General features: G+C 32.8%; 4 protein-coding genes across 5 annotated transcripts; 1 reads left to right on the forward strand and 3 right to left on the reverse strand.

Moving 5' to 3' along the window:
- Positions 1–62: 62 nt before the first annotated feature.
- On the reverse strand, positions 63–818 carry LOC132727522 (L-xylulose reductase-like). The gene has a single exon (XM_060713060.1). It carries the CDS (start codon positions 816–818, stop codon positions 63–65), a length of 756 nt encoding a protein of 251 aa, XP_060569043.1.
- Positions 819–1,203: 385 nt separating this feature from the next.
- On the forward strand, positions 1,204–2,474 carry LOC132727525 (D-erythrulose reductase-like). The gene has a single exon (XM_060713063.1). The coding sequence runs from the start codon at positions 1,343–1,345 to the stop codon at positions 2,096–2,098; it is 756 nt and encodes a 251-aa protein (XP_060569046.1). The 5' UTR covers positions 1,204–1,342; the 3' UTR covers positions 2,099–2,474.
- Positions 2,475–13,306: 10,832 nt separating this feature from the next.
- LOC132727523 (neuronal acetylcholine receptor subunit beta-4-like) lies at positions 13,307–16,753 on the reverse strand. Its single transcript, XM_060713061.1, has 6 exons — positions 16,573–16,753; positions 15,798–15,922; positions 15,196–15,324; positions 14,172–14,297; positions 13,593–13,802; positions 13,307–13,351 (listed from the first exon to the last, which is right to left on the reverse strand). The coding sequence occupies exons 1-6, from the start codon at positions 16,751–16,753 to the stop codon at positions 13,307–13,309; spliced, it is 816 nt and encodes a 271-aa protein (XP_060569044.1).
- Positions 16,754–27,338: 10,585 nt separating this feature from the next.
- Positions 27,339–47,191, reverse strand: LOC132727530 (T-cell leukemia homeobox protein 3-like). Of its 2 annotated transcripts, none has more exons than XM_060713067.1 (3): positions 46,501–47,191; positions 29,117–29,333; positions 27,339–27,954 (listed from the first exon to the last, which is right to left on the reverse strand). In XM_060713067.1, exons 1-3 carry the CDS (start codon positions 46,982–46,984, stop codon positions 27,768–27,770), a joined length of 888 nt encoding a protein of 295 aa, XP_060569050.1. In that variant the 5' UTR covers positions 46,985–47,191; the 3' UTR covers positions 27,339–27,767. The 2 variants fall into 2 exon arrangements, with proteins under 2 accessions (XP_060569050.1, XP_060569052.1); XM_060713069.1 differs by having other exon boundaries at positions 46,516–47,189.
- Positions 47,192–72,089: the final 24,898 nt, after the last annotated feature.

Consider the following 72,089-nt stretch of genomic DNA (forward strand, 5'->3'; position numbering starts at 1 on the left):
GATCACTTCTACACTTCTAATAAATACATCAACAGTACTAAAATGTGAAGTATTCATTTGTTTTACACTTTGACAGTAATATTAGACATGCAACCGCCATCTACAACATGCATCTGACCTGTGACCATAGCTGAATGTTCACTAAGGAGGTACAAAATCGGGTCAACAATTTCTTCCAGGGTCAGAATTCTTCCCATTGGCATCCTAGAGGAGAAAGTATTTTCTGACAATGTGCCCCTTTCAATAAGACTTTGAACTAATGGCGTACTAACAAGGGCGGCATTAACTGAATTGACACGAATTTCGTAAGGTCCGAGCTCCAGTGCGAACTGCTTTGTTACCATATCCATACCAGCTTTTGAAACATTATACGGAAGGCCTTTTGGGAAAGCAGCCAAACTTCCTGTGCTTGAGCAATTAACTATTGCCCCTTTCACCTTTGCTTCAATCATTTTCTTTGCAACAACCTGCGAGCAATTTATTGCACTAAGTAGATTGTTGTCCAGTATATGTTTTATGTATTCTTTAGGACAATCAACAGCATCGTAGTCGTGACCTCCTATACCAGCATTGTTAACCAGCCCGTCCAAAACCTCAATCTTTTCTAGTTTTTCTCTCGTATCCTCCCAGCCACAAAGGTCAGCAACAATCGGTATAATATCCGGACATTCATCCACTAAACTATCAAGAGTAGATTTTGTCCTACTGAGAGCATACACTTTGCTGCCAGCTTTATTTAATGCAATAGCAACTCCACGTCCTATTCCTTTTCCTGCTCCAGTTACCAACACTTTCTTTCCTCTAAAATCGAAAGGCATATTTGATTTTGCTTTTAGGACAATTTAAGATAAAAATCCGTCATATAGTGTGCATTAACATGAATGACACCTAAAGATCTTTATTATCTGTATCGAAGCATTTTATCTAATCGTTAACTTTTCAAATTCGGGTTATACCAGTTATATGGATATTCATATCATGAATTTTATAATAAATAAAATCATAGCATCTACTCGTCCAATATAGTTGTTTTGTACAAGAATTGTTTAATTGATATTGCTACCAAGTTTGTTTTAGTTTTGTTTATGGCGACTTCAGGGTATGCTTTATAATAGAATGCGTTAAATTCCATAAAACGTGACCCACATCTTTCGTTATTTTGTTTACTATCTTACAACGGTAACGGTAACCTTCACAATCTATTTTGACAATGATAATGGAATGCGAAAATGTCAGTCAGTAATATCCCGTATTGACCTTTCTGTGCCACGATATTTATTGTGCTTCTCTTTCTGTGGGTGTTTATTCAAACTTTGTAAATGCTAGTGACAACATTGAAAAAATGCCTTTCGATTTTAGAGGAAAGAAAGTGTTGGTAACCGGAGCAGGAAAAGGAATAGGACGTGGAGTTGCTATTGCATTAAATAAAGCTGGCAGTAAAGTGTATGCTCTCAGTAGGACTAAATCAACATTAGATAGTTTAGTGGAAGAATGTCCGGATATTATACCGATTGTTGCTGACCTTTGTGACTGGGAGGATACGAGAGAAAAACTAGAACAGCTGGAAGTTTTGGACGGGCTTGTTAACAATGCTGGTATAGGAGGTCACGACTACGATGCTGTTGATTGTCCTAAAGAATACATAAAACATATACTGGACAACAATCTACTTAGTGCAATAAATTGCTCGCAGGTTGTTGCAAAGAAAATGATTGAATCAAAGGTCAAAGGATCAATTATAAATTGTTCAAGCGTTGGAAGCTTAGCTGCTTATCCAAGGGCTCTTCCATACTCTGTTTCGAAAGCTGGTATGGATATGGTAACAAAGCAGTTTGCTCTTGAACTTGGACCAAACGGAATACGTGTGAATTCAGTGAATCCCGCTGTTGTTTACACACCTCTAGTTCAAAATCTGGTAGAAAACGGAACATTGTCATTAGAGACAGTTATTAATAACATACCAATGGGAAGAATTTTAACAATGGAAGATATTGTTGATCCAATCATGTACCTTTTGAGTGATCATTCAGCTATGGTAACCGGTCAGATGCATGTGGTAGACGGTGGCTGTATGTCAAGTCTTATTGTTAAAGTATAAAATCCGAACGGATCACAATCATTGTAATTTTTACAGATCAAACGAAATAGTATTGAACAAATGACAAATGTTTGATTTCGAAAAAATGATTGTTTCAATATATAAAAAGAAATAAAAACTAAAAACAAATGAAACCATTTAAGTGGATTGATTCGCCTATGCCGGCATCTCTGCACGTGGTATACTATTATGAGTGTCGGTTCTCTGACGATGAGGCATATGATCTCAAGGTCGTTTAATAGATATGTTCAAGGAGCTCCAATGAGGTCAATAACCCTAACAGAAATAAAACATAGATAAGCTGGTGCATCTAAAAATATACAAGGACTCGATAGTTTGTGCAATTATAAGCCCCAATTGAGTTCAAAGCGTAAACGCCTTTCTTTTGAGGTTCATTACACAATAAAACCATAATTCTTGAATATCGGACTGAGGAATGATATCAATTTTTGCACATATGTGGTTTGTAAAGATTTACATCCAGTCATGTAATAAAACCTCAGTTGAGTACCTTTATTGTAATGTGTACGACATGCCAGAAATAAAACATTTTGTACTTTGTATAAAATCAAAATTTATATTATTTAGACACTCACTAATTTATTTTACATGTATGATTAAGAGTTTATTCTCATTGACGGGTAGTACATACCAAAAGCAAACAAACTAGATTCTAAAATATTATAGATTCTACATGTCTAACCCTATTTATTCATTTATTTATATGCATTCAACAAAAAAGGTGAATTATTGTATTGCATACATCAAGATTTTGTTTGAAAGCCCCTATAAATAGTTAAACATTAAATTATACCTAACCAATTATAGCGATTTTGTTTTAAGTCTAATTTCAATAAAAGGAATTTAAAGTAGCTAATTTATAGATAATTTAAGATAAAACTGCCTAAATGTAGATTTATTTTTCTTTGCCTAAAATATTTAGCATTTTAGACGATTCTTCTTTACTACGCTTCCTTCAGATAACAACAATTTGTCATCAGTCATATGCGTTTGCCCAGTTACTATTGTAGAAAGTTTGTAAAAGGTCATATGTGACAGCCGACCTATTGATGATCCAGAGGTCATTATGATATCCCATTGATACGTTCTCCAACCATCGGCGTCATACACGGTATCATGTGAACCTAGCTAAAACACAGATTTAGAGACAATATCTAGTACAACCTTTGATTAGTAAACTTTTATAATGGTTTGCGGTAACTGTAACCCTTCCCACACAAAATGTCTTTAAGATCCTGTATGTTGTAATTAAGGTTGTTACCACACTTAAGTAAAGTCTTATATATATAAAAGTATATTTTAAGTATATTGTTATACTTTTAAAACAAATTTTCAAACATCGAAAAATATGTAAAATTTGAACTGTAAATATTTGTCCATATTATATGTAATCATTAAAATATACGCATTCATTCCCTATTGAAAAAAAAAATGAATTAGAATTTATAGATTTTTTTTTCTAATTACCTCCCTTTATTAACATGAAATGTAAATTTGGTAATATCTTTACAAATTATGCTTTTTGAAACTTACAATATTAATACATCTTCATTTGAGAGTAACAAAACACATAAAAATAGTGTTACAGGATCTTTAATGACATACTTAGGGATGTCAAGTTTATCCGTTTGATGGGGCCGGGTCGGTTTATAGCTTAAAACTGATAAGAAATTGAAGAAACCGGTAACGAGGTTAGCTGAAAACGTTAGAATTTTTAGATTGATTTTAAAAATACATTTGTTTATAATCTTTTGCTTTTAAATCTTTTGCTATCTTATCTTGTACGGTACGGTTCTTACGGACAACAATTATCTATAATGGAATGTGTATTGTAATTGTTTTTGAGTACAACACACAATTAAAATTAATGTGCTATTTTTTATGGTGGCATATTTCTGCCACCAGATAACCATATAACTTACTAGTTAATTAAGAGGTTAACTAGTTACGTAACTAGTTAACCTCTTAATTAACTAGATAGGTATCAGGTTATCTGGTGGCAGAAATATGCCACCATAATTTTTATATCAATACTAGTGAAAAAAGATAATGTTTTTAAAATCAGTACTGTCTGTAAAATGTTTAACACGGTTAATAAGTCACCGTTTAAATGCTGACCGTGACACCCATATACTAAAATAAGTAAATCAGGCTTAACAAATTTTATTAAACATGTAGACACACCATGAGTAGTTAATATGTGACCTACTGTCAGAGTCAAAGGGTAGCAATGTCAGTCAAATGTGTCTCAAGATTGATAAAGACTTTTTGATAAAGTAACCAATTCGGATCTTAAAAATGGCCACATCTTAAGAAAAGATAAACAATTAAAATCAGATGAAAGTCGGAAAAGATTCAAACACATTATCAATATTATTTGCTGAAATAAAACAGAAAAAAATAGTTCATAAAAAAACCAAATGTGTGGCGTATTAAAACAAATTATCGTACACTATCATTTATACATGTATAACTATTGGGAGCAATGTTTGGACATAAATATCTTTGTTTCACAACAAGTTTTTACGCAACAATAAAATAAAGCAATCGAATTTAAAGCTACATGCCTCCAGATGAGTCAAATATTTCAATAAAATCAAACTTGAGATAAAAATGAGCTAAGATGTAAGGAAAAGTAAATATTTTACATATCATGTGCGATGAATGACTATTTTTCAGTATTTACAAATATGTTTCTACTGCGTTACAAACTCAGTAAAGGCTATTTATGCATATTTTGACCACTTTTTGGTAATTTATGTGGTTTGTAAGTGGCATTGATAAGATGTAAATTGTTTCCTTTTGGTAAAACTTTGGTAAAACTTTTGGTAAAACTTTGGTAAAATTTTCATGAAAATAATTTATTAGCATGAATCTGGATGCGTGCTGCTTTAAGCTGACACAGGAGAGCATGTTGTTGATGCTGGAGCACGAACGAGGCGTAATTTTCGTGACAATAGATTCCGGACATTGCATCTTTTGATTATTAAATTTTCCTCTCACTGCTGAATCAGAAATACGTTGAATTAGTAATCAGTTTCTTGCGGTAGAGTGCCTCCGTGGCCAAAGGACAAAGGTCGCTGAGGTCCAACCACTTGTAACTCTCCGCTTTGGGTCCGAATCTCGCTAGTGACATTGGATTCTTTAATGCGATGAAGCTACCCAGCTAGCGTAAGGAACCTCGGTGGATAGTTTCGTTGTGACTTAAAACCCACAAAAAAGAACAAACAAACAAATAAGTTGTAAGTTGTCCAGGATATCACTTTTGGGGATCGACCACCGAGATATATAGATAGATAAAACTATATTTATTAATTCGGCGTTAAACCCAGAAAAGTAAACAAACAAACAATGCACTTTGTTACCCCATTTGCAGCGATTATTACAACACATGTAACATTAAATATGCACAGCATTCACATATAATATATACATTATTACGTAACATGAAACATGTATTCTGTACAAAAACGTATCAGTTAAAATACACCAAAACAACACATATTTTTTAAAAAAAACGTATGAAATTTTTACACTATAAGCATGAAAAATGTACAATATTAGTATGAAATATGCACAACATTGATCTGAAATAAGTACAATAACAAAATGTAATGAGTTCACTATTAACATGAAATACGTTCAATGTATCAGCATTAAAAATATAGAACTGTCTAACACAATCTGCATTTTTTATACATAAATATATTGTTTTAAAAAACATGTAGAACATTCAATTTAAGTTAAAAAATTATCAGTCAGCATGCTTATAATTATAGGATTTGTGCAATAATTTGTTTTTCAAACACCTGGATGCAAAGTATCTTAATTCGGTTAACAGAGAGCTACCATCCCACACAATGTAGTGTGAGCGTTTTTGTTTTAAATAATGACATAAAAGGATAAAAAAAATCACCACAGGCTGGTCCATGTATATGGAACTAGATGATTATTATATGTCTTGTCAGACAAAGAAAAAACACAAAAATAGACATCAAAGTATTTGCAATGTTTATCCTACTGTGATTTTTAATCGCTGTAACGTTTTATTTCATAAATATTGATTTAAATAAGTAGGGTAGAACAATTGTGCGCTTGGTAAGATTTTTAACCTGCAATCGCTTGCTTCACAGTATATGATATTTATAAATTTATGTCTCTAAAAAGTGACAAAAAGAGTAGAATATGTCTTGATAATCCGGTTTAAAACTGACACTTATATAATGAATGTAGTCAGTTTTACCTGCAGCAAACTGTTCTACTCGTTACATATTAACGGGTGTGATAATAGGGGTGTTTAAATATCTGTGTCAAGTGAAAATATATGTGTCAATTAAAGCATATCAACTGTGAGGTCACAGTTATCTCACGGAAACTGAAACTTTTACTTACATGTATATACATATCTTATAACTGCAAATAAATATGTTGATGTTTTAGACCCATATGTATGTGAGCTGGGAGCATAGCTTTAAGCAAATTTGTATTCATCTGTAATATTCATTTTCAAAAGATCTCAATTTAATCACCGTATCAATTTATAAAAAGAAAAAAAAATCCTGTCTAAAGAAAAAACGTGTATCTTTTTGAAACAAGCAGTTGTACATTATGAAGGCTCAAACAAATTCTGCGCTTTTGAACAACATCAACAACAACAACAACAACAATAATAATAATAAAAATAATAAAACCTGTTTATACGTCGTCCCATGATAGGGCAAGGATGACAATGTAATAAAAAGTGAGAAAAAAATGTTTAAATAATAATATTTTTTTAAATCTTGCCATATATTATATGATCAGTTTCAGGGGCGGATACAGAACAGGGCTGACTTGGGGGGGCTGACATGAAGTGTGAAAACCCCATTGGGTGGGTACGGGAGGTTGTCCCCTCCCGTAGTGGGGGTTACGGGGCCTCCCCCGGGGAAAAATTTTTGAAAAATGAAGGTTTCTTAAATGGTGCATTCTGGTGCATTTTTTGGCCTTTTGTTGCATTCATTATAGCACAGATTAAAAACAAACAGGACAACAAGATGATATACAAAACCTTTATCAATATTTTTAATACATCGGATATAAATGCTAAAAGAAACAAGATAACATCTATGAAGAACTACAAAATGATAAACAATCCCTATTGAAAATTTCAACATAAAATATTTGCTTTTATTCAAGTTTTGAAAATTCATAATTCATCAAAACATGGAGTTTAGCAACAAAAAATAAAACCATGTTATAAAGTATTTGAATAAAAAATGGAACAAGTTCAATTAAAATTTTACATTTAGTTCAGTAATTTTTGGTTTGTTTTAATGTATGACATGAAGGTTAAGAAAGTATATACACAACTGTAATTTAAAGATAGATATATCATGCTCTCAAGTAAGTTAATATTCTTATTCTTAAGAAAACTTGTTAAAAATTTAATGTAAAAATAGATAGTAATGCAAATAATACTGTATGAAAATAAATTCATATTTATCTTTCCAAAATATATTTTAAATAGAAATGAAGTACCTACTTATATATACATTTATATACACTTAACCATAGCACTAACATTTATATACATTTTATCAAAGACATATAACATAAGTTAACACATTTTATCAAGCACATGTACAAGATCACAGTACACTTTTCATACAGTGTAACCTGAGCATGATGTTCTTATCCTGTTGTTCCTATCATATAAACCACCGCACACAACAGTCTTACTCTAATTGGTTCACAGTACTACACTTCTAATCTGTATTTTAAAAAGGGCCATAAATTTTCCCTTTTTTAAGCCCCCTTCTAGGGGTTTCCCTTTTCCCCAAAAAGACCCCAACCCCTGGCAACATCTAGTTTATTCTCTAAAGAATTTCTTATCAAAAAAGTGAAAACCCGCTGTCTTGGGCCCATTTTAATCTTTAATCTTTTTCACCCAAAACCAAAAGCATTTTCAAATCCTTTCACATTCACTAAAGTTTAAAAGGAAAAAAACTTTAAAATTGAAGGGCCTGTGGGATATTTGGGGGATAGTTTCTTTTGGGGCCCCTTTTTAGGGTTTTTTGGGTTGGCTGGTGGGGTTGAATGTCTTTCCATTTTTGTTTTCCCTACGTTAGTTCAGAGTTTAAGGGGTGAGGGGAAAGTAAACTTCGGGGAAAAACCCTTTTAGGTTAGTGGCATCAAAAGAGTCTGGGGATTTTCACACATATAGGAAGGAATCAAAGCTAGTCCCATAGCAGCCTTCCTCTGTAGCTCACCAAAAACGTTCATTCAATCTGCAATAGCAGAGTGTCAAGAAATCCAATGGTCAAGTTCCTCCTGTAATAATCCTGTGGGGTAGAGGCCTCTGCATTTCCTCTCATAGTTGTCGTCCACAGGTTTCTAAAGTTTAGAAGGTAACAGTCCCTAAATTGTCGGCTATCAAACACTGCTTCTTGGTACCATCTCTGATGAAAAAGTCATTGATGTTAGTGCGGGACGTCCTGGAGAGTCTCAGTGACAACCTTGACCTCGGCCATAGCTTTTGACAAACATCAACTGCCCCCTGCCTTGAAATAAAAAGCATAAGAAAATAATTCAGATTGGATTTACAATAAGTTATCATCTATCTATCTAATGCTTAAGTCAATAACTATCTCAGTAAATGAAGGAAAATGATTCTGAAAAACAATGATTTCTTAGAGTATTTAATATAAAAATATATCAACAAAGATTAACAAGGGAAAAGCAAAACAGACAAAAAGGAGATAGCACAAGGCTTTATTGCCCTTAATTCAATAAAAGTAAAGCTATTGGTAGATTTGACAGTCAGATTAGCAACAGCTGATCTTACCTTTGTAAAGGAAACTGTTAGAGGTTTGATGTAACTGAGGACACCGTTTCACAACAACCAATACTACGATAAACTGGAATGAGGTTATCGCCAGCAGAAATCCTGATATATCTGCGGGATGTAGTTTGATCTGGTCTCAACAAGACATAAATTGAGACATAGCTTCTACCATTGCTGGGGAGAAATCAATGAAGATTCTCTAGTGCATCGTGCCTTTCTACCCAACGTGTTCGACATAACTCCTGAAAATTTACATTTTATTAAAATAAGAATTGTTATAGATTAAAATTTAAAAAAAATTAAAAAATTTAGCTAATGATGTAAAAGCAAAATATAAAATTTTAAAAAAGTGTTCTATTTAAGGGAAAAAAACCCCCGAGAAACTTTGTTTCCCCCTTTTCTTTCTCACCTTTAAACCTGGTCTTTTTTGACTTTACTTTAATTTTTTTCTTTGGGTTTAATCCTTTTATGCCCAAAAATTTTTCAAAAGTTTTGTATAAAAGGGAAACTTACCTTAATTTTTATTTCCCGAAATTTTCTTACCTTCTTTTCTTCCCTACCCCCTAAAGGTATTTCTTTCTTTTTTTAAAAGGGTTTAAAAAACAACAACCGGAATAAAAAACAAAAAATAAATTTTAAAAATTCTCCTAAAAATATCTTGTTTGGGATGAAAAAAATTTAATTTAAAATGAAATTTTAAATGGAACCCATATGTTAATATTTTTTAAACTATAACCTTCCAGAGTCAAAAATTTCAATAAAAATCAAACTTTAAAAAAATTGTAACATAAAATTTTTTAAATGAATGGCCTTTGACAAGAAAACGTAAATGGCTTCCCTATTGCGTTTACTTTAACTATATAAACATTCAGAAGAAATTTTTCACAAAAATTTTCCATTGCAAAAATAAGCATAACTTTTTCTTTTTGATTCATGTTTTAGTTTTCAGTAAAGAAAATTGATATCCCAGATTCTTCACCTAATTGCCTTTGATGTTTTTTTTAAAATCACCAACATAAATGTTATACCCTTAATTTCCACTGTGCCCATTCATGTTTCTGACCAATGCGTTGTTCACAGGCATGCACCAACATCTTATTTCAGATATGGGCTGACAACCCCCAAAATGGAACGCCGAGGATATTGACGTTGAATCCTTTTGGTCCAACTCCTTTCACTTTTCCTGTTCATGTTTTCCTGAAATATAAATTAAGTCACAAGTTGGGAGACTTGAAATTCATTTCCAATAAATACAAATAAATTTTAATATTTCAATATGTTTTAAAAGCCAATCTCGTAAAATTTAGCATACTTAAAGGGCAAGCAATGACAATTGGGTTTGGCCTGACTAATCCTAAAATAAATTGCCAGACAAGTCATTAATTGTATCAATAAGTTTATTTCCCTCTTGGTTAATGATACCAGTGAATAACCATCTTTGCATTTATGAACAAAATATAATTTTTCAAATTGAAATAAAAACTAACCTGCCCACCGTCAATAGCACTGGCCCCTCATCTGACGTTTTGTCCAAGTCTACACTGTCTAGCACACCAATTTATCTCCTCAGACAAAAACCTTTCACCACTTGTGTGCAGAACTGACGTCGACAAATGTCCAAGAACTCCTCTCTTATCTACCTAAAAAAAGAAAGTAAATTTAAAATCATTAAATGTAAAGTCACTGGGACTTGATGGCAATAAAAGTGATATGAATATAATATGGGCAATTTCTCTCAAGAATATGAGTCCAAGGTTCAAACCCCAACAACGACAATTGATTGCACAAAAGTTAATGTAATATTACATATCAGCATGCTGAATTTTTTGTATGATTTCTCTATAAATAATTTTCTGCTCATGACATTCTTTCTCTCATATATATAAATATATATGGAAGCTTATTTCTATAATGGATGAGTAAGTGTATTATGTATTTACATATCTCAATTATAAACAAATATTTTCTTACCAGATTTGTCAGGGAATCTGATGCAGACTGCCAGCTGTTCTTTGTTTGAAACGTCACGTACTTCATCAGCTGAAATGGCATAGCAAATAGCCACCATCCTTTACATCTCCCACTATTTTTCTCTTTCACGAATGTCACCCATAATATTCAATCAGATTCATTTTGTGTAGTCTTTGACCTATATGTTGCGTTTTTAGGGGCTGTATCAAAGTGTTCTTTCAAAAGTGAATCACCAGCGTCAAGTCTGAAACCTCAAGCAGTGTGCTTGGAAAATTTCCACAATTCTGATCTTCATGTAAATACTTGGAATCATCACGATGACCACGTAAGGCAATATTCTGTCTAGCACATAACAAACAGTTTTTTAGTGATGGACTGTAAAACTTTGAAGTTTTTCTCTTCTCTGGCCTTCAGGGCAGTGTTGATCATCTTGGTCACTGCGGCATGTTTGACAACATAGACGCTGTGAACTGTTCAGCATGCACTTTGCTGTCCATGTGAGCATGGTATCCATTTCCGCCATCTTTACGTTTCTTTTTCTGTTCTTTGAAAATGGCCATTTGAAAACCTCCAAAGCGCGCGCTTCCAATTTCTGAAGGGCTCTGATGCTAAACTGACCACGCTTACGGTTGACTCCTGGAAATGTCACACAATAAACACAGTATGCAGCATCTTCACTAGCACTATAAACCAGTCCTGGAAACTTTGTGAGCCAAGCTCTCTGAAAGGACCGGTTGAATTGGCCACATTGACTCCTTGGAAATTCAAATTTGAGTGGAGGAGTCCAGTCTTTCTCTAATATGTGCATTTTTTCAGCATCAGTCAGGGACCCTTGTCGTTTCACATATGCACTTATATCGTATGTAGTTCCGACCCTGGAGTCTGACCTGCAATAATTGTAGAATATTTTGTAGCCAAGTTATTTTAAGGGCCGAGCTGACCCTTGTAAGAACTAAGAAGGGAGAAGATAATGCATTTAGTAGATTTTTTTAAATATGAAGTGAAATATAATTGAGACATGACAAGACAAAAAAAATTAAGTATGTTCACGAGGTATAATTGTAATTTCCCTGTAAGCACTGAAGAACATCAATATGACAAAATTAAAAAAAGCTGATATAATTGATATCTTATTACAATCCAGACAAATCTGTCCAATCAGTTAAATTTCAACTGTTTGAAAACTTTGTTTGTTGAAGGGGTCAAGTTAAACATTCAAGTACTGCCGCACACAGTCACTGCTACTGTAGGCCTTTAAATTCAGCCCATGGTATAACATAAAACATTTTATTCCATTGGCAAACAAACCATGTAACTTACTTTTTTGTATCACCTAGACATTTGGTTGTATCAAGTTTTTGTTGTTTTCTAATTTGACCCCAGCAGGAATCCAATGTTGCTTGAGAGCGTTTCATTTTGGAATGAATCAATTCAGATCATTTTTGCTTCATTAACAGATTTTTTAATTAAGTGATAAGTAGCTACAAACTTACCTTTTGATAATAGCCGCAATCTGGCCAGAAACTAACAGTTTTTAAAGAAAATTGCAACTCCATTTTCACATGTAAACAAACTGCCAAACTTCGCCGCTTTATGTAACTGTTATTTTCATTAGATGATTGTAAATTGATCAGCCAATCAAATACACCGTTTCAACGGTCATGTCAATCAAGCGTGTATAACTTGTTGATCGATAATTACACTCTCAACCAAGCCCCCAGGCAAGAGATTAACAATTAGATAATGGTAATCAACTGCTTTGATAACGGAATACACTACGGACCATAAAATGCATTAAAATATACCAGCCCAGCTGGAAAACGTATCTTTGGGCCGAGATGGGGGGGCTGCAGCCCTGAAGCCCGGGGCTGAATCCGCGGCTGAGTTTACATCTGCATTTTCCGCCGCCATATAATTTATGATCTTGTTATTATATTTTCCATACAAAGGAACGGAATTGTACTTACAATTTCTTTAATTTAAAAAAGTCCTTTGCTTACGGTTACTTTTAAGCATGTTTTCTTGTTGGTACACTTTGTATGTCGACGTGTTTGAGATGTGAGATCAAATTATTTAAAAAATGACGTTCATATATTTTCAATTAATATGACAATATTCATTAATATAAAATTTTCCAGTAACTTTATTAATTGTTCAGTCATGTTGTTTCTTTTTTTCATTCTAGATATTAAATCATTAGAAAAATGCTCTCGAACGGGCTTACAATTTTCAATACACAAAGATTAAACATACTCTGGCATTGCAGTTTCTCTAAATATGATAGTTGCAGAAGAATTCGTTGTTTAGCCCTTTATCAAACAAAAAAAATAATAATACAATAGCGAATATTCTTATGGGGTTAAATATTTGAAAAAAAAAGTTGATGCGATAATCTATGTTATCTTATCCCCTACGTGTTTATAATCCTCTTCAGGTGACTGCAAGGATCAAATGGATGACACATACAGGCTATGTCCAAGGACATAAAGTATTTGAAAAAAAAAGCAGCAACAAACATTTCGCATAAAAGTATTAGACAGATGGGGGGGGGGGGTAGAATGCTGAAATAATATTGTAAGCAATATATCAGTTATTTGCACAAAGCAAAAACAGTACTAACGTAATGATAAATGTTAACAAAAGAAATATCCAAAATAACAAGTAATCCATTGCACTTACAACTTTCATCCATGTTAACTTACACTTCTTTCTTTCTGAGTCAAACTCGTCCTCCTTCTTAAGTTTATCTTTCGCTTTCTTATCAGGTAACTTCAAAGGTTTCACTTTATTTTTCTGCTTTCTGCATTGTAGAAACATGGAGACCTTGTAAATGGTCTTGTAAAACTTGTTGATCGGAAATTCCTCAACAATTCGTGTTGCCAATCGCAGCTGTAAAATACATATCAAGACTATTAGTGTGCTCAGAATTTCCATAGCTGTTAAGTAAACTGACAAAAGGGAAATGACGTCAGAGTTAGTGGGAAGCTCTTGGGCAACAATCGTTAAGAAGACAGCCAAAGAAAGGAACACGGTGATTGAGTAGGACGCCCTCTCCCCTGTTGTCACGGGCAATACGAATGTAAACACGTTCAGCACTGACAGAAGAATCACTGGAATGATGATATTTATGACATAAAATATAGCTTTGCGCTTCAGCCGGATGATGAAGGTTACAGACGCTTCTCCGGTGTTAGTTTCTATCGCGGATGTGGATTCGATATCCCACACGGCGTTTGCAGAATACTCCGCGAGTATTACCCCTCTGCTGCCTTTGTTTAACTCCACTTCCTCTTTTGAATAACTCCATGCAATAAATTTGAGCTCACAAGATTGAGTGTCGAAGGGGAAATATGTGATGTCTACGTCACAAGTAGATTCGAACACCTGGAATGCAAGAAAATCTGCTAATAGTCGCCTCATACCAATAAACAAAAAGAAAGCAAATAACTTAAACCACTACTCATTTTATATGAAAACAATACAAAAGATTCTGTATAGTGGTGAGATAGGTAAAGAATACAATGATATGATGTGTTTCTACGCATTGTTCTTGGCATGATCAAAGCCGGAGTGAAGGCCATTCTATTCTCATGTCACTAAACGTGTAGCAGTGGTATAAAAAATTAAAGGAACTCCACTGAGGTACAAAACCCTAAAAACATAAAAAACTAACAACTTGGAGACTTAAAACAAAAAGATATGCAAAAGATAATTAAGAAATGTACCCAAAAATAAATTGAAAATGGTATGGTTGTGCAATTTTAGCCCGATTTGAGTGAAAACCGTTGCAACGCTTTTCAATATTAGGTCATTTTTCACAAATTAGATAATTGTACATTTCGCGGTTATATGCATAACATTGTCAACATATAACTGCCCCTGTGCTGTTAGTTTAAACACATTTATTGTCGGATGTAATGACAGTTTAAAGATTATTCCAACCATTGTCGATTCGGTTTCCTGGACCTAACCAGTTGTGGTGTCGTATGAAGCATAATAGTCGTGACCCCATAAGGGATCAAATCCAAGATTGCTTGGTTAAGAGCCAGACAACTTAACCACTTGGCCATCATTTCATCTATTTACATTCGTTACTATCATCTAGTGATCAAATCTATCTATTTCATAATAGCATACCATTTTCAAAAATTAATATCTGTTCAATGATACATTATCGCTAGCTGTTCATGTTAAATCTGGATTATACAAAGCAGTGGTATGATTCAAAAAGTCCCTACGACTTAAAAAAAATAAAAAGAAATTAAAACCATTCAAATCTTACCTGAAATGGGTACCATTCGACGCCTCCGCTTGAATCTACCCTCAAGTTCAGAAAAGCTGAGCCAAGGCCTGTGAAGGACTTGTAAGGATTCCGTAGAGACACACCTGGCCGCCAGATGTCGTCTTGTGGCTAAATATAAATAATGATCGAAAATTATTTTTTCTTTTTTAGTGTTTGACTTTTGTTTGTTGGTTTATTTTCTATTTTAGGTCAATTTTAATACGGCTTTCCTAGAAAACTGACCAGTAATTACCAGTTTCTTGTCAGTGATTAACTTATCCTACATGATTTCTGAACCAGCGGTGAAGGACAAATGACCATTAGGGTCATTATCGGAGGAATGTCGGGTGGCCCGAGGATCGAACCAGCCACCCCGGGATTACATATCCGATGGTCTTTCTATTGAATTACGCGGGTGGACACGTTTAAGATTATATTCAAAACTCCTGGTTTGCTTAAAATTTCATACCATAGACATATCGACATAGATTTTCTATTCTAAATATTGATTTAAAAAGATCAGTTTATTTTCTAAATGAACCCTCACATGAAAGAGTGAAACGTGTGCCTTATATTTGGTCAATTTTGTACATGTAACTTACTAAAAATATAACATCCACCCCGTTGTAGTTAGCCGGGTTCCACTGTAGATATTCGTCCGTCCATTCCATGCTTAGGAATCCAGATGTCTTTAAACTTTCGTCTTGATCATTGAAATCTATGATTGCTACAAGAAAAAACGTATGCCTATTACATAATATATGTTATATATGTCAATAGCACTTTCTCGGCCATTTCCGTCATATTTTCGGATAAGGACAAGGTGTTCCGTTTGTAATGAATATGATATTACGATACAATCGTACTTCGACCGTTATTATATGTTTTTTTGGAAAGGTATCATTTTCAACATAAGCCATTTTTACTTCGATCATAATAATGTGTTACTTTTTTACATTATTTATAGATTTCTGAAAGTGATACAGAAACAGAAAAACTTCCGGAATAAAATTTAAAAACTGTGAAGGACGATGATAAACTTGAAAGGGTTAAGGTCAAATTATCTCCCATAATTTTTTTTTTGACATGCCATTAGATAGTTCTCTACTTTTCAGAGAAAAAAAAGACAATTGATTGTCAAATTTTTTCCCCACCTTCTCTCATTTTTTGGTTTTGTTCCCAAACTTTTTTTCATGCCCCCTTTTTTTACTCTCCCGCTCTTTAACTTTTTGAAAAAATTTTTAAATTTCCTGTTGTCTTTAATCAATTTATTATCAATTTAAACAATCAGAACATTCGTATACTTGTTAATCAATCAAAGACAATCAGAAATCAATTATAAAGTTTTACATTGGATTGTGAGAAACTGATAATTACATGTAAGAAAGAAGTCAACGCTTATCTGTACTGCCCCTGATTGATCCACAAGTGGTCGTATTTTCTTGTTATATTTGTCTGTTGTAAACAATTTGGTCAACACGTCCTGTACGTCGGTTCCCGACTCTGCGCACAATTTTTCCATCAAACAAACAACAACTAATATACAACTTCGCCTCATATTGATATATGAGCATTTAAATGTATTCCAAATATTGATCGTATACTTCCAGTTTTCGTTTCCACAATGTCATGATATGATTTATATTTCATCTATTGCGGTATGTAAAATTGATAACATTTTGCAAGAAGAAAGAAAAAGCACACACATACACATACTTTTTGTAGAAAGTATATTAAAATCTATAAATTTTCAACTAAAACTAACTTTAAATAACTAGGTTCCTTCATCAATCGTTCATTAATAAAGTCAGTTTTAAAAAGTACACACAACCAATATGAGAATTTATTAGATGACTGCAGATTCACCCTAAAACCTATCTCTCTCTAATGAATATTCAGTGAACCCGAAAGCTGCACTGAATATTTTATTAAGTAGGTAAATATTTAATAAAGTAATATCAGAGGCTAAAAAAGATGCATGCGTTTTTCAAATAGATATATTCCAAAATCAATAAATTATTTTGACGTAGATATGTTTTCATGACCAAAATTACTTTTGATATTTCTAAACATTTAAAATGTTCCACAAAACAAAGAATGTCTACAAAACAAAGATTTTTTCAACAAAACAAAAATGCTTAAATCATTGTTTTTGTTTTGTTCAAACAAAGAATTGATTCCAGCACAAAGAGTGTTTTCTAAAAACAAAAGAATGATTTTCTTAAAGTAAAAGATGTTTTCTACAAGAAACGAAAAATTCTTAAAAACAAATCATTGGTTTCCATACAAACAAAGAACGAATTTTTTTTTGCAACAAAGAGTGTTGTCTTTTTTTCAAAAAAATAAACGTTGACTTAAAATATAGAGTGTTTCTTTATCAAAAAGTAATTTTCAAAACATTTTTGTTTTTGTTTTGTTTTCTTAAACCAAAAAACAATGAGTATTTCAAAACAAGGATTTTCATTCTTAAGCATATAATTTTGTTTTATATACATGATACATTAACCTATTATATGCGGTATGTAAACAGTAGTAACACACATTGATTTTAGAGAAAACTAATATTTGAAAGTACTAAGAGTGCACCGGTTGATTTTACTAAAGGACAACAAAGAAAAAACACTTTATCGTACAGAAAGGACAACTCTTCAACTAGTTTATTGTTGTCACAACAGAGTTATCTCTCTTTATTTTGTGACACCAATAACTAAACAAGTACTAAAATACACAACTCCCCCCCCCCCCCCCCACCGTCCGCATTTTTAAAAGCATGAACTATAACCTCTTCTCTGTCATTTCTTTAAAAATACAATACAGACAAATATTTGTGATTATCTAGATAATGTTCTTTATTGAAATAGTAAAAATCAGGTAAACAACAACATCGTGAAAAAGCAAAAACAAAAACATGGATAAAACCAAAAAATACAGTCGTTAGTTTGAAAAAAATGTGGCTAGATCACTTACAACTTAATCACGGTAAGCATTTTGTCGACCATACTACACTAGATTCATATATTTTAATCCTAATTTACAAAGTTTGCACTATTGCCACAAGGATTGTATTCTAGTATTATCCACGAAAAACCCATTGATATTTTCCAGAAAAAAAACAACACATATATGGTATAAGAGTGGACTTGCAATAAGTTAACACATACAACATATCCGGTTTATGATCAAATTCTGAGAGAAAAAAGGTCGTTTTCTTTTATCATTAATTAGGAACAATTGATTTATATATGGTCTTCTAATTATCTTATAAGGTCATTAAAACCTGGTAAAAAAGATCATTAATTATCAAGAGGAATATATAAGGACTACTAACCCTCATCATATAATATGTATATTTTATACTTGAAGACATTTGATGATACTAGAATACCGAGTTTATTCTGTACTTTGTTAAACATAAGCACGAAGTACGGCACGGAAAAAGGAGCATAACCAAAGAGCAAAAAATGTTTTTGTGCTTAAGTAAACGCCAGTGCACGTCTCAACAAGACCCGTACAAGGAGCCAAAAGTATGAATTCAAGTTTTCTAAACGTGCTGGATATTGAATAACAGTTTTTAAAAAATATTTTTACACGGTAAGCGTTTGGCAAAGGGAGTCCGGGGGGGGGGGGAGGTTGTACTTCTCTCATCTGCATTCATTACCAGTATCATCATCATCATCATCATAATAATCACCGTCATCATAATCATCATCATTAATAAAAACAGCAGCAATAACAGCAACAACAGCAACAGCAATAACAGCAGCAATAACAGCAACAGCAGCAACAACAGCAGCAACAGCAGAAGTAGAAGCTTCAAAGTTTAAGAATTGTAATTTGCTTTTTATAAGCGTATGTGTTATGGTGTTGTTTACTATTAACCGGTCTGCAATCTGTATAGTTACTACTTAGTTCTGCATGATACAAACTTGTCTTATTCTGTTCGCCATCGAGAATCGTACAAGACTATGTGTATGTATTGACAAATATGGGCTTTGTAAAAGTCGAAATAACTAAATTATCAGCTCTGATATGTAATTATAAAGTTTCATACGGAGTGCACGGCATCAACGTGACCCATATTTATCATTAACTCGCATTTTTACAAACTCTCGTCTTCCCGTAAAGAGAACGCTTCCATTAGACACCTTGTTTTGTTATTTCTCGTATACGACATGCAATAGATCGTCTGAATGTGGAAATTATCAGTTCTAAATGTGTAAGACGGACAAAACTCTTATTTTCTATCCAATTTTTATTTATTTAAAATATTTGTTATCCTTGTGGCTTCCATGCTAAAATGAAAATATCTGTACTCAACGTAAAGTTTGATAAAGCTCATATGGCATGAAATGAATTTCAATTGTTATACATGGACTTTTATAAGAAAAAGCAGCAAGCATTTTAGGGTATTGGTCAAGTTTACATGATTTATAGATAAGAACTTGCATTTTTTTATTTGGTTGAATTAATTTATCAAGAATAATTTAGAGTTAAAAGATTTTGCGGTATTTGATTCAGGCGACACTTTCACAGACGAGTAAAATTACATCAATCTTACTTACAAAGTATCTATTTACAATTTAAGTAATTTATGAATTATCACATTCAGTTTGTATGTAGATCTATTATACAAAATACAACATGTACTATTTTTATAACAAAATTCACCCGTTATTAACGCAGTAAGAGACTTTTTTTCTGCATATTTGGCATGTTATAGGTAATTTCTGTAAGAAATATCTTGGACGTCCCGGATCATATATAGTAACTGATTTAGAATTGCCTAATTTGTATAATTGTCAACATTTTTCCTGTTCTTAATTTAGATCATCTTCTTTTAAATTAAAAGAAAATATGATAAATAAAATAAACATAAAATCTTAAGGCTTTAAGAAATACAATAATATGCAATATATTTTTAATTTTTAATATCTCACAGACATAATTCATTGGAATTATAAACCGTTAGATAAAAAGTAGATTGGCAGTCATGCATTTTATTTAGGTTTCGGTCTTATGATTTTTATTAGTAAAACAAAACATTTCTAGCAAAGATTTTAGATAGTGCCGTTCTTAAAATAATAAAAGCAATTGTATTATTTTGATAAAAGTCAGAATGCCGAAACAAAAATAAATTGAATAAATATATTTATTCATATATAAAAGAATTCAAATCAAACATTCCTGATTTCATTCTTCGGGCAAATAACCGAATAAAAGAAATATGTTCGGTCTTTCTCGAGGTATTTTCTTTTTCATTATTCAAAACAAAAACAAAAAACATTCAGAACAATTAAATGACTTTACATTTTTTACAACAAGAAAAACAGAAAAGTCAATTAAATCAAGTGTAACTTTGAAGAGATTCTGAAATTGTTCTAAATTGCCGTAAATTTCCTTCGTTCTGTCATGAAAGGACAATATGCCTGTATTGTTTTTGTTGGCGCCCTCTAGCGCCGTTTATAGGAATCGTTTATTCCGTAATAGCCTCGCTATGGTGCCGACGGTATTATTCAAATTTATGATGTTAGGTTTATCAAATATTAAACACCCTTGTTCATTCGATGAGATGTATTGACTTGTAATAATTTAAGATTGACAAGAAACGCCACCTGCTGGGCGATAATATCTCATTCCGCAAACAGATTTATTTTTCGTACCGTCTTCATGGAAGCAGGCAAAAACCTGAATGATAGTTATTGACGAAGAATGTGGAAAAGGCCAAAAAGATGAATTAAACGAGCAAAAACCCATCGACGCTATATCTGAGAGGGAAAAAATAAGTCTAGAAGAAAAATAATCATTTTATTCATTTTGTTCTAACGTATTTATTTCCAAATGATAGATTTTTTTTAACTTTGAGATTAAATCTGTGTTGTTTGTTTTCAGTTTCATAATATTTTATAATATTATTAAACAATGTACACTTTCACAGCATCAAGTGTACATACAAAAGGGTCGGGTCTAAAGTTCTTACGTTTCCGTCTCAAAATCCCTCCCGAGGCGTGCACGTCGCGGAGAAGGCACACGGCAGGGAAGGTCAAGTCGTCTCAAGTACCAGAGATGATTGGTTGACCTGTTGTGACTAACTCGGGAGGATGGCGTTGACAAGAGCCGTTTTTGTAAGATGATGTTTAAACTGTGCTGTCTTCTCCTCCATCAACAAACGAAGAACAGGTCAAGGAAGATTCTGCATTAAAAGTCGCCGCTGAGGTGGGCTCTGTGAACGGACCAGCAAGTGCGCAGATACTCAAGGGTGCTCCCATGAAGTCAGTAAAATTTAGACTCAATTTATTTGAATTTAGTTTTATAATATCAAATTTCATTATTCATTTTCAGTAATGTTTCAGGAACTATTTAAAGGTTTTAAATTTTACAAATATTTTAGATTATGAAGAGAAAGAGAAGTAAAGAAAAACAAGATGTAATGGAAAGCATAATAATTATAATAATGATGATGATGATGATGATGATGATGATGATGATGATGATGATGATGATGATGATGATGATGATGATGATGATGATGGTGATGATGGTAATGACATGTAATTACTGAGAAACATGTAAACAAGTACAATTTATGTAGATTGATCACTACGCATGCACATTTGAACAGGTCGAAGAACACAATATTATGCATTGTTCCAACCAAATAAGAGAAGAGAAAATATGTATCAGTAAAAATAGTTTGTGTTCCAAATGGGTGTAATAACTATTCAAATTTTTAAAAAGGTTCTTCCGGTGAAATGGAAGAATAGCTCACGTCTAACTCGGGACTTTATCACCCGCGTTTCAGGCAGATCCCGGTTCACAGTTTACTTAGGTACTTTCTTCCGTGTACTTTTATAGAGAAATTAAACCAGTTTCAGATCTAGAACATTTTGTGAGTTTTTTACAGAATGCTGTAAGCCAGAAGAAAATGCAATTAGGTTCGTTGAAATTATTGTACACTTCTTTTTTTATATAGTGCCTATGTAATATGCGTATGTTTTAGTCACATAGGTTTCTTTTTGAAGAAGAAATAAGTAGAATTTGTAATGCTGATTCTAGGGGAAAATTTCTTAAATGTTACGTAATTTTACTAATTACAGACTAAAAATACACTCTACATTTCGGTGGTGTATAAATGAGACTGTCTATAAATCAATGTAAGTATAAACTCTTTGCCTAATTTTCGGTAAATTTTCATTTAACAGCGCAGTATTCCCTTAACGCTTAATTCCGAAATCGAGAGACTTATTAATGTTCATAATTAGCTTTAAAATCAAAAGTCTAATTAATGAATGTGAAGCAATTATTCTTTGATAAATATTTGATCGAAAAAGTAATCGCAAATTGTTTCTAGTTTCGTAAACAACGTGTTGTCAAACCGTACAACCTACATTTATCTACACACTGATAATTTATATTATCTCGGCTGTGATTAGTACTTTAATTAACTAATCGTTCCTGCATCTTTACAGTTGATTGGACAATAAATATTCGCAAAAACACCGCAGCGAGATTTCTGCGGGCGAATGTATTTGAGTACTAATCACTTTTATTTCCGTCTGCGCGCCCGTTCATGTCGCTTATGTCAACGAGTCTGTAATTGAAACGTTCCCGGAAAGATAAATCGCTTGACAGACCCATTATTTAATATTTTCCAAGCATTGCCAGCTGATAAGAATCATAAAAATGGTATATGAATCGAAAGATAATGTAGGAAATTGACTGCTCGACGATTTTATGACAAATTTGAAGACTCGATTAACCCGTGGGGATCATCTCTTAATTTCGGCATAAATCAGACGCTAATACTCTACGATCACAAAATAGGGAACGTAGATATATTTATTGTTTTTGCCGACAATATACCATTATATATAACATATAATTACTTCTTTGCTCGTACATCTTCGGTGTATGTATTTCTCTTATTGCTTTGAATTGTATTCTTTTTATTTCAGACAAATAGTAAATTTCCAGCATAGTTGATGAAAGATTTGACAGACGGGGTCTGCAGACGACTATATAAAGGTTAGGGAAAGAATTCCATATCTTAATAAAGATTATGCATTTTCCATAGAATTTTGAAACAACAAAACATGGAGATCTATTTTTGGATTTTGCATAAGATCTTTATAGTCGAGTGAATGAGTGAATTGAAACGAAGAGCATAGTTCACACAAATTCAAACACAAACCGCAAAATTGATGTGTAAGGAAAATATAAATATAAGACAGAAAATGAAATATACAGGTATCTTTGTTGACAAATACGATCACAGTTTCAAGGGATTATTTTGTTCTCTTGACTGTCTGAAATCATATACGTTCCTTAAAAAAGAATCGCATTATTATTGTAACTACACTTTTCAAGCAGAACAATAGAGCATTTTTTTGTAGCCATTTTTTTCTAATGCATCCTATATAGTTCATTTTTTAAGTTTGATATTGAGTTTATCGTTTGCAACGCTTTATAAACATTGCAATTTGCCGTTCAATTATATGTAACTAAATGCATCCGCCATACTCCCGTGTATGGTCGACACATTTTGCCACTAATATAATCACATGAGCGTCTGTATGGCAAACAACAATCATCATTGTCATAACAACGCTTTATAGATAAACATTATACAAGAAAAGTTACGATTTTTTACTATTATAAAACGAAAGAAAGCTTGAATGAGACAACATCGTCTCATTTTATAAATATTTAACACTTTAAACTTTTTCTTTTCAAAATCAGTTTGGTGTTTAAAAGTGCATTATTAAAAGCAGCCTAGCACAGTCTGTGTGTGATGTGTCAATTTTGGAAATTAATTTGAGGATTTTATTACCTGACAGCCAATAATAGTTAAAGATACAATTTGTCGCAAAATCGCTTATTGCTTTGTTTTCTAAAATAATGCGTTTGTTTTGCGTAAGTCTGATAATATTAATTCACTACAAAAGGAAATGATATTCAGTTTTGGTTATAGTTTGATTACGCATTTTACATTTCTTTATCCAATATATGTGAACAAAGTCTTTAATATGTTTCTTGCTGTCAAGTAATCTGTCATACATACATGTATACTGATTTCACTGTAATTCATTTTCCTAATGATGCTTTATTTATTAAAATAATGATAACAGTATGTAAACTAAACCCTTATTCTAACTTTTAATAACGCTTTATCAATCGAAATAACAATAACTACCTGCAATTGTGTTTAACGGCGATAATAAATAAAGGGCGCTATTATTGTACTATTATTGTCACGAAGTCTTGCAGCCAAATGTTTAAACTTGAGTTATTTCTCTCTAGTGTGTTGTCAGATACTCGTAACAGTGGGTCATCTCCGTCAAGTATAGCTATATGTTTCAATTACCATGGTAATAAGCTGGCGAATATGTCTGCTCATTACGAGACAGCTGTCTCTCTTGTATAAAGAACGAAAAATATCATGAAGATTCTTTATCAAGCTCGTTTTATTTCTTACAAAAATCCGTCAACCAGTTAAAGAAAAATGTTCCTGTCTTTAATAATTATCTGTGTTGTCGTTAACGAGGGTTTTACTGTACTGCGGTGATCTGGAGCGTGACCATTTCAAAAAGCGTCTATTAACCCGGAATTAATCGCGTTCATGTTATGTTGAAGTGCGATAAAAAGCGTTTATTAACACGGAATTAATCGCGTTCATGGTCTGTTGAAGCGCACTTGTTTTTGCTCTCGCTCATGCAGTTTAAAAAGTTATGCGGGAAATAAATAAATATTATTTTTGCCAAGAATTTAAGTCATATATTTATATATTTGTGACAGACACATTTTCTCTTCTTTTTTTTCACGGAGACACGCCGAGCATGTGGACAAAGTTGCGTCTCTCACACTGACGACTCACCTTGTATTTGATAATTTATGAGCTATAAATTTAACCCTTAATATCCGTACAAAAATTGAAGACCTTATTCACTTAAGATGCTATCAATAATAATTCTGTTTTTAATAAGGTCCCAGACATAACATGGAGTGCCAAAAATAAACCGCTCAACAATGTCGGGGAAATCAAACGATGTTCTCACATTTACTCATTTATTTTGTTCGATCGCTTACGATTCACAAAGCTATATATTTAAATACAGAGGGAGACGGTTTTTTCTTCACTTCGACAAGTCCCCGCAGGATTACGTCGTTTAAAGGTATTTTATAATCCTACACGATTGTAACATTGATTTTCATTGGTCGATCGTGACTTTAATGTGAACTGTATCTGTTTTTGTATAGAATCTAATGGCAGTCATAACGAATCATAAAAAATGCTATAGATTCTTAATGGTACATTTTGGTCACTACTCTCCTGCTCGAAAGTATAACATGCTCTTAATATTTACTTGGGATCTCAGCTTAAAGCTAAGTATGAATGTGGGAACAGATTCTTCCCATGCGAATAGTGCAGACCAAGATCAGTCGACACATTCATTCCTTGTGGTCTGATCATTGCTTGCATTGTTCGCTATTAAGTCGAAACATATTTTAAACATCCCCTAAAAGATAGAGGGATTTGTACAGATGAAGATGAAGAAGTCATTTAAAGATATTTAGCTTGAGAATGATGACACACTCGGACCCGGGGTCTTGGTATTCATAACAACCTCCGTTTTATTAACAGCTACCTCTAAAGGAATCCTACTTGTTACACGCAGACCCTCCTCCCAGTTAAAATTTCATCGTAATACAAAGTTGCAAAAAAACAATGCTTGACTTCGTTTGATTAAAAACAGACTCATTTTATCACGCGATTGTCGAGTGTGGTTCACGTGTGGGTGTTGAAAGATGAAGTACCAATTTAAACAGAATACTTCACTTAACTAGCAATTAGACACTATCACATAGACTTTGATTAACTCTATCTGTCAAAGTCTCAACAATACCCCTTCCGACGTTTTATATTAATATGATCTTGGTTTTTTATCGGAAGAGCTAAATCAAAAAGTAGCTCAATCCGACTATTAATTGTTGTATCAACGTAATAGTTTCCCAAAGAATAAACCAAACGTCAATGATTTACCGAGAAGATTTTTGCCCTTTTCATTTTCATAAAAACAAATCAAAACAACAAAAATAGATAAATAAACTATCCTGCGATTTTCTGAGAGAATTTCCTATGTTTTTTATTCATACAGGTACAGTATTCATTATATTTTCACTATGGCCCACTTTCTCTTTTATTTTTTTATTGGCTTTTAAACATATTGACCGTAATAAGGTCCTGTTGCGGCCTTTAAGCTTTACCAGTAAAGAAATACTACAGGTGTCTCATCCGTGCAATACTTCAGGCGCTATCGGACTGCTGAGTAGAAACACCAACCTTTCGTAAGCTAGCTTGATAGCTTTTTCGCACAAAAGAAGCCAAAATCCCTGGCGGGATTTGAACTCAAAACTCAGAGGGCTAAGTTGCTAATTTCACTTCCAGGCTGTATGATATGAAGATTTATTGGCAAGAGATCAGGATTAGAAAGAATGCCACGACCCTTTTTTAACAATATTTTATTTCTTTGAGAGCACAAAAATATAATACTGAATATTTTTCTAGCGTTATCTCAGACATGACGTATCACTTTATGAAGTTATAACAAAAGTGATCTTGAATGATAAATCTGAAACTGTTCTTTGATTTGCAGGAGCATACTCATAAAATTGAGCTATCATTGTACATGTATAAATAAGGTCTTAAAAGTAACACATTTGATATTTATATAAGTGTGGAATAAAACGCTTGTATGTTTTAGAACTAAAATCATAGAATTGGTATATTTAAAATTAGAAATGATTATTACGAGCATTGGCGATATATAATGACGTGTAATAATTAGTACGTCAAAATCACACGAAAGCTTCGTAAATATTTTGATAACATATAATTGCCAATGAAAAAGGTTCAAATTCACAACAGTTTGGACAAAATTAAGATATAAGAAAGACAGACATCATTCGCCAAATTTAAATAATTTGAGTATTTTTTAAGGTTTAAGAGCTTATATTATATTGTCATTTTGAGAGATTATGATAAAGTTCAAAACTCACAATGCATTCTTTATTTCGCATTTGAACTATTTCAGTTGAAACCGACTTTGTTTTGATACTGTTAATATAGCATTCCACCCGTGAGCATTCACAGGAAAGTTAACTCGCGTGATGAAACCAACATTTGGTATTTTTTCGAGGCTCTATCCGTCAATGACGTAAAAAAAATTTGAGAAATCTGGTTGGAAAAAAATGGATCCGCTGAATAGCACATTTTATAGCACAGGGCATAACATAGAGTCTGCAAACACTTTTTCATAGATACATACACGAACGAAAGAAATACATCTGTTTGTTTCGCGGCTTCAAATTGAAAGGTCGAACCTTTATTTTTTAAAGCTATGGCACATAGGGAGAGATAATATAAACACGATACGTTTTGAATTTTTAAATAACACTTTCCAGAGAATAAAATCACAACGTTCAGTCACGTGGTAATCTCTGTGCGTCATAACGTTTATTTTTGTATTCTTAGCAAAAATCACAACCCGTTTTTACGTTAATATTTACGACATTGTCTAGCTGGAGTTTCTCTGTGATTCTTCAACCCAAGGCTGTAGATTTTGTAAAGCATGTAAAGAGGAATTGCTCATACAGAGAGGATCTCTGATGTCGTAAACCGTTTTACTCGCTTCCGCCTGTAACGACATCATCAGCCGGTTTGCGGCTTGTCGTTCAGCTTCCCGCTCCTCTGCCGTTTGTCGTCTGTAAAATAAAATTATCACAGTATAAATAAACAACAATAATATTGAATTGCATTAATAAATTCACTGGCTTTTTATATTTTTAATATCGGAGATATCTACAGAAACTTGATCGCCATTTATGGTGACCGATAGCGTCCGTTTTAAAGCCGCGACATTTTATGATAAAATGATAAAATTTCTCGCGGGTTTGAAATGGCCACAACCGGCCATCATACCCATTAGATAAGAATACAGAGGGCCAATTAGTGACAAGACTCTCGACTCATTGGACGTGTTGGGAGATTTACAGTTAATTGTGATTTACTAGCTGATAAGCCCTTACTCAAATTCAGCAGGTGTCTAGGGCTGGTCCAGCTTTAAACTATATACATTCTTGAAACATGATAGGATCGTAAAATATTCAATGATGCTGCTATCAGTGGCACGGTGAAAACCCATGTTATTATAATTAAAATGCTCATCACTGACCAGAGATAGGGAAACTAGAAATCTTGGGTAAAATGGGTAAAGACTGTCTTGCTAAAATCACTTGTATAGGAATTATGATAATACTCCCTCGGGAAAATAGTCTTAATTTTATAATATTTATACTCAAGAAACATTGCTAAATAGTCACCTTCCGGAAACGATATATCGAGGGGCAAAACCCTTGGTATGACAAGGTGTTAAAGTGTATATGTAGCTATGTTGTTACAAAATAATTGTTTGATTATTTTGAAATTCAGAACTTTCATAATATCTTTATGAATGATTAGAGGAAATTTAATTATAATATTTTGTTCCGGAACATTTAATTCTGCTGAAGTATTCTGACAATATTCATGTTTCGTTATATAGAGAGAGACATTCTTTTGAGAATCGACCATATTATTATGGAAACATTTTTTATTGTTTTTTAATTTTATGAAAAATATTTTGTAAGATAGACCTTTGTACACTTTCAAACAGCTTACAGTGACAAATCTATTTTGAGAAATTGGAAAGCATACTATTTTGATAATTTAGCGGATATATATTAAAATGATTTCATCCTATAAGTTTGCAAGCATACCACTCATTTAAAGACTCTTAACAATAGACAATGTATCAGACAAGAAAAAAACATATCAATACGAGGTATGTTTCTTATTTAGGAAAGAAAAGTCAATAAATATATATACCTCCATTTTGTGCGACGATTTTGGAACCAAGTTTTAACCTGCGCATCTGTCATCTTTAGTGATTTCGCCAACGCGGAACGCTCAGCCGAGGCAAGATATTTTTGACGATGAAATCGTTTCTCTAGTTCCATAATTTGCAGACGAGAAAAAGAGGTGCGTGGCTTTTTGCGCTTTGGTGGCGTTCTGTTCTGATATGGGTGGCCTATTCGTCTGACCACTGAAAAAGAAAGACAAAGATTGAAAAAAGTGAACCTGCAAATCATATACTAGTATCAAAGTACCTCATGTTCGAGTCACGTGCTAACGTGCTAAGATATGTAACATAATTATGAACACTATACCAGTTAAAGTTTATTGTTACTGTGTGTATACCACACTTGCAAAATATTATATATGTATATAATAATGCAATTAAAACAATTTTCAAACATCGAAGAATATGTAAAATGTGTACTGCAAATATTTGTGCACATTATATTTAATCAATAAATTACATGCATTCATTTCTTATTGCAAAATATAACTTAGAATTTATAGAAAAATAAATTTCTAATTACCACCCTTTATTTACATGAAATGTTGAATTTGGTAATATCTTTATAAATATTGCTTATTGGAACTTACAATATTGACAAAGCTTAATTTGAGCATCATATTTATGAAATAAAACCATAAAAAATTGTGTTACAGGATTTTTTTGTTTGTTTAAAAAGTTATGTTTGGATTTTTGTTTCATTTTTGTTTCATTTTGTTTTACAGGGAAGTGTATGTGTAAAATATATTGCAAACTAAAGTACGAGTCAGTAATAATGTAAACAAACTACATTTCTACTCATTTTACTTTAAAGTGAATTGTTCCATAACGGAAGGTATGCAATACCAAAAATAATTATGTTGATAGTATAGAATACCAAGGTTGACAAGAAATCAGGAAAGAATCATATATTGACGTATGGTTGTTAGTATGTGAGAGATATATGATCTAAAATTACATATTTATTTATTGCAGATAATTTTCAATTATTGTAGAACAAAATATTAATACTCGTCTTTAAAATGCTCATACTTTATCACATAGAACTCTTAACATTTTTCTTTCAAGAAATAGTAAGTATATTTAACTTATGCATTACTATTGATTTTATCAATGTTTTGAATATTTTTATTATTTTAAATACTACCCATTAAAGACCAATCCACTTTAAGGCAATAAAGTGCGAGGTATACTACATGTATTTTACTTCCTGCAAGTGTTTTGATACTGAACAGTTTCGATGCACTTTAAGTAGCTAAAATGACAACGAGCAAAGGGAGTGGGGATTAATGTTTAAAGAATTTTAATAAAATCTAGATAGGACGTGGACACCTTCCATGAAACAGGGTACTTTCTTTTCAAAATATTAATGAATGACATAAATTCTTATTTAAAAGAAATCTGCACGTTAGAATTGCCGCCTCATTTCCATACAAATGTTTTTCAGTTTCCACTAAGTGATTTAAAGATTTTCGTCAATTGAAAAAATACTATTTAGATTTTTCCTCTTTCGAAGCGTTTTACAAGTCATTAAAAGGTAATCAGGTTCGACATTAATGGTAACATTAACAGGGCTTCTCCTACCAAAGCAAGTCTTCTGAAAATAAAATTAAATTTAGCTTCCCTTTTCGTTACAAAGGGCTCATTTACAAACCAGACCTTTGTTCTCGTGTCAGTTTTAATTGTTACTCAATTAAAGTAATTGTTCTTAATGATTGTTCCCGGTTCCCACGGGTGCATTCAATTGCACAGTGAGGAATTAGAAATCCTCTCAAACTCGCTCGTATTTCTTTGGATTTCACGAGATAGTCGTGCTTTAATCTACCGTTTACAGATATTGGAATCAAGTTTTTTTAATTCTAATAAATGTTTCTATCACGTAAATGCAACGAGAATGTTTCTAATATATAAAATTAAATAATTTCAGAGAAGAAACAAAACATTTATTTTAGAAAATTACACAGAAAGGGAAAATGTCAAGCACGCAAATCAAGTTCCTGTGCATCCATTATATAAAAAAGACACCCTGCACCTCAGATTTTTGTCAACATTTTTTTTATGACCTACAGGTTGAAAAAAAAAAGAAAATAGAAAATGATAGCGCTTATTGTCCTAATATTTAAAAATAGCATTCTAACATTGTGATGCACTTTCTTTTTCGTTTCTTTCTTTATAATCATTTTATTAAGTTCACAATGTAAAATTCTTACGTCCCGTGTCTCTTAACGAAGTCCTAATATTATAACGCACTTTTCGTGTTTTAAATGTAATATAAAAGTATTGACTCCGGTCATTAACATTATATTATGTACTAAAATTTGAATAAATTATAAAATTTTGTGAGTGAAAGTCAAATACACATTTGTGTGTTAAGGGATACAAGTTATCGCGCAAACCATTTTTATATAAGTTAATTTTATTCTATGATCTAATATGATTACAACTGTTTAAAATAAAGAATAGTTATTGCAATATTCTTTTATTGTTTCAAAATGTAGCTAGATAGCCTCAGTGAAAGAAACGACGACTTTAAACAACCATTCACGTGAATGAAAACTCCCGCCCTGAATGTCCTGAACGATACATGCGTACATGTGTAACATGAAAAAATAGTCCGTGAACATGATTCAACAATAATAATTATTGTATTCAACATATAAAATAGTTTTTCCTTACATATAACTTTGGTAAACATACAAAGCAGTTCCCGCGTAAAGATCAAAACAGCAATTACCCGTGCATACACGGAGCAACAGTAACTTCGTAAAAGTATCATAATTATTTTTACCAAAAACCCTTGCGTGGTTAAACTAATATTATTTAATCAAAATGTTAAGACACCTATAACTTACAGGTATTGTGAAAACTTAAACTAAATTAATTAAAATATATTAGATCTATTATATAAGACCTGATATGTGTGAATTCAAACAATTACTTCAGTCATGCAAATCGTCTGTATCATTAAAATTTATGTAAATTTATAAAATTTTCAAATAAAAAAAGAAAAGATAATCATGTAAATAAGTTATCCATAAACAAATAAAGGTTAAAAACGTTTTTCATATACATTGTAAAAGTTCAATGTTTATCATTTTGATATACATTAAGTTGTATGTATAAACAATTTCTGCAGAAATATATGTTCTTTCTCCGATCTTTGAATTATATAATGTGCTTAGCTATTTTTGTAGTGTAACAAGATATTGTGTTGTATAAATAACGAAATAAAATTTCTGTTCGGTTCTGTTCTTAAAAAAATATGTCAACATGTTTTCATTTTTTTTTCTCGGCAATCTTTAAACGATTTCATAATATTCATATGCATTTGAATGCATCTAAAATGTTATTTGAAGTTAAATAAAGCCAATAAACGTTTCAATAATTCCAATGGTATCTTGTAATAAAATATAACTTATGGAAAATCTGTGTAACATACTCGTGTACATTATCGAATGATGAGGATGTCGTAAACTTTACGTTACGTTGAAAATTGTTACTTATTATAAAATAACACTTTTCACATACGAATTATATTAGCCCTTTAGGATTATGTCTATCAAATTTAAATATGAACTAAAATTTTTAAGGCTTTCCATTTAACTTTGATAACAATTTAAATACATGTATCAAAGAAGAATTTTTCCGAACCGCTGCACAAATGTTCAATCCTGTCCGTTCTATATCGATGACAACGGCTATAATCGATGTCGGATCTAACAGGTTAAATATATAAAAAAAAATACAACATAGATATGTTTATTCTTTAACTTTTTCTACAAATCTATTTTAAATTGTAACTCTCTTTTATCATTCTATTAAAGTCGGATTGAGTAAAATGTAATGACGTATAAGTGCTACGCCACTGTGAAGTTCTAAACATGTACTACTATCAATTACCGAATGAAATTAATGACAAAGTGTCAAACTAAACCGGTATTCATTGTTGCTTTATAATTTACATCAATGTTAACTGATCGTACTGAAAAAAAGAAGAACTCATTTATTTTTACAAAAATAGTTAATCACTTATATAAGACCTTTTTTTTTTCGTGACTTTCTTTTCATTGCGCATGCGCTACACTATAATATCTCACAGCAGCTGGAAAATGTCTTGTAAATTTGAAGTTTTTAACGTCAACATTTAACGATAACCTCGTACACTCAATGTATATTCTATAAACATTGAATATTATATTTATATTTCTTTAACACTCTGTTTAAAATAATATACTTACACACTTGATATGTTTATATGTTTCTGAATGATCCACTGACAGACATATCTATAAACACGCTCTGTTTATTTGACGAATAACACACAGAGTGTCAAAAATATATCAATTTTGGCTCCTGTATTAGAACAAATTTTTTTTGGCGAAATTTATTGAGGATTTGATGAGATGAATGTACAATACATAAAAATATTAACTACTATTGAAAATTTTCCGACGGTGAAAAAAAATGGTCAAACGTATTGAAAATAATTATATGCAGAAAAATTGTATTTTATTCTTTGTAATAATTTTATTTCGGCAATAACTGAACTAAATAGTCTATCATATTACCATTGTTTAATTTTCAAATCAAATAAAATGTATTCACTCAGTGTAATGTACTCGATTCATACATGTATGAGGTATATGTACAAAGTAAATCGTATTTGTAAAGAAACAATCACTAAACAATATTTGTTAAGCTATCTTTTGTACTCGCAGCTATTACACTTAATAAATATTTTGATCTTTTTATTGAAATTAAGCGTTAATAATCTAAAATTGAACTTTATTTCTTTAGCATATATGAAGGATTTGAACACTGCGAGATATCATTTTATTGAACTGTCTGATATCAGACACGAATAGCCAGCATTGTATTGTAAGGGACAATTGATGCAAAATGTGCAAAATTTTGATTAAATTTGAGTTGAGTGATCAAAACAATTTTACTTTGATATAAGTCGTTTTAGTTGTGTGCTTAATTGTTAATGAAATACTTTATTTCTTCTTGAGTTAAGAATGAGTCGGCTCATCCAGCGATTTTTTTATTTTTCTCTTAATACAGTCAGGAATGTCCGATATGTTCTCTCCCTACGGTCGTCTTAATACAAACTCTTACCTATACTAAAACTATTCTTGCTTTATCATTTTTTGAAATCTCTTGTGTTTTTTTATAACTGATACATTATAAGTATATATATATTTTTTTAAGATATATTATTCTCTTATTTTAAATTGTCAACAAATCAGTTCGTTCGAGCGAGAATTGTTTAGTATCAGGTAATATTTTAACCATAGTCCCGACTAACTTAGCACCAAAAAATTCTTAAACTAACGAGACTTAAGATTCAGTATATCGCAAAACATTCACCCATCAATTAGGCCACACTTAAATAATTTCATATTTACCGCGCTTAAGAAACCCTATTTTTTATTATGTATAATGACGAAGAGTTAATAAAAGGAAACTATATTTTAACTTGTCTAGCCTGTCGTCAACTGAAGAATGAGTCTGAAAATGTTTTTTGTAGCTATAATGAAACTTGTTTAAATTACGACGGGTCCCAAGTGTTACGAAATTAAACTAGGGTCCTTTTTGTACATCAATTATTCAGTAGTTTTCTATTTGCCTGCTCAAAAGACGTTGAAATTGACTGAAAACCTCGTTTATGGTGACACCGCTGATGCTTTAATTAATCATAGCCTTTGTGTTCAGTCAGTAACAAACATCATAGGGGGCACCCTGGTGAGAAAATGTTGCTGAAAAGAGTGTGTCTCGTGCCTATTTTTTTCTTGTCTTGTCTTTAGAATCCAGAATAAAATAGTTTAACTAGTTACGTCATTGATTTTGTAAGAATAAAGTGAATGTTGATATAATTATAAAATTGTAAATTAGTCACGTGTAATTCAATATTTGAAAAAATAGCAAGGTCAAATCAACAGTAATAATCCATTACAAACTGAGCCAGGCGCTAACTCAAAATAGTTATAATTGTCGTTAAATCTTATGTTAATTCTTCAGGCTTTATTATTATTATTATTATTATTATTATTATTATTATTATTATTATTATTATAAACAAAACAAGTGACGAGATGAGAACGGTTGACGATACTGTTATACAAAATGTATTAATCAGTAACCAAATTATTTTTCTGTTAGGGGTCACTCCTGTTTCCCGTTCCATCATTGTCATTTAAGTCCACCTCAATTTGTGAATATATGCATGCCGGGAAACAGTATGTAGTTTCTATATAGCACATATGTTTTTATTCACAGGCATGTCTGTTGTATGTGTACTTTAATACTGTTAGGTAACTGTAAATATTTTTACATGTCATATACGTGCAGCTTAATCTGTGTATAAGAAGCTAGCCAGCTAGCATGGCAAAGGTCCTTGATTCCTGCTTTGCTGCCAGCACATGACCGAGTTAGTGCCAGGAACGGGTATCTACGAAAGACCGATAGGGACATTTCAACTTCATGACTCACGGAGTGTAATTAGACAAGAAAATTTTAGAATTATGCAGTAAATCGTATATGGAGTGTAATCAGACAAGAAGATTGTAGAATTATGCTGTCAACTTGTATATGGAATGTCATCATTCTAGAATAATGCAGTTAACTGGTATATGGGGTGTAATCAGACAAGAATATTCTAGAATTATGCAGTAAACTCGTATATGGGGTGTAATCAAACAAGAATATTCTAGAATCATGCAGTTAACCAGTATAAGGGGTGTAATCAGACAAGAAAAATGTAAAATGTATCAGCCAACTTCTAAGATTCTAGAATTATGCAGTTAAAATTATATGGGGTGTAATTTGACATAAAGATTCCAGAATTATGCAGTAAACTCGCATATAGGGTGTAATCAAACAAGAATATTCTAGAATAATGCTGTTAACTGGTATAAGGAGTTTAATCAGACAAGAATATTCTAGAATTATGCAGTTAAATTGTATCTGGAGTGTAATCAAACAAGAAGATTCTAGAATCATGCAGTTAACTGGTATATACGGTGTTATCAAACAAGAATATTCTAGAATTATGCAGTTAAATTGTATCTGGAGTGTAATCAAACAAGAAGATTCTAGAATCATGCAGTTAACTGGTATATACGGTGTAATCAGACAAGAATATTCTAGAATTATGCAGTTAACTCGTATCTGGAGTGTAATCAAACAAGAATATTCTAGAATCATGCAGTTAACTCGTATAAGGGGCGTAATTAGACAAGAAGATTGTAAAATGTATCAGCCAAGTATACAGAGTGTAATCTTACAAGAAGATTTAGACAGCCAACTATTCGGGGAGTAATCAGGCCAAAAGAAGATAATTACATTATGCAGGCAACTAAACGGGGTGCAATCAGACAAAGAGGGTGCATGCAGACAAACGGGGTGCAATCAGACAAGCAGGGACATGGGAGCCGGTATGGCTTTGTTCTGCTGTCAAATACTGATCATTCCAGCCGATAGACGCTTTGAAACACTAAATATGCCGACATTTGCGTAGTAGACTTGCCAAGTTTTGTATCTAGAACAGTCCATTCCAAGTACAAGGGATTTCAATATCAAAATAGGAAAAAATAAGTTACAAACAATATACAGACTAATCAGGCTGCACATAAAGTATATATGAGCCGCGTCACGACAAAACCAACATAATGGGTTTGCGACCAGCATAGATCCAGACCAGCCTGCGCATCCGCGCAGTCTGATCAGGATCCATGCTGGTCGCTTACCTATTACAAGTAGAGAAACTGATGGCGAACAGCATGGATCCTGATCAGACTGCGCGGATGCGCAGGCTGGTCTGGATCCATGCTGGTCGCAAACTCATTATGTTGGTTTTGTCGTGACGCGGCTCATATCAATGTCTTGGTTAAATATGATTAAATCTCTCCCACTCTCCTCCACTCTTTTTTTTCAAACGAAAAATGTTTATTAAAAAATGCTCATGGTTTTTAAATCTGGTTATGTAAAGCATATAAAAATTCAGTTAATATAAATAAACTTTTAACAAGTTTGTTTGCGAAAATTCAAATAAATATAAACAAAATTAATTATTTGTAAGCCAGCGTTATGTGGTTTAAGATTTCAAAACACTATAATTATAATGTGTCGTATATCGTTTTTAAAAGTATGGTGGCTGATTTGTGCCATTCGTGTTTTCGCCCCGACTTTTCTCTTCGCAGGGTCGCGGGGCGAAAACCTGAATGGCACAAATCAGCCACCATATAAAAGACTAGAATGGTTAAACGATTTAAATATGCATAATGAGCAGACACAAAAGTACTTGAAAAATTAGAAATAGTTGATGTATTTTTAAATATTCAAACAAATTTCTGTAACTTGAATTAGTGTATTAAATAATAAAAAGACGAATGTTTTATTTGAAGTACATTTTTGTAATTCAATAAAATATCTTGTCATTTTTCCAATTGTATCAATTGAATCAACTTTAGTGCAACAGGGAAATTAATAAATAATAAAGAAAATTAGCAAAACATACTAATAGTTAACTTCTTAACCCATTTCATGTCAGTATTTGTATTGTCACTATTCGTATTGTCAGAATTCACAGTGTCAGAATTCGTATTGTCAGTATTGGTAGTATCAGTGATCGTATTGTCATTATTCGTATTGCCAATAATCGTTTTGCCAGAAATCATATTGTCTATATTCGTATTGACAGTATTCGTAAGGCCAGTATTCGTATTGCAAGTATTCATATTTCCAGAAATCGTTTTACAATATTTGTTTTGTCAGTTTTCATATTGCCGGAATTCGTATCGTCAGTATTCGTTTAGCCAGTAATTTTAAATAATTGTCTTTAAAACAATTGTATTGGAAGGATTCGTATGGCCAGGATTCGTATTGACAGTTATCGTATTGTATGCATTCGTATTGTAGTATTTGTATTTAAAGTATTCGTATTTCTAAGAATTTTCAGTTTTTGTATTACCAGTATTCGTATTGTCAGTATCCGTATCGCCAGGACTCGTATTATCAGTATTCGTATTGCCAGCATTCGTATAGTAAGTATTCGTATTGTAAGTACTCGTATTTTAAGAAATTGAATTGTCAGTATCTGTATTATCATTATTCGTATTGTCAGTATTTGTTTTGTCAGTGTTTGTATTGTCAGTATCCGTATTGTCAGTATTCGTATTGTCAGTATTCGTATTGTAAGTACTCGAATCGTCAGTATTTGCATTGTCAGTATTCTTGTTGTCAGTATTTGTATTGTCAGTATTATTATTGTCAGTATTCTTATTGTCAGTATTCGTATTGTCAGTAATCGTATTTTAAGTATTCTTAATGTTAGTATTAGTATTGCCAATATTCGTTTTACTAGTATTCGTATAGCCAATATTCGTTTTGCGAGTATTCGTATTGTCAGTATTCGTATTGGTTGTACTCGTAATGGCAGTTTTAATTATAGCATGTATTTTTATCATTATTCGTTTTGCAAGTATTTGTATCATCAGCATCCGAATCGCTTATTCGTATTACTAGTAGTCGTATTGCCAAAATTATATTGTCAGTATGAATTTGTATTGTCAGTATTCGTATTGCCATTTCGATTTGTCTCTAAATGCCGTGTAAAGAATCGTGCTAATATTTACAAAGCTGAAACTTTTTATTAATGTATATATTATTTTCCTCTTGATAATTAAATTAATTTAATGCTGTAATTTTCGTTATAATATGTGTAACTTTTTACATTATAATGACGTTATGTCGTTTATCTTTCTACGTTCCGCTGACAGCTGACGTACTATAAGTGACTACATAGAAAATAAAACCTTAAGTATTTAGGAACATATCTTTTCTAATGAAAAATGATGGATGGATGCAATTTAGCGCGGATGATTACAATATACATCGAGTTTTTATTTCGGCTTCTAAGCTTTGTAATAAAGACACGTAATAAACTATTTTGATATGCTTGAAACAGCAGGGCTGCTATTAAAATGATGTAAAAACGCTTACAAATTATTTACGTGCTAATTTTGAAAGGATCTATTTTATGTCCCAAATTATCCGAAAATAGTCCGTAGGTGTTCTCAGCCGGATAAAGATATACATGTGTATGATTGACGGGCGTTCTGATCAGCGAGATTCTTCACGCCTATATTTTTGATGAAAGCCCATTCGGAATATATCAATTTTGGAAGGCCACACACACGTTTTTTTTATACAGGAATTTTACATATTTGCTCTTTCGTGTAAAAGAAATGCAAACCTATTATTCAGAAAATCATTTCTTAATGTATAAAGATAAAATATTTACAAAACACCAGGCAACTGTGCTGTTTGGACGGACACACATTTACCCTTAGTCTGTTGGCGGCAACTCAACCCTACCATGCAACCAGTGCAGACTATAATCAGGCGGCATGGATGTGTGCTATTCGCACAATATATTTTTTGTTTTTTCTCCTAAAACCATGTATGCTTTTGTTCAGATTTTAACATATTAAGGGATAACTACCAGCACTGTCTATAGACTAGAGCTGCTTCTAGTCTATAAACGAGTCGAGAGAACAAGGTTAATGTGATTACAGACCATTGAATCAAATATGACAAATCTGAAACATTTTGCCTCATTTTGGAAACTAGGCCTTACGAAAATCTTCTCGGAAGTTGACTTTGAGATAGACGGAGGTGAAATCCATAATGATTATTCTTACAATTTCAAATATATACTTGCTTACAAGTACGCTTAACAAAGTAAATTAATGAAGAAAAGACGTTTTGTCACTAACGTCTATGGCACAATTAAATGAAAAATGGGCCTTATTTCCCTATTTTTCACAGTTATTAATATTAATGGGCAGATTTGGGTTAAAGTAAGTGATCGTTTTACAAATGAATATCATAAGCAATGACTTATTCCTACCTAAAGTAATTTGCTACATTGTCATTTAACAACATAAAGCAACAAATTCTGCAATTAAGTGACTCGTTTTGGTTGAGTCAAAATAAAATGCTATTACTCTCAAGTTCCTGTCGCAAGTTCCTGAGCAGTCAGTATTCCATCTTCAACATTACAAGTATTTCAAAATCGACAAATTCGACCCCCCCCCCCTTCACCCCCCCCCCCCAAAAAAAAAAGTAAAGCAAAATAGTCAAGTAAAGCTTTACATAACTTACAAAAAACTGGGCAATTATTTTGAAATTATAGCTTTATACTGTACAAAATGTCAAATATGTCTTTTATAATTTCTTATAACGGGTGAACATCACTACATTTTTATCATTTCTTGGAGGAAAAATGTGTTAAGTAACAAACTTTACAAGAAAAAATGTCTAGATGTCAAAATCTTTTATAAACGGATGGAGCTAAACCGTATTTCTGTAAGAACTATACACAGATCTTGCGGATAAAGAAAATTGTTACTAGAACGTCTAGGCCAACTTGCTATAACGTGTGTTTTGTTAATATGCCTTGATATATTAGATAGGTCATGGCATTCTATAAACAGTTTATTCATCACTCAATTTGTATATAAGTACCTCTACTAAATAAATATCAATTTCGAATCATTGCGCCGTGTGCGACGGAGTCGAAGTTTTCTTTTAATGCCCGAAAAAGTAACCTAACGTCTGAACTGTTTATTAATACATCACAGGGGACCAACACGGGCGGTTCAGACTTTTTTCCCCTTAAAATTCATACGAAATATTTATACACCGTACCAATATTGTTTTTCTTATACATGAAAGACCGTTGTATAATTCATAAGAGGCACAGGCTTTTCATTGAAGAAGCAACTCCGTTGATTGACCTGAAATTGTCGAGCTTCCATCTCTTTTATTTGACTTTCTCGCAGTGGACATTTTTCCATTTAAATGAATTATAGACTATGGTTATTGTTTGCGAATGAAATATTTTAACAATATTTTAACAAAATTTCAACAGTTCATCAATTTGTTCCCAACTAAAAAGCCATTTAGATAAGATTTATTATGGTAATTGGCATAGTACTAAAGTAAGCAAAACAGAACATAACAGAACAGAACTGTCATTTCTTTAATTTGTACATTTTTAACCTTCATGTACATCACATCTTTATACTATGCAAATATTAGCGATCACAATTTAGAAGTCTGAAGATTTTTTTATATAATTATTGGGTTTCGTTTTTTATTGGCCTTCAAATAAAGTACAATTCTGCTATTAAGAATTGAATGGTTTAAAAAATGTTGAATACCTTGTCATCGGTTCAAACAAAGACTGTCTCACTTGTCTTCAAAAATAAAAGGATTAAAACTTTTGGAACGTTCAGACATATTCTTGCTTTCAATTTGAATTTTGAAGGCAATTTTGTCATGTAAAATCAATCACATCTAATCAGTTTTGTTTTCATAGACTGACTTTAAAGGCACATTATGCCTCAGAAACAAACAAATTTGTACTCCTTTAGGAAGGACAAACATGACTTTAATTATTTTTAATAATGGCTTTAGAGAATGTTAGATGCTTGTTACATGAAAAAGTAGCGCTAAATGTGAAATAATGTGTCATATAAGAAGCAAAATGTAAACAGCGTTGTATGTTGACTTCCAATCCAAAACACATTTACTTATTCACTATAGCTGTACTTATTATCAAAAAGCAATGAAAAAGGTGGTTCAGGTAATTCGTCAATGAGTTACTATATGGATACTGTAAATATACGCTTAAATTAAACAGATTTTGAGAAATTATAATAAAAGCATTTCTGAGACATAATGGGCCTTTAAACTAAAAAAATTAAAAAGTTACACGTGCGTTTTCTTTAAAGCATTGGTCATCTACCTGTACATAGCACACTTTACAACAAGAAAAGTTCAAATTATTACATTTGCTTATTAAACAGAATATTGTGCGCAATTCTTACGCCATTTGTGAATGTTTACAGGCCTAAAATTTCTACGAATCAAGTATTTCAAGAAACTTATAAACAAACGTATGCAAAGCATTTTTTCTCATAATAAAGTAAATAATTCCTTACGTAAATTTTAAGATTGAATAAACATTTAAAATTTCAAAGTTTATAATACTAAAAAATGTTTAACATTCTATTAAATTTAAGTAATAATCGATTGAGACGATATTTAATTTCTTTAGATATTAAAAATAAAACAACGCTCTCGTGTTGTGTACAAATATGTTTTCATTCTGTAAACAACAATATTTTATTAAAATTGTCAACTTCTTTTGCATCGAGACATCAGTTTTGAAAATGTATTCGACTTAACACAATTTTTAAGCGTTTTATAAAGCTTTAATATTGCCTGGATGATATCCGATACGGAACGGTACGGTATGGGTTTAAAACACATCAAAACCAGCAGAGGTTCAATACAACGCAGCACATTTATTACGAAATGAATAGTTTTATCAAAGTTTTATTTAAAAAGTATATATTCCTGTTGTTGTTTTAATCAATATTTTAGAAAATGAGAATACTTTGAAAGCCGGACTTCTATTTGTATGACAGTTAGTTCTTGATACATGTAACATGTTGGTGATCAATAAACTTTTAAACACCAATGCTTGATTCAACAAGACTTTTTAGAGTGCATATCTAATTGATTAGTTTTAGAAATACATTTTAAAACTTTATTTATTTCACACTATTGAATTAAATTAATATTATGATTTTATCTGATTAATTCTATTTCAAAGTTATTATCAACATAAATCAAAACTCTGTAATGAGACATATTATTATAGATCAAGATTTCCTCTACACTATAACACCACTTTCTAGCTTTCCTCTACACTATAACACCACTTTCTAGCTTACCTCTACACTATAACACCACTTTCTAGCTTTCCTCTACACTATAACACCACTTTAAAGTTTTCCTCTACACTATAACACCACTTTCTAGCTTTCCCCTACACTGCAGCCCCACTTTTTTCTAAACACCCCCCCCCCCTATACTGTTACAACAGTCAAACCATCAAAAATAATGAAAGAGAATCCAACGAATGAAATAATTATCATATATTCTACAGGCGATTGATAACTTGTTTGAATATCTTTAAAATATTGAGAGACTCTGAATCAACATGTTTCACACTAAATTAAAAACTCAAATTCAAAAATTCCTGACAGGAAATGAAGAATTGAATTATTATATTACAAGTATATATTGAATATGTATATCTTAATAGATTATTGTTTTAGAAAGTGTTTATCTGTTGTATCAATTTTACCAAAATTGAGCCGCGTTACGACAAAACTTTGCGACCAGCATGGATCCAGACCAGCCTGCGCATCCGCGCAGTCTGATCAGTATCCATGCTGTTCGCTATCAGTTTCTCTTCTTGTAATGGGGTTTGTAAGCGAACAGCATGGATCCTGATCAGACTGCGCGGATGCGCAGGCTGGTCTGGATCCATGCTGGTCACAAACCCATTATGTTGGTTTTGTTGTGAGCGGCTCAAATGAACTTCCCCATCTTTCAATAAGGATAAAACCATTTATCTTTTTTCAGGGGAAAGTTTTAAATTACATAGCGCGAACAGCGTAGATCATGAGCACACGGCACGGATGTGTTGACGGATCTTGGTCTGCACTGGCCGCATGGTTAGATACGGTTGCCACTAGCAAGAGCTTAATATACAGAATTGTGGTAAAAAACCTATTTTACTAAAACTAAAAATGTATTTAGTCATAAAAAAGATGCAATAATTTACACTGTTCTACTTATAGATTTATAAGTTAACTTCTTAAGCAATGTTGAAAGAATTTTAAAATGATTTCTGGCAAAAATAAAGTGTTTATTATATTAAGTTAAACAAATCTCTGACGAATTCTTTAACAATTATATAAAGACGATGACGAGACATAGAAAAAATGGCATCAATAATAGATAAGGTCTCGAGTTAATGCACGAGTGATTTGTTTCAAAATAACTGACAAACGACTTTAGAAACGACCTCTTGTAACTATTTGATTGAGAAACACATTCAGCACGAGATTCAATTTAAAATTTCCTCATCGTACACGCAGGAAGTAAAGAAAAATAAAAGATTTGACTCAAAATAAGAAAGTTAACTTAACCCTCACCCTGTTTGAATTACCAGTAAGTGATTTAACCTTTGCCACCAGTATAGAACCAGGCAAGCCGGCACATCCGTGCAGTCTGATCATGCTCATTACGGCTTGTATCTCAACTGTTGTACTTTTGATATTTTAATTTCTTTAATTTTGAATACATTGTCGTTATTATTCAACTTATAGTAATTTATAAATTAAGTGATTCGAGCAAGTGTAAATCATTGATGCTCAAATGATGCTCCGCAGAATTATTAAATTGATAATGTGTAGAAATAAGCAAAACGATCACATAAACCGTTTCAAAACAAAAAAAAATAGGACATGTAAATTTTCTATAGTTTACTTTAAAGGAACTCCACAAAGGTCCAAAAGACTAAAAACATAAACTTTGAATTTCTTACATAGAGCGCATGGGGCACTAAAGCAGATAAATATGCAGAAGAAAATTAAGAAAATTACTAAAAATGAATTGAAATCGTATTTGTATGCTATTTTTAGTTTGTTTTGAGTGAAACGCGTTGCAACGCTTTCAATTTTGGATCATTTTTCACAATTAAACTAATAAAATTTAATATGGAAAAACAAGAGTAAGTGAATGGTCTGAAATTTTGCAAGCAAGTACCTACAGAAAAAGCAACATTCATCTTAAATATTATTTCCAGTCCCGTCATGTCAAAAATAACCTCAGTGGAGTCCCTTTAAACATCAATTAGACAATGAAATTTATACTTATTTAAAACTTTAATGTAAAATTCTTTAGACTTTATTGATGAAAACATTTGCAGTCATATGGTGGTGTAAAGCCTTTAAACTTGAATGTGTTGTTTTCAAAAACACTTTTTTTCAAATAATTACCATTACATCATAAGGGTTAAACCTTATCTATTTTAAAAGATAATAAAAGAAACTGTTGACTGCAGTATTGGATTCCACAATATGTTACATTTAATAGTCTCTCTTGATTTCAAAAAAAAAAAAATCACATATTTTATACTCCTAGTGAGGGGCCCAAAGCTTATACATACATGAGGTAATTTGATTTTCTATTTTTTTACTTTATTATCTTTATCATTTAAAAAATACAAATCTTTTCCAGGGACATTTTCAAAAAGTAATTTTCTAATGTTGAAACAGTAATCACTAGCTTAATTTTGGGTCAGGTATGTATAAAACTGGTGTAAATAATTGCATATAATTACATAATAGAAAGGAGAAGAAAAAAGGAGAATACAAATGTAAATGTATTTGAATGTCTACAGATATTCTACTGTATAGAAACTATTAAAATTGTATAACTTGTGATTCTGTCAATATAAAAGTAAAAAAAAACAACACCATAAAAGAATCTAAGAATTCTTGGATAAAAAGTTCTAATAAATAAATAACAGAATATTCTTTCAGTTTAAGATAGAGAATCCAAAAATGTTCATCCATTTTTTCATATAAATTTCATTCTGGTCCCCGAAACACACACTTTTTCCACTATTTCCCCTATTTCAAAAGAAAACTTCTGTATTTTCCCATAACATTGAACTTTAAGATTTAATATGAAGATCCAAACAAATATTTATGTATAAGTGTCGGTGAAAAACGAGATCTCACTTTAAAATGCTACAGATAGTTCTTACAAAAGATACAAACAATACCATTCGCGCGCATTTTATGGTTGCCAAGGGACCCGACCCTCAACATAGCCGGCATAAATCCGCCGTAAAGTAACTGAAATTCGTAATTCACATGCAAATTTGCATGCATTTCGATCATTTCTCCATATAATATATAGTTAGGTTAGAATTTTCCCATTTCCTTAGAAGATAATTAACAATATGTGGAGAAACTCTGATAATCGCACATATTTTCTTTAAAGTTAAACAAAACATAAAAATATGACTTTAGAGGTGAAAAAACCAACATAACATATGATGTTATTAGTATTGAAAGTTCTTGATTTACTGATGTCCGGAGTACATCATGCTAATTCAAAATATAGAATATTTTGTTATGTGATTAAATTGTAAAAAAACAAAGAAAATATGACAGATATTATTTTTGATGACAAAAGTATTCTGTTGCCACCTTTTACATGCTATTTAAGTGTACTGAGATTTATAATGTACTACTTTTTTGGTATAAACTCCAAAGATAGGTTATTCAAACGTTTTTGCCGTAATCTTAAAGGAAAAGATATACCCTAATTCTAAAGAATACACCTTGAGACTGGTATCTTTTCTTGAGTATAAAAATACCTTGATTACAAATTAAAATCTGCAAAAACATACTAGACGCATGCCCACCTCCAAATCTGTCTCGCCGGAAGTCTATCCATGGTATACTGTAGGGATTGAACATGTGAATCATGGGGTGAGGTCTTTGTGCTGGAACCTTAACCACGCCGTGCGAGCCCCGGTACAACCCACATCCGCCAAGAGGTAGCAACGAACCTGCAGCTAAATCTAATGGATATAAGCTCTGTGCATGCGCGTATGCTTCTTCATATTTAGACGTCGACAACGTTGGTGACGTCACTGGTGATGTCGAACGTGAACGGTCAGAAAGTTCTTTCTCGTTCTCATTGTCACTATCACACTTAATGTCTGAATCTTCGTTTGTAGAATTAGTCGGGGATACTGACCGACTGCGTCTTTGTTCACCCAAGATTTGGTTAATTCCGAAAGAGAGTTTAGGCTTTTTAGGCCTTTCAACAATTTTCTCAGCGTCAACGTTTACGTCCTCACTGGCGTCCTTACTCTCCTTTTCCGACATCTTTTTCACTATACAAATAAAATTCCGGTTGTAAAAAGACTTTTGAAAGGATTTAAGTTGTGCTTTTCATGAAAAAACTCATTTTGTGAAGTTTAATGTATACGGTATCTTGAATATACTTTTTTCACATTTTTACACAGTAAGCTCCTTTCATATATGTCAAAGACAGAATTAGCAAGAAGAAAGATCTCCATTATAGGTAACATACCTCTAGAATATGGCGCGGAACGACGTCAATCAATGCCTTCTATGTCATTGGCTGAAAATCTTAGCGCGCGTGGTTAAATTCCGTAGCTCCGCCCATGAATAATCTAAGACCAATTATCTGAGAAAAGCTGGCTGTTGAAGTTATACCATGTAATCGATATATAGGGTATTTGGAGCGCTATTCAATCTTGAATACCGTGAAAACGTGTAAACAAGGGTCATTAAGAGCTTGGAATTACATCAACAAGGAAAACTGGTGTTGAAACACCAATAACTTCGTGAAAGGTCGATAATTCTGAGAAATAAGGTTGGAAACTTTTGCTCTCTAAATTAACAACATTCACACGTCATAAAGAGGGTTTTTCGGCGTTTATGTTTCTTTCCACCCCGTAATATAATTTACAGCCGTCGTAATCAAGTTAAGAACACTGTTATTTTAACCCTTCCTTTTAAAATGTCGCACTTTAAAATAATGGTTTTCCTAATTCTAGGTCTCTGAACATCGCTTTTTAGCACTGTAGAAGTATAGGAATAAATGAGAGAAGCTGATACATGAAATTAAAGAATATTTGGAGAACATAATTGCTGCGTATAAAATATTAATGAAAACATTAACTCGAGTTAAGTGGGACTTAGGAATACGTAAATAAGATTTTGTCATCTGCAGAGTTTTTGCAGTTTTGATACACAATTCTCCTGCATTGTTTGGAAGTTGTACTGATGATATATGGAAACTGCATGCAGTTAAGTGTAATCTTTATGTCCGCTGGTGGCAAATAATATTACCCTTGCGACCTGTGCAGACCGGAACCGTGCCGTCTGACCATGGTTTGCACTGTTTGCTATTCTCTCAGTACCTATTAAAGAATTTTAAAAATGCCGCCAAAAATGATGAATGGTTTTGTCGTAAATTACAGATTGAAAAGTCCGTATATGATATCTAACGTGGCAATGGTTTTCAAAAGTAAAAACTTGTAAGGAGGTTATTAAGGATCCATCTTCAACATAAAAATATCAATTCAACTTTCACCAAAGTTATTAATTCGATAATCTATTTAGTTTTCCGGAAAACTGTGTACATCTTGCAAATTCTGCACGGAAATTAGCGTTAATATCCACCCAGCAATCTAGTAATATGTTTCCCCAACTCTTTAGTTTGGACATTTTGTTTATTTGCGGTTGATAAACACTTTCATTTCAACGGGGTTTACATTGACAGCTGTCATGTTATCATACTTGAGAGAAATCCATCACAATGTTCTAATTATTTTGTCATTTTTGAATTCTTTCAGCTGGCATGGAAACAGGTCAGATTCATATCCAACCATTTCCTGCAGTCGTTTAGTTATGTTGTTTTGTTTTTTGGTTGTTTGTCTGTCTATCTTTGTTTCTTTTTTGTTTGTTATTTTTTCTTTCCGGACATTAATTACAATAAGTAGCTATCATAATAATTGTATACAATTAGTCAAATTATATTATCTCATCTATTTTCAATTATTTTCCCAAAGTGCAGCGAAAAGAAAGTGGCATCATTCCGTACGTGCGTAGTGCATAACTCTGAGCACGTGCGATTATAAATACGAATACGTACATATGCACGAACATGTTAATTATAAAAAAAAATAATACATTATTGAAAAAAAATAAAAATTTCAAATAATTCAGTTCCGTTTTTCGTTTTATTCACCGGTTGTTTTCACAAAACACCATGTGAGCTGTTTTTTTTTACAAATGATTATTCCAGTAAAACAAAATTAAATGAATAATTAATTTGATGTCTTTTATTCTCCAGACGGTGTTTTCTTAAATTTAGAAAAAAAAATGTAATTCATTAAAGATTGATTGATTTCCAGGGGTAAAAATGAGACGGGAATTCATTTAAAAGTCATGGACCCGCATTAAAATAGAGAACTTTTATTAAATAAGTTTAAGATAAATTTTTACATTAGATTTGAGACTGCTCACTCAAAATTTTCCTATATTTCATTAAAATAGGAGGGATTTGCTTAGCGCTGGTATATAGGCATTTTCTGATCAGCTAAAAGAATTGACTTTTATGACTCTGTTTATTTTACAACAGTAAATCGCGCGTATGACGTGCATATTCTATTGACTTATATATCTTATAGACCACTGTCACCTTGTTTAAAACACACACACACACGCACGCATGCACGCTCGCAACAAAAAAAAACAACAACAAAAAACAAAACAAAAAGAAAATAAAATGTATGTGTTTGCAGGAAAAATATCCCCCGCATAAATGAATGAATGAAATGAATGAATGAATGAATGAATGAATGAATGAATGAATGAATGAATGAATAAATAAATAAATAAATAAATAAATAAATAAATAAATAAATAAATAAATAAATAAATAAATAAATAAATAAATAAATAAATATTGTTCTCAACAAATGGGCTAAACAGGCGCATTCTAATATGGCATTCCGCTGCAAAAAGTCGTTAATGTTTGTAGACTGACATAAGTTTTTGGTTAATGAAAGTCAATGTCTAATAGGGAAATTAATAACGAGGTGTTTAATACAGGAAATGTAAATATCCAGATGCTATCAAATATTTACATATTGTAAAATACCTATGTTCCATAGCCGGTTGTTCTCTGTCAACACTGTTGGACCAACCCCCAAATTAGTCTTGTCTATCGAACCTGACACTCGTGAAAAACGTTCTGGCAATACGTTACATTTTTTATCATTCATTCTCGTATATCTCGGATATTGTTGCTAATTGGATGCCACCTTATATATTTAAGATGATAAGAAATAAAATAGATGTTTATTTACAGATACTCGCTATAACACGCCGCACACATTGTTTTAATGTTTATCAACAGTTTGGCAACATGATATGGCTTTTGTTTTAACGCCATTTGAAACTAGTTTTTCTCCCCTCTTTACTGATAATCGCACGCCGGCACTCGACAATTTCATAATTTATCGGTGACAAGGGCAAGTGGCTTTGTAAATTATTTTTTCTTGGCAAATTAAGGTGAATTACGCTATCTTTTTTTTTCTTTTAGAAACATTTTTTGCGCTATTAAAAAATCCGTGTTGCAATTATATTGGAACATATCGTCGCTATGTTTCGATGAAATGAAATATCTCATGCGGTACACCACTGATATTTTGTGATCAATCTGATTTAATTGGTATAATGCTTGAAACAAATTGAAATCAAAGAGTTTAATTGGCCAACTTGTAGACCATTCTAAAATAAGTTTTTGTCCAACGCCCCCTAAAAAACAACAACAATAACAACAACATCGAACCAAATCACTTTCTGTCAACCTATCGTTTATTTACAGCCGTCGTATATTAACATTAACATTTCGTGATGTCCAGTCCCCATATCACTAGAAGCTCGTCAATTATTCACCTATCACACTCTCTTTATTGTCTCTTTTACATATTGACCATTTTTTCACAGCCCTGCACGAGTTCGGTGCGAACTGACGTTCGTGTCGGTTACACCGCCATCTATCCTTACATGTCCACATCATGAAATACATAAATACTGTTGAGAGATAGCGATTGGAATTACTAACCTGACCATTCTCCTGGGTAAAATATGTCCGTGCGGTTTTAATGGTCAAGATATCGGAGTGGTCATTTGGGGCCACAACAGAGAGAGGCGTAAATTGTAATTTGTCCGTTTATTGTTGGGAGACATTTCTAATTATAGTGAAGGATGCCTGCATTGTTATAGAATTGGTCAATCAGGCGAGCGCATGCTAGTGGGAAAATATCGTCAATAGATAATGGTTAAACATCTCTGGGCGAGCGATAAAACGTAAATGATACCACTTGGTTTTGAAGAGAGTTTTCTCATTTCTTTTTGTGAATGAAATTAATAGCTAAACAATTGAAAAGTGTTAGAAGTAGCAGCATTAAATGACGTTTTAACTCTTAACCTTAAATGAACTTGCACAGCTTCCATTTTTTGGGAAGATTATTATCAATATTATTTTAATATTTATATATTATAAGGGGTATTAAGATGAAAATTTTAACCTAATAAACGTTTAGTATATAACTTGGCTCTATACTGGGGGGGGGGGGGGGGGGCTTTCTTTCCAGCAGGTTAAGGGTTAAAAGACATTTACATATTTTCACGGGAGCTTACTCTGGTTTGTAAAATTATAATGTTATTATTAAAGAAATAGTACACATAACTGAGTGCCTATTTGCATTATATAGTGACCGATCAGTCAGCCCGCAAACATCACAGCTCGTTCAATGTTTGGAACTAACTTGGGGTGGGGGGGGGGCACTATAATGCTATGAGGTCCGAAATACTGCAATGTTTTTTTTAAGAATATAATGGAAAAAGTTGGAAACATAGTTTTTGCACAATATCTCTTTTAAGATATGTTGGCAGTCAGCTTATATTACGCGCGTTTTCAGTCCTACGCATAAACCCTCCCAGCCTGCTGAATCTCAGTAAGGGCTTATCAGCTAGTAAATCACTATTAACTGTATATCTCCCATTAACACGTCCACTGAGCTGAGAGTCTTGTCATTATTAATTGGCCCTCTGTATTCTTATCTAATGGCCCTAACGTTGAAGGATCAAATTTCTGAAGATACACTAACTTTATCGATGTTTTTTTCTCTGGGTCTGCGACATTTAGCAATTATTTGAATTATTTGTAAATATTATACTTAATTAATATCACAAGATAAATTTTAGCTACTAAATGAATTATATGTTAGGATATACCTTTATAAGTGATAATCATCTTCTTAATTTATAAACTTCCATAGTTCAGTGTTATTCGTGTTACTGAGTGAACTCCCCCCCCCCCCCAACCCCACCCCGAAAAAACCCGCTAAAAAATATTTTTATTATTAGCTCAACTATATAAAATATATGGAGAGCTGTCCTACTTACCTCGGCTTGTAAGCCAGCGCCAGCGTACATACTTTAAATTAATGCTTATATGCAGTAAACATTTTATCTCTTACTATTTTATTAGCTCATCTGAGGACAATGTCCGTGCGTCAAAAATTTCTTTAAAAGACTTCTACTCCTAAACCACTAAGCCAAATTTGTTGAAACTTTGCAGGAGTGTTCCTTGCATAAGGCTCTACCAAAGATGTTTAATGAATAAAATTCTATGCAGAACTTTGGTTGCCATAGCAACCGAAAAAAAAAACTTATAAAATGTCCTTTAAAAATCCAAAGAGCTAGAGCTTAGATATTTGGCATGAAACATCTTATACTGAGTGTCTATCAAGTTTGTTCAGATCAAAGCCCTGGGGTAAAAACTGGCCCCGCCCCGAGGGGTCATTAATATTTTCCTTATATGTACACATGTATTCCTTATGATCATACACATCATGTGATAAGGTGTAAAGCTCAAAAACCAGTATTTCCAGAACTACATGTATATCCCCTTGAACATATAATTTTCCATAAAATAATGTTATTTTTTTCTCTTTCTATTTCATAATAAGGGATTGACTTAAAACTCAAATATATGTTTCTTACCATCAACTACATCATATGTGACAATGCTGTTAACTCTAGCACCAATATTTTTCCAGAATTATCTTCTCATGAACTCATTTTTTTACCTTTTTACTTACTTCTTTATTTCTTAAGGTATCTACTTCTAACTTAAAAATATATGTTCCTTATACATGTGTGACAAGAATCATAACTCTGGCATGAATATTTCCAGAATTATTTCCCCTTTGAATTTAGATGTTTTTATGCCCCTGAAGGGTGGCATATTAAAATCGAACCATCCGTCTGTCTGTCTGTCAGTCCATCAGGCATATAGACAGTGGAGGTAGTGTCCGCTCTGAAACTTCAGTATGCATGAAAGTATTTTAATTTTTCTTTCATATATGAAATAACCATAGAGGTATGGTGAGTTGCGAACAAGACTTCGGTTCCTACGACTAAGGTCAAGGTCACTGTGGGGTTCAAACTTTGTCATTTTTTATGTTAAATAAATATAGAAGGTGGTGGTCCTGTCCGCTCTAAAAACTTCAGTATGCATGAAAGAATTTTAATTTCTCTTTCATATATGAAACAACCATAAATGTATGGTGAGTCGCGAACAAGACTCGGGTTCCTACGACTAAGGTCAAGGTCACTGTGGGGGTTCAAACTTTGTCATTTTTTATGTTATATAAATATAGAAGGTTGTGGTCGTGTCCGCTCTTAAACTTCAGTATGCATGAAAGGATTTTAATTTTTCTTTCACATATTCAATAACCATAGATATATGGTGTGCCAAGAATAAGACTCAGGTTTCTACAACTAAGGTCAAGGTCACTGTGGGGGTTCAAACTTTGTCAATTTTGATGTGTCTGCTCTAAAACTAATATGAATAAAAGGATTATATTTTTTTATTTCGCATATGAAATTATCATAAATGTATGATGTGTTGCGCTTAAGACCCGTGTTCCTACGCCTTAGTTCAAGGTCACTGCTGGGGTTTAAACTTTTTCAATATTTATGTTATATACATATAAATGGTGGTTATTGTGTCCGCTCTGTAACTTCCATACATGAAAGTTTCAATTTTTAAAAAAAATATTAAGTCACCATAAATGGACAATGTGTTGTGAACTTAACCCAGGTTTCTTTGTCTAACTTAAAGGTCACTGCTGGGGTTCGAACTATGTCAATTTTTACCACCACACTTAACATGTAATAGGTGGTTTATAACTAGAATCCTTTGAGGCATTTGTCACGTTCTGTGACAGCTCTTGTTTATATATTATTTTTGCATATTGATATTTTTTTGCACTTCAAAATATGTTTCTTAACACTTATATCAGGTGCGAATAGATTTATAACTCTAGCTGTATTTCTAGAATTATCTCCATTTCATTTTTGAACTTGGGATTTAGTGAAAATTCATTTATTTCAAAGGATAATCTTTGTTATTAGAAATGATATCTACTCTAGACTTAAAATAATTGTTCTTTGTCATTATTACTTACATCATGCATGACAAGGTTCATAACTCTAGCATCTTTATTTCAAGAGATATTTTCTCTTTGAACTTATAACTTTACTATAATTTAAAGGTCATCAATGTTTTACTATTTTCTGCTTTATTGCAATTGGTATAGTTAAAGTGATTTAGTATTTTGTACGGAAGTCAAAATACTACTTTGTTTACATTTTGCTACCTTTTTTACATTTTTTTTTTCACATTCAGAGATTTTTTTCTACCAAATTGAATGAAAATAATTTACATTAGTATTTTTGTTGTGATTACAGGGACTCGGCACAGTGTTGGGGTAGTGTAAAAAGCAATTTTAGAAAAAAATACTTATAAATTGTTTTTTCTCTAAAATTAATTTTTACCCTACACTATCCCAACACGGAAGCGAGTCCCTGTGATTTTGAGTTGTAAGTGAATAAAAACCTTTTTTAAAGTAATCCAGTCTTTTTAGTCTTTAACTCTTATTAAAAATTGAATGTACCTATGAAAATCATCTGAAATGTTCTCTATATCCTACAGCTTAAACTATACATTCTTGAAACATGATAGGATCATAAAACATTCTAGGGTGCTGCTATCAGTGATACTGTGACAAGCCATGTAATTATAATTAAATGCTCATCACTGGCCAGAGATAGCAAATTTTGGGGGAAAACTGGAAATCTTGGGTTTATGCGTAGGACTGTTTTTGTAAAAATATTTCTCGCGGTACGTACTAACGTGATTTCGTGTTTAGTTATCGTGCTTTTGACCTTCTTCCTATAATGATTCCGCTTTTTATCATTGTGTTTTTGTGATTGAACGTTTTCGATTCTTAGAACTTTTCACTTATTTAGCAATGGCCCTTACCAAATACCGTAAAATTGAAGTATTCAAAATCATAATGGCTTTTCAACGGCATGTTAGTGGTACAATTTAACGGTATGTTGTTTATCAAGTTTTTTTTTAAATCAGGTTGTTTCCGTTTAAATATATCATTAAACAATTTTGTTAAAAGTTAATTAGATTGCGTGCATGTTTTGAGAAAGAAATTAAAAAATTGTCTTTCTTTTGCTCATGCATATTTGATTGAAAAGATGAATTCTTGGACAATTGTACTGTAAAAATATTTGGACTTTTTACTTATGTATAGAATGTTTTGTCGTTCATATTAACTTTAAGGAATAATTAAAGCTTTGATTATATTGTCTGTGTTTTACTTTAACATAAACGTGCGATATTATTCTTTTTTTTTGTTTCCTATATACCTTAGCTTATACTTCTTGTAATACTTATACATACTTATAATTGTTTATTTTACTTTTTTAGGGGCCGTTGGATTAGTGGTTGGGGTTTGGGGAGCTTGTCACACCCAATGGTGATATATTCGAATAGTGCACCAAAGTGGTGTTCTATTCGGTGTTTTGCACACCTGAAATCTGGGTCCTCGGTGAATTGCACACTTGAAATTTAGGTCCTCGATGAATTTCACACTTAAAATTTGGGTCCTCGGTGAATTGCACACTTGAAATCTGGGTACTCGGTGAATTGCACACTTGAACTTTGGGTCCTATGTGAATTGCACACTTGAAAACTGGGTCTTTGGTGAATTGCACACTTGAAATCTGTGTCCTCGGTGAATTGCACACTTGAAATATGGGTCCTCGGTGAATTGCACACTTGAAATCTGAGTCCTCGGTGAATTGCACTTTATTTGTATCTTCATTGAAACATAAGTTTGATAATGCATTTGAGATAGATTTAGCAAATTGCCAAACTTGGCAGGTGCCCACACCTTTACATTTCCATGGTGGGGTTGGAGTGCGGGGTGTTGGTGAGGCAAATATCCAATGGTGGATTTTTACAATGCAGATTTAGACTGGGGGCAAGTGTCCTGGGGAGAAGGAAAATATATCGGACTCAATATATGGATTATTTGTGGTTATATTTAAATATGTATAAAGTGGCATCTGTATTATTTTGACATGAACAAAGAAATTACGCATCTCAATTGGCACTTACAATCCATGTTACCTAAATAACAAGGAAGAGGCCATTTAATGCTCATAACCTGTAAATCATTACTTATCTTGGAAATGTTTATTACCTTTCTTGAAATCTTCGTACATTTTTCTCAAATTTGATTTTCTTAAACTATGTAGCTTATCTGGAGGCATGCAACTTTAAAGTAGTAAATGATAGATGTTTAGAATTAAAGGACATTCCTAATTTCATGTCTCATTACATTTCATGTCACATGATCATGTTAAGAAGACTGTTGATTCAACAGTAACAATGAATCTATGGATAAAATACTTGTCGTTAGATCAGAAAATGTCGACAGGTTGTTGTAACATTGGTAAATGTCAACAGGTTGTTGTAACACTGGTAAATGTCGACAGGTTGTGTAAGATTGGTAAATATCGACAGGTTGTGTTAAATTTGTAAATATTGACAGGTTGTGTAAGCTTGGTAAATGTCGACAGGTTGTTTAAGATTGGTAAATGTCGACAGGTTGGAAGACGTAAACAATCTATTTCTTCTGTGTGCATTTACTCCTACATTTCTCAACGGATATCAGCCAATCCTTCAAAGAGCTTCTGTCTCTCGGGTTGCGCAACAACTGTTAAAGTAGATGGTTAATAATCGATTATACATAATCTTATCATTCCATAGTCATTACAATTTTGAACTTCTGTACTAATATTCAAATCTTTAAGAGACTTTCCGGCAACAGTTTGTGTTAAGAACATTGTTTTGAAAACACTTGCACAACAAATAGTCTGAGGCAAACCAGTGTCTTAAATTAACCTCCTTACGGATTGATTAACTCAACAAGTCTTTTACTTTTTGTCTGATATTTACAAAACGCATGTTCTTATTGACAACGTCTTCATTCAATCACAACTCCTTATGCATCTTCTTCGTATTATGCAAGAGAGAGAGAGAGAGAGGTAGAGTAAAGCAAATATTGCCTGACTATCGGCAATATCGCAGCATGGTTAAATTCGTCTCTTCATTCGTTCCCAAAATTACTCGTACTTATGATAATTATGACAGACTGTCCACACTGTGAAGAAAACAATATTTCACGATGAAACAAAAAGTATGATTATGACCGAAGCTTTTAACACCGGTCCTGATGAGGTCGCACCTAATAATCGTTTTCAGAATGTGTATGAATTTTTGATGAAAGTCTGTGATTGTTAAATTGCTCCAATAGACTGAGTGATTTTTTGTCTTTGATCAGAGAGAGGATTATCTGTTTTTGTCTCAGTATATTAACGTAGTCATTTCAAATCATCTTTTTGCGATACTTTTTTAATCTCAAAACATTATTAAGAGAGTAATTTTAGGTCATTTTCTTGCAAGACTTTGCCAGTTTCTCTGGTATCATTTAAGCATTATGAAACTATTTAGTAACACACACATATATATATATATACGAAGATACGCCACGACGTTCTATGCTGCACCTCCATGGAATTTTACTTATATACATTCGGTTCTAACCAATCATTCTTCATGAAAAGTCCTCCTGCTACTCATGTAACTTACGTTGGTAGTAATAAAGTATCTGATTTAACACATTTGTTGAATGAAGTTTCCTTATATATAGGGGGAAAAACCCACAAAATGTTACGTATAAACTCGAGAGGTTTTTAACAAGTTGTGTTTCATTTGAATTTTAAAGATAGAAGGGGAGGAACTGTTACACGAAGGTTGGAGTTCTGGTGATAACTTGTCAGGAGTTCTTGTGATAACTGTCACGGATTCGTCGGAAAACTTTTGTATATACTACAAAAACACTCGTCAAAATGGTAATTTTCATCTTTAAAATGTGACTTTTAGGTGCTTAATTAAACTTAAAGATTTAGCCTGCCTTACATCTTGTAATATTTGTCAAATGCATATTTATAGTCCATTTTTCATCGTTTCTTGTTTAAAATCTGGAAGTTTTGGGTAAAATTTCCAAATTATTTGCACGTAATGACCTGTCCATTTGTGATCTTCATTATTACAATTCATTATTACCTAATTAAAATGCAAAATTGCAAACATAAAGCCACATCTAAGATATTTATACCCGAATTTTTAAATATCAATGAGTTCCTGTGACAACTGTGAAGATGTCCAAGATTTTTTGTGATAACTTCTGTTAACTTCAAGTGCGTTTCTTGCCATTTTTGAGCATTTTATATTATTCCATGAGGTTGTATATTATTATGAAAACGCAGTGCGCACATCCTTTGCACAATATTTATCAGGCACTAGCATGATATTCCTAACATTTATATTTATGGTGAATATACTCTTGAATCTTGACATCTTGAATCTTTATTTTATTCATCGCTTTTTAAATCAATACTGGTAATGGTAAATGACGATATGTGCCGAATGTGTACGATCTTTTTTTCGATTTAATAAATTGACTGAGAAATGTCCATAAACTAGTGGACAGAAACCAAAATAAGAAACCAAATTGGCATTTTTATGAATTTTATTACATAATGTTGCAGCTATGTTCTTAATATCATGTAGTCGAATGAATATAAATCTTCAACATATTTTTTCGTCCATTTGAAATGGAAACAATTTCGATTGTTTTTACTAGATCGCATAACCCGTCTTAAACAGGGTAATGCGCTTAATAGAGAGAGAGAGAGAGAGAGAGAGAGAGAGAGAGAGAGAGAGAGAGAGAGAGAGAGAGAGAGAGAGAGAGAGAGAGAGAGAGAGAGAGAGCATAAAATAAGTAATACAGGGATTGGGTATCGCAAGTTCGATCCTAGGGCGAGCCGCACCGTAATTTCTCTGTGGCAATTGATCTCGTACATTAATCTCGGGACCATTTGTCTCTGAACACTACTATTACAGGAATAAATGGGAATAAGTAGTTGAGTTGATAATGACTAGTAAGTTACAAAGGAAAGCCGATTAGCCGATAAGATGGGTCATCCGTTGAAATATGACCAAACTTTGTCAAAATTGGAGTAGAAATACTTATCGAAACGTCTTGTCTATTTTGAAAAACCAGGGGCGAATTCGAAAAGTAAGTTAACAAATAAATTAATAAAATAACGCTATTTAGATAAAAAATTAAGATAAAAAAATGCCTTCTAAATAGGTTACAACCGGTCGTTCCTTTCTTTCTGTCTGTTTAGATCATTTAAATCTTTCTTATAAGCATCTTGCTATTGTGTTAATGAATCTATGTTTTCCGTTAATTTCTACTTAAATTTTTGTTACCGATCAGCGTCTTTCTTTTCAATGCAATAACTCACTCCTCCGTTGAGTGCTTTAATGCACTAATAATGACGAAGCACTACCTATATCTCACTTTAATTTTGTTCAGTTGTAAAATCCATGAAATGTTTTAAAGTACACACTGATTAACGCGCGTGCGGAATCCTGTCATTTACCAATAAACAGATTATTAGAGTTTCTCTCCCTTTGACAATATCGGAAATGAAAAGCGACGGACATTAATATACTTGTATCACGTGATCGACTAGTAAGCGGAAAAGTAAGACATTTGTTTGAGAAATAAGACAATTGATGTTATACAAAATTGAAAAAATTCACCGAAGCAAAAGCTCTGACACTATAAAACATTTTTCAGACTCAGCATGTAAGTTTGGTTAGTTTTATTTGCCTATTTACTTAAGTCTTGTTCACATATTACTGTATTCAGAGAATCATCTAGTACTTGAATTTGGCTATCACAGGGTTAGCTCAAACAACAATTATTATCATAATAATGTAATTCATGTTAGATTGTGTCTAAATACTGACTTTTTATTCTTAAAAGTAGATTTTTCTTAGAGATTATTTTAGAGATTATTTTAATAGTTTTACAGTCTCTTATAACTCCTTATGTAGGAGTGGCTTTGTGTTGGGTAAAAATTTTGTGTTTTATTTTTTAAATATATGTAAAGATGCACATAGATGAGACTTAAATAAAATATTTGAGTTGAGTTGAGTTGAGTATCTTGGGATTCTGTCATAGTTTAGTTAACCGACTCTAGTTTCTGACCAAGACACATTAATGATAAGACTTTTATGGTTCCATATAGAGACGGGTCAGATTTCTTCCGGAAAAGAATCATTACATCCAAAGTTCCTTTAAAGAAAAATTGTGATATTTTTAATAAGAAAAGCACTTGAATGCTAATGTGTGTATATTATGAAGCTTTCATCCGTGTTCAGAAGACATAGCATAAATTACTGTTCTAAATATTCGAGGTGGATGCATCGATAGCAAGTAGTGTCAAACTCAAAAAAGTCCAAACTCACATAAAGGAGTTGAGACACATATACTCCGCTTTGCATTTTTTCAGAATTGTTAGTATATGCAAGAAACAGAACAGAACAGAAACGATTAATATAAAAAGAATTTAAGCTTGGAGTAAGACGAAACCTAAAAATCGCAGTACATACAATCTGGATGTATAATTCTAAAATGAGCAAGTTCTTATGCTAATAGCGTTTATTTCACATTAAAGACCCATTAATTTACAGAAATTCCTTTTCTATTTCTCGAAAGTTTTCTTTCGTTTTTAGTTCATGTTATAGTTTTTAAAAAGATACTTATCCCCCATCCGCCATTTACCAGTTTTCTTACGTTTTATTTATATTTTTTATTTATGATTGTTTGGGCATTGAGAAAGGTGAATGATTGGATATTTTGTTTGGAAGTCAAAATATTACTTTGTTTACATTTGACTAGATCTACTTTTATGACAATTAAATTAATCACATTTAGTGCAACATTCTTCAAATGCTCTTAAACCATTATTTAAACGTTATAAAACTCATGATGATGTCCCTTAAAACTATTTCTTTATGAGGCCTTTTGTGTCTTGAGTTAACAACCAGGTTCATTTTTTCTCTTAACAGCTCTAACTTGTAAAATGAAAATAACATTATATAATTATACATCTGGTCGTGTGAAAGGCCAACTGATTTAATAAACTAAACGCTCGTCAATGCACATGAATCAATTTAACATGCTTTAATTAGTTTAAACCAATATGCAATTCATCAAACAGATAATCTCTTATTGAATTGCAATGATTTGTATCACGAGAAAAAAAGTGCTCATTTTTGTTCCCCAATTTTACGCAACGGCAATTATTTAAAGAAAATTAAATATGGAAATTTTAACATTCAGGAAATTACTTATGATCTTATTTGGTTTATTCGTATATTAAATAATTTCGCAATAAATATGCCATAAAATCTAAATTTCACTCGGTGAAAACTTGCAACCGAATTGCAACGATATACCGGAACGTTTCCTTGTACCGAATGACACGGTGAATTTAAGAAACTGATTTTTTATTAATAATAGAGATATATATGACTAGATATGAATTCCATTTGATATAAATATTATAAGATCTTTGAACTCATTTTTGTATGTGTTTGGTTTTACGGCGCACGAACACAGCTTAGTAAAGACGGTTTTGGCTAACCTCGAGTGTTGCAAACTTCATAGCAACGCCAGGGGTAAAAACCACTTCACCTGCTGGAGCTAACAGATGAACAGACTCAAGTTAATCGGACCCATTAAGTCACCTCTTACGATCACGCAGGGATAAACGGTGGCTTCAATTCTAATGTCTCAACCCTTAAAGGCACCCCCCTAGCCACAAGAGATGTCATATAATACAGCAGTAAGATAATGAAATAGGTACGTAACTATGTACATCGCTGCATGATTTGACATTTAAAAAGTAATTGATTTTACTCTAAGTTTGGAGAAAACCATAAAATGATGTTATGTTGGTAATGGAGATACATATGAAAATTATAAACATATATATTCATATCATAGCGCTTAGTGTAAGTTTTAAAGTTTCCCTTTTTTATAGACAGTACTGCATATTTATATGTTCTTTCTTACTAAACTTTCACTCTATCCTCGTCAGTTCATTTTAATTAATTTTTCGTAAAACACGCTATAATATCTTAAATAGTTAATGTTATATTTTTATTTGTAGTTAGAAACGTTGTTTTAGATAGAAAAAAAAGTAATTTTAATTAATCTATAGCAATATCTTTGATAAATTTTATTGAAATACAAAATGTATAATGACACCACAATACGATAAGAGACGAGATTCATTTAATTAGAACTTGAATTTATTTTTAAATTAGGAGCAGAGATAGTTTGGAAAACTAATGTCCACCGTGCAATGGAATAAGCCTTAGTTTAAATAATAACGGAATCAAAAATCTCAAAGAAGTTGATCCAACATAGTAATTATCTAAACGCTGTTTTCCTCTATAAACTAAGGAACTGACTTTTAACATGGCAAACAAATGAAAAAAGAATTAAAAATAAAACGTCTTAAACTTTACCACGTTACACACCTTAAATGTGTTTCTCCATCTTTCAATCTGGACAAAACAATTTATCAGTAGTCTGAACAAATCCATAATTCATATACTGACAACTGACTGAATACCGAACGGCGCAAACAAAGTCTTCACTGGTCACTTAATTAGAGACAATTGCCGCAATCATGGTCAAATTCGCACTATTGAAATATGAGTCGAAAACACACAATCACCCAACACTTCAACCAGTTACAGTAAAATGATTATCCTGAAATATCATTAAAAACAAACAATCTGTGCATACTATGAGCAATAGGTTTATGAAAACTACACACTCTTGCCGCAAGATACTAGTAGAACAACCGAAATTCCGTAGATTACTCACATGAAAGAATCCAAAGTCCCTAGCGGAATTGGAACTCACATCAGTGAAGGGCAAGTGGTTTCAAGTCAACGATCTGAACCACTTGCCCACGGACGCCCCATATCATACACATACAAAGACATGGGTTGTACTTATTTCTCCCATTTTTATAAGCTATTAACCAATGATGAATATAACCGGTTTAGTCTTGGACAACATGTTTTATACATTGTTATTTACCTCTTAACCGGCTGCAACAGAAAGTGGATATCCTTTGCGACTAATTAACTGTCATGCCGGCCTGAACATCACTGAAAGTCTGACCATATTCTATACTTTTGACTTATTAACTTTTTTCAATTTTCATCTCCGTATCCCCCAAAATGATAAAGGATAATTCCTAAAACTGGAAGCCGGACACGTCTGTTCGAAAAAAACATCAAGTTCAGGATTCTAATTCTTGTTTATCATATTTATGCAATGTCGGCTCCGTATTTCTTATCATTATGCTATAATTTTGAGTCCGCCGAGACCATCAATTCCAATACCTTTTACTAAGAAAAGAACCCCAGTCAAAATGCAGACGTATTTTTACCAAAACATTTTTTTCATCATTTATTTCTGAAGAAAAATAAAGACAAACAATACGTCTACATAACATTCAGAGAAGTGGTATTTATGTCTTCTCATATTTTATTAATCCAGAAGAACACAAGGCTGTTAAAACCAATATTGTAAATCACATTCAATGCAATCATGTCCGTGAGATTCGTCTGATAAATACTTTTGCAGCTTCGTAGACGAATAGGTCGTTTCTTTGATTGCTTTTTGGCAACTTTTGATTGCTTCCTGACACTTGGATTCTATCAATGATTTTTTCTCCATTACATTCATTACGATTATTCGATGACCTTAGTGGCATCTTCTCCCAACGTTGCCTTTCTTTTCAGTATGGTTTAAGAGCTCATTTTGAACACGTTTGAAGATAACAAATAGGTATGTCATTTGTATGTGTTTATTAAATTAAATACTAAAAAAATGTGTTTTTAAACTTTTTGAGATTTAATTTAAGGAAACGTTTTATGATGGATTAAGTACTTGTGTTTGAGGCTAATCATTACTGTAACAACCTTTAGATGAAAAATTTTTGTTACAGTTTTATTAATATTATCAGTCCAATAAAAGAGTAGTATGTAATTACTTTATATGTTTCAATTTTCCTTATAGTTACGTTAAAATACAAACCAGCACCAGTGATGAAACATTTGAGAAACTTTAGAATTGAAAATTAAAAATTCATAATAGAAAAGTTTACAAAAGCAGGGCTGTATAGTATTCACACATATTATCACACAATAAATTAAAGAAAACAATGTTAAATTATCAGTTTAATTTTACAAAGCACACAATCTCAAAGAAAACTACGAGAACAAATTACAAGAAGGAAAAATAAAAGCACGATTTCCATTCCTCATATTGAAGACGTGAGCCTTCTCTCAGGCGTGAATAACACTTGGACAACAGGTGTATTATTATAGGACAAACGATTTTCCCTCGTTGCGATTGGTCGAGACGCTGTCACATGACAGTTAAAAGAAAGTGACAATGCCCGCGACTGCAGGTGATATTAATGGATAAAGGAAGGACCTTAATTTAACTGTTTATTATTAGGCACCAATCAATATGTGCTTTAAGGGACACAAACAATGTTATGTATATTTCATTTTCCTTGTTAAAATATAACGATGGGAAAAGAGGGCGTTTTGCTTTGCATACTGTTGAATATTTTTGCACGCTTTGAAAAGGGATAAAACACTGGAAACAGGTAAAAACCTGTGTGCAAATAAAACAGTAGCTTTCTGACCGCTTTATAACGGCTTATTTTTAGGAAAAGAAATCCACCAAATGAAGAATTCTGTTTTGATCTTACAATAAAACAGTTATCCTATGATGAATTTGTTGAATACACAAGTCTATGAACCTGGCTTATGTGACATTCACAAGTTCTTGCTTATTCTGAAAGTTAAATCACTGTAATAAACTTATTGAAACATGACACTTGCCTAACAGTGCTAGTGTACGTTGACAAAAAATGGGATTGAATAGTTAATGCCGCTTATTATCAAATCATCAAGAAGCGGATTCAAATAGTAATAAAAACCGTTTTTTTGTTGTTTTTTTTTCAGTTAAAAACAAGTTAAAATCATCACTATTACTCAAAACAATAAAACTGACACTGAAAATTTATCTTTTTACAAAAGGGTATTTCTAATATTACAGTACTAACTATATATATCAAAACAGTACATGCATCTAATGTTCAGTAGCAATACTATGTCTGGCATAAAAGTGATTTACATTTTATATCTTCCTTTATCATATGTAACCCAAGAAAATAGGAAAACAATCTTAAATACAATGAAGTTTTGTAATAATATTTCAAAATGGTTTTACAATTAAAAATAAGAAGTAAGGTATCGAACTTCCTAAGTAAAATGAAATGTCACCTTATAAATTGTCTCGCCTAAATCAAAGCAATTAAAGGCAAACAATGTCGCAGAGGGACCCTTTTAGTCTGAGACATATTTATTTAACTCCGCGTTGGCTTCTTATCAAATAATGACATTAAAATATATCATGGAAGAAAATTAAAGAAGAAAACTTGGCGACAAATTTAAAAGTAACAAGCTTTAGTTTAGGTTATCTTACCCTCGGGGGACTAGACGTGGAAAAAATGTTTTTAAATTTAAATATTTTGAAATAATTTTTAGGAGGAAGTTAATAAAACCATGCGGGTGTTTGGGAAGGGGAATATTGTTTTCAAAATGTGTGCACCTTTTATCGTAGACGGTGAGCAATTAAAGGCAGCATCATTTCGATACCCTGATATAACTAGACTAGAATAGAATTTTTATTTTCCTCCGTTTGCGAAGAGCATAACACATGTGCGGGTACAAAGACAAATTCATTGTCATGTAACAACCTGACACCACGAAGACCAGTTGCTGGTTGACGGTGTTTGAAATATTTCTTTAATTTATGAAGGACATTCCATTTGTAAAGCTTGTCATTTACAAATTTACCCTTTTGGTACGGCAATTTGAATAGCTTAATTGGTAAAGAAAATTACATACATTACCTTTTTGACGCTCATGGTGCGTTTTGCTATACAAGGTCTTCGACTTCCTTTGGTTGCTCATATTTTGTTACATGTATGTATCTTTCGCTTGGGCTCATAAAAGTGAACCCACGTCTTATCGCCGGTGAGGATATTTACGAAAGATCGATTGTTGTATTTAGGGAGCTGTTGGAGATCCTTACCCGAGCAAGTTTTTTTTTTGCTCTTTTATAAGATGAGGTATCCATCTGGCACTTATCCTTCTCATTCTTAAACCACGTCTGAGTATTGTATGTGCAGCTCCTACAGAGATACCAACGCATTTACCCATATAACTATTTGTAAATATTGCATCAGTAGCAATCAAATCCTTTATTTTTTCACCTATTTTTGGCGAAGTTCCAGTTTTCGGACGGCGTGCATGAGGTGCATCTTTTACTGAATCCAAACCACTTTCAAATTTCTTACAACACCATGTGACAGATGAAAAAGAAAGTTCATTGTTCCCATAAACAAGACATATTTCATTTAATATGTCTTTCGCCCATGTACAAAGAATACAACGGTTCTTAATATAGGACCGTATTTGGTTAGTGAAAGGAGACCTTTTCCCAACCATTTTAGATTTAGTATACAAGAGTAGTGTGGATAGCGTTAATCGAGCTATTATCAAAGCTAGACGGAACTGATTTACACATATATTGTATTGTGTATTGTACAAAACCATTTATGTGATACATGTACAAATTTCGTGCAAAACGTGGTTAAAAGTGAGATATTGGCCTGATTGATTAAAACCACAATGCGATGCAAATACATTGTTTTTAAAAACTTCACTAAAGCGTCTATACTGAGTTTTTTTATGATATAACAGGACTGGAAATATATTTTTTCAAGTTTGATTTAGGTCTGAACCAGTAACTTGTATACAAAACAAAAATCTTTTTCTCACTAATAATAATTATGAATTGTGCAGTATATAAAAGCGTTTAATATTTTTTATCTCAAATTGGACTGAGAATCACACAAATTACCAATATTTCATTCAAAACGTGAATATATTTTTTGAACATCTTTCGCATATTTTCCCTTTTTACGTGCCCAAGTTGATCTATTTAAGACCTTTTTTAAATCTGATTTTAGGGTTTTGGGAATTATGTTGTGATCCTTGTTAACTAATTCCGGGAGAGCTCTTAGTATTGCAATAATCAAACGATATGCTATTTAAACTGCATATAATGTCATCCTTGAAACTGTAAAGTATTTTCTGAGTATTATATTCCGTATTGGGACTATTCTAGACAAATACTCTCATTTATGAAATTGACTTCTCCGTGGAATGTTTATCAAATTATTTAAACAAAATGAAATGAGTTATTGAAGAAAATTGAAGATGACTTTTTGACAAAGATCTAAAGGTAAATGGAGTTAATTTAATCATGTCTTAACCTCAAGAGACGTAAAACTGAAGGCAACATTTTAAAGCTGTATGGTTTTAATACAAGTACTTTTGAATTTAACCCTAATCATGCTATAATATTAAAATGGATACGTCCATTTTTCAATCTGGACAGAACAATTCATTATTATTAGGTTAATTCTCAAATATGTACTGGCTAAATTGTGTACAATACTGGCAAACATGTACCGAATGATCTTCGTCTGCACTGGTCGCTTATATAGATAAAGACGACGCATAAAACATGTAAAAAATGTAATATGTAAATGAAAGAAATTTTGCATTTGTCTCTTTTTTAAGTGGTTAGTTATGTCAGGATAAATTTTATAAAAGATGTGAACCAAAAAAAGCAACTGAAATTCATTACTTTCTTACAAAATTAAAGATATGTTAAAAAAAATAAAAATCAATTCAAGACAATTATCTTAGCAGTTCAAAGGTCATGAAAACCACTCTCCTCATTTGCGTGAACTTAAGTATCTTAAAAAGATATTTTATGGTATAAAACAAATATTTTTAAAACAATTTCAGTAACAATAAGGCAAAAACGACCCAACTGAAAAATATTTGATCTGGTCTAAATTGTGAAAGGTTCATTACATAAAGCAGACAAATATCGTCTGCCGTAAAAGTGTCGAAAATGAGTGAATTTGCGTATGTGAGAAGTTAGCAGTTAACAGTGAGCTAAGCAAAAAGGCATTACGATTTATATAGGGAAATCAATGATCTGCTGTTATGCTCAGCTGGGTAAACAATCTAGCAGAGCATTCCAAAATAAAGTGTAAAAATGCTTTGCTGGTATGCTCAGCTGGGCAAGCAATCTAGCAGGCCATTACTAAATATAGTGTAAAAATGCTCTGCTGGTATGCTCAGCTGGCTAGGCAATCTAGCAGGGCATTCCTAAATATAGTGTAAAAAATACCCTGCTAGTATATACTCAGCTGGCTAAGCAATCTAGCGCGGCATTCCAAAATATAGTGTTAAAATTTCTGCTGTTATGCTCAGCTGGCTAAGCAATCTAGCGGGGCATTCCCAAATATAGTGTAAAAATGCTCTGCTGGTATGCGCAGCTGGCTAGGCAATCTAGCAGGGCATTCCTAAATAAAGTGTAAAAAATACCCTGCTAGTATATACTCAGCTGGCTAAGCAATCTAGCGCGGCATTCCAAAATATAGTGTTAAAATTTCTGCTGTTATGCTCAGCTGGCTAAGCAATCTAGCGGGGCATTCCCAAATATAGTGTAAAAATGCTCTGCTGGTATGCGCAGCTGGCTAGGCAATCTAGCAGGGCATTCCTCAATATAGTGTAAAAAATACTCTGCTGTTATACTCAGCTGGCTAAGCAATCTAGCGGGGCATTCCAAAATATAGTGTAAAAAGCTCTGCTGTTATGCTCAGCTGGCTAAGCAATCTAGTTGGACATTCCAAAATATAGTGTAAAAATGCTCTGCTGTTATGCTCAGCTGGCTAAGCAATCTAGCGGGGCATTCCCAAATATAGTGTAAAAATGCTCTGCTGTTATACTTAGCTGGCTAAGCAATCTAGCGGGGCATTCCAAAATATAGTGTAAAAAGCTCTGCTGGAATGCTCAGCTGGCTAAGCAATCTAGTGGAGCATTCCAAAATATTATGTAAAAATGCTCTGCTGTTATGCTCAGCTGGCTAAGCAATATTGCGAGACATTCCAAAATTTAGTGTAAAAATGCTCTGCTGTTATGCTCAGCTTGGTAAGCAATCTAGCGGGGCATTCCAAAATATAGTGTAAACATGATCTGCTGGTATGCACAGCTGGCTAGGCAATCTAGCAGGGCATTCCTAAATATAGTGTAAAAATGCTTAGCTGTTATGCTCAGCTGGCTAAGCAATCTAGAAGGGCATTCCTAAATATAGTGTTAAAAATGCTCAGCTGGCTAGGCAATCCAGCAGAGCATTCCTAAATATAGTGTAAAAATGCTCTGCTGGCAAGCTCAGCTGGCTAAGCAATCTAGCAGAGCGTTCCAAAATATAGTGCGAAAAATGCTCTGCTGGTATGCTCAGCTAGCTAAGCAATCTAGCAGGGCATTCCTAAATATAGTGTTAAAAATGCTCAGCTGGCTACGCAATCCAGCAAAGCTTTCTGAAAATTAGTGTAAAAATGTTCTGGCGGAATGCTGAGCTGTCTAGGCAAACTAGCAGGGCATTCTTAAATAAAGTATAAATTTCGTTGGTCTGCAACTGATTATTTGGCACTCGTAGACTTTCTAAAATATTTAGTGCCAATGCAGATATTGACATTTTTTACTTCTACGGGACCCTTAAGTGTCTATTTCTTTGGTCTCCGACTGATTCTGGGACGATCGCAGACTTTCAGGAATTTTTTGTGTTAATGCAGATAATGACATTTGTGAATTTTTAGGACCATCCAGAGTCCATTTCGTTGGTCTGCGAATGTTTCTGGAACACTCGCAGACTTTCAGAAATGTTCGGTGCCAATGGAGATAATGACATTTTTACTTCAAAAGAACCCTCCTGAGTCTATTTCGTTGGTCTGCGACTGATTCTGAGTCACTCGCAGACTTTCAGGAATTTTGGTGTCAATGCAGAAAATGATATTTCTGACTTATTGGGACCTTTCTGAATCCATTTTTTGGGTCTGCGACTGATTCTGAGGAACTCACAGACTTTCAGGAATTTTTGATGTCAAGGCAGATAATGACATTTTTTACTTCTAGGGACCATCCAGGGTCCATTTTTTTGGTCTGCGACTTAATCTTTGACAGTCACAGACTTTCAGGAATTGTTGGTGCCAATAGAGATAATTACAATTTATGACATTTTTGACCATCCAGAGTCTATTTCGTTGGTCTGCGACTGATTATTGGGCACTTGCAGACTTTCAGGAATTTTCGGTGCTAATGCAGATCATGACATTTTAGGGTAAAAATGCTCTGCTTATGACTAAGGGGTCCTTAAAAGTAAAAAAGTCATGATCTGCAATGGCACTAAACATCCTGAAAGTCTGCGAGTCGCAAGGAATCAGTCGCAGACCCAAAAAATGTACTCTGGCGGTTCCCTAAAAGTCAAAAATGTCATTATCTCCATTGGCATCAAAATTCCTGAAAGTCTGCAAGTGTCCCAAAATCAGTCGCAGACCAGCGAAATGAACTCTGGTGGGTCGCTAGAAGTAAAAAATGTCATTATCTCCATTGGCACCAGAGATTCCTGAAAGTCTGCGAATGTCCCAGAATCAGTCGCAGACCATAAAAATGGACTCTGGCGGGTCCCTAGAAGTAAAAGTTGCCATCATCTCTATTGGCACCAAACTTTCCTGAAAGTCTGCGAGTGTCCAACAATACGCTGCAGGCCAATGAAATGGACTCTTAAATGTCCCTAGAAGTCAAAAATATGATTACTTCCATTGGCACCAACCATTCCTGAAAATCTGTGAGTGTCCAAGAATCAGTCGCAGACGACCAAAATGGACTCTTGAGGGTCCTAAGAAGTCTTAATTGTCAATATCAACATTGGCACCAAAATTCCTGAAAGTCTGCAAGTGTCCTTCAAAAAGTCGCAGGACAATGAAGTAGTCTCTTAAAGGTCCTTAGAAGTCAAAAATATCATTATTTCTATTGGCACCGAAAATACCTGAAAGTCTGCGAGTGCCTCAGGGTTGCCTAGAAGTCGAAAATGTCAATAAAACTTTGGCAACAATAAATCCTGGAACTCAGAATTAGTCTGCCAACTGAGCATTCCACCAGAGCATTTTAAACTATATTTCGGAATGCTCTGCTAGATTGCCTAGCAGCTTAGCATTCCAGCAGAGCATTTTTACACTATATTTAGCAATGCCCTGCTAGATTGCCTAGCCAGCTTAGCATTCCAGAAAAGCATTTGGTCACTATATTTAGTAATGCTCTGCTAGATTGCCTAGCCAGCTTAGCATTCCAGAATAGTTTACACTGTATTTAGTAATGTCCTGCTACATTGCCTAGCCAGCTTAGCATTCCAGCAGACCATTTTTACACTGTATTTAGTAATGCTCTGCTAGATTGCCTAGCCAGCTTAGCATTCCAGCAGATCATTTTTTTCACTATATTTAGGAATGCTCTGCTAGATTGCCTGGCCAGCTTAGCATTCCAGAAAAGCATTTGGTCACTATATTTAGTAATGCTCTGCTAGATTGCCTAGCCAGCTTAGCATTCCAGAATAGTTTACACTGTATTTAGTAATGTCCTGCTAGATTGCCTAGACAGCTTAGCATTCCAGCAGACCATTTTACACTGTATTTAGTAATGCTCTGCTAGATTGCCTAGCCAGCTAAGCATTCCAACAGATCATTTTTTTCACTATATTTAGGAATGCTCTGCTAGATTGCCTAGCCAGCTTAGCATTCAAGCAGAGCATTTTTACACTATATTTAGTAATGCCCTGCTAGATTGCCTAGCCAGCTTAGCATTCCAGAAAAGCATTTGTTCACTATATTTAGTAATGCTCTGCTAGATTGCCTAGCCAGCTTAGCATTTCAGCAGAGCATTTTACACTATATTTAGTAATGCCCTGCTAGATTGCCTAGCCAGCTTAGCATTCCAGAATAGCATTTGTACACTATATCTAGGAATGCCCTGCTAGATTGCCTAGCCAGCTTGGCATTCCAGAATAGCATT

Source organism: Ruditapes philippinarum, unplaced genomic scaffold (assembly GCF_026571515.1).
Source record: "Ruditapes philippinarum isolate M1 unplaced genomic scaffold, ASM2657151v2 ctg362_1_1_1_1, whole genome shotgun sequence".
NCBI lineage: Eukaryota > Metazoa > Mollusca > Bivalvia > Venerida > Veneridae > Ruditapes > Ruditapes philippinarum.

Coding starts and splice junctions, on each gene's coding strand:
- LOC132727522 (XM_060713060.1), bottom strand. CDS start 818: ATGCCTTTCGATTTTAGAGGAAAGAAAGTGTTGGTAACTGGAGCAGGA.
- LOC132727530 (XM_060713067.1), bottom strand. CDS start 46,984: ATGTCGGAAAAGGAGAGTAAGGACGCCAGTGAGGACGTAAACGTTGAC. Junction 29,334..46,500: donor TGGAGGTGGGCATGCGTCTA/GTATGTTTTTGC, acceptor TTTCTTTTTCAG/TGGTCAGACGAATAGGCCAC. Junction 27,955..29,116: donor AATCGTCGCACAAAATGGAG/GTATATATATTT, acceptor TTTATTTTACAG/ACGACAAACGGCAGAGGAGC.
- LOC132727525 (XM_060713063.1), top strand. CDS start 1,343: ATGCCTTTCGATTTTAGAGGAAAGAAAGTGTTGGTAACCGGAGCAGGA.
- LOC132727523 (XM_060713061.1), bottom strand. CDS start 16,753: ATGAGGCGAAGTTGTATATTAGTTGTTGTTTGTTTGATGGAAAAATTG. Junction 15,923..16,572: donor CGTTGACTTCTTTCTTACAT/GTAATTATCAGT, acceptor TTTTTCTTGTAG/CAATCATAGATTTCAATGAT. Junction 13,352..13,592: donor AGTTAACATGGATGAAAGTT/GTAAGTGCAATG, acceptor TGATCCTTGCAG/TCACCTGAAGAGGATTATAA.